Source organism: Medicago sativa, chromosome 7 (assembly GCF_051527215.1).
Source record: "Medicago sativa cultivar Bolivia chromosome 7, Bolivia_mono, whole genome shotgun sequence".
NCBI classification, from domain to species: domain Eukaryota; kingdom Viridiplantae; phylum Streptophyta; class Magnoliopsida; order Fabales; family Fabaceae; genus Medicago; species Medicago sativa.
The window spans coordinates 67325927-67386906 of NC_140755.1; the positions used below are offsets into that span (position 1 = coordinate 67325927).

Consider the following 60980-nt stretch of genomic DNA (forward strand, 5'->3'; position numbering starts at 1 on the left):
AAAATTCATCTCATGTAGTTGATTGATTCTCAAATAGATAATGATCATTTTTTTTTAACAAGCCAAAATGGAATATATTAGATAACCGAAGGTGGCTCAAAACGCACAAGGTGTGCCAAAGAGAACCACCCACCAAAAGCAATTACAAGTGTCTGTTACCGCATAATAATGTTACAGAAGAATGACAAAAATAAGGCTACACAAAAACACTCATGCAAAGTAACGGGTGCCGCCACCAGTCATTATAACTGAAGGCGAAAGTGGGCACGTTTGCCTTTAGCCAAGAAAAAGACATAAATTTGACATTGTCTACTAAATGATGCAAGTCAGCATTCTTCTGGTTGAAAATCCTGTTGTGTTCTTTCCTTCCAAATGATGCAAGTCAGCGTTCTTCTGGTTGAAAATCCTGTTGTTTCTTTCCTTCCAAATAGATAATGATCATTAAAACTTCATAGATACTTTTTATATACGATATGATCTATACTCTCTTCGTCTCACATGAGTGGTCGATTTCTAAGAATGATTATTATTATGTGTGTGTAAAAGAATGGTTCCTTTCTATTTTTCAATACAATATTTCTTACATATATTTTAATTTTATCATTTAGTTAGTATTATTTGCATATCTCAATTCAATACCTTTCACTTTTTATTTATACATTTTTTTTAATATACATTAAATGGATAAATGCGCATTCATTGTGAGACGAAGCAAGTATTTGTTTAAAAAATGTTAATGAGTGTCATTCGAAAATTATTAATTAAAGAAACAAATATAAAAACATTGTGTTGGAAAATTACGTATTTAAAAGTTACATTTTCAACACAAATATTTTATTTTTATTGAATAAACCATCAATTTAGTCTATGAACTATCAACCTATAACCAATTTAGTCCAAAAATTATAAAAATATATTAAATAGTCCTTAAATTATATGAAATTCATTATTTTAGCTCTTGCTATTGAGATATTGGAGAATTATGATGAATTTTCATATACTTTCAGGATTATATTGATGGATTTTGTATGGTTTGAAAACTATTTAGTATATTTTTATATTTTAAAGATTAAATTGAAATGACAATTTTTTTCAAGAACGAGACACTGTGATAATTTAGGAATTAAATTGATGCGTTATTATTTTTTTTTTTTTAAGTAGTTCCTTTTAAGTCCATGTTAGGTGGCCTGTTTGTTTGTATTTGAATCCATAGAGTATATATTTCTTAGTAAATTGCGACAAAAATAAAAATGCACATGCCACATCATGTGTAGCAACGTCAAAATTCTTGAGGGGAAATTATATTCTTCATATGATACAACATGATTCGAGGATTGGGATTATCTAGATTATAAAAACAGCATAAAACTAAAAGAACATGACAAAAAGCTACGTAACACATTAAAAAACAAAATCCAGAATGTTCTCCCAAAAAAACGTCCAGAACACTGGTTATTCTTTTCCCTTTAATTGAAGTTGGAGGACAAATTATTCCTATAAATGAGTAAGATGATACTTTGATATTAAGTTAATTTTTTTTTGACAATTATAACAAACTTTACTGTTTATTTAATTCCCTTTGGTTCATTTTCACGTACTATAAGGGTCCGTTTGATGGTCAGGATAGGATAAAGGCAGGGTATGATATAAAGCTGGATAGAGATAGGATATGATAAACATTAATCCTATCATGTGTTTGATGCGCACATGATAACAAACATGATATCATTATAATTAAATAAAAAAATTGCTCTCATAATTAATTAATTATTATAAAAATGGCATGTTATTAATTATAATAGAAAATACATGCTATTATTATTTTAAAAATGACAATATTTTAAAAATGGCATAATATCAGGATAATAAATAAGAAATGATCTTCTAATCCCATCAGGATAATTTCTAACCCAACTTATACTCAAGATAGAAATTACAAAGGAAAGCCAGGATAGGATAGGAAAATGGTTTATTTTATCTTATCTCTTTGGTGCATCAAACATGAGATTTAAGCAGATAGAAATTACAAAGGAAAGCCAGGATAGGATAGGAAAATGGTTTATTTTATCTTATCCCTTTGGTGCATCAAACATGAGATTTAAGCAGGATATGATTAATGTATCATATTCTGTCTCTCTATCCTGATCATCAAACGCACCCTTAATTCTTTAATAATCATCATTGTATAAAAAAAAAAATCTTTAAAAATCATCGGTGTCAATAAATAAACAAAAACAAATGAGTTCGGCTAAAGAACATAAAACGTTTCCTAAAAAATTACATTTTTTGTAAGTAAAGATGCTTATGCATTTCATTAACAATAATATCGGTAATACAACGAGGGATGTGAAAATAAATAGTGGACTACTTGATAACACGATTCTCCAGTTATAGCATGAGTTACATCATTTGTTTGTCGTCTGTTGAACTTCACCCGAGAGTTTGTGAACTATGAATGAAAGAGTCTCTCGCATCCTGATATGATATGACTGATAACAATCAAGATAAAAAATAGAAAAAGAGAGAACAGGAACAACAAAGACGGCTAGGATTTCATAGAATACTGAATAGATTAATATTACAAAATGTTATGAGAGAATATATATTAATAAACCAAAGGGTTAATTAAGTTTTTAGTCCCTATAAATATTCATAGTTTTGGTTTTAGTCCCTATAAAATAAAATCACACTTTTTAGTCCCTATAAAATTTTCCATTAGCATTTTTAGTCCCTATAAAATTTTTCCATCAGCATTTTGGTCCCTATCAAAAAATTTCATCAACATTTTTGGTCCATGCTTAAGAAAAATGTCATAGAGACTAAAATGTGTGATTTTATTTTGTAGGGACTAAAAACTTAATTAACCCTAAACCAAATGGACTCTAACTTACTAATATAAAAGCCTAATAGCTTAAGCTCAATACTTTATTATCTAACACCTACCCTCAAACTCATGATGCATCAACAAGAAGCATTGTGAGTTTGTCAAACAAAATACGAAAAACGTACTAAATAATATAAACTTCTAACACTACCCCTCAAGATGAAGCTTACAAAGCTTGTTACAAATTAACCCAAAAAAATAAACCAAATTAGCTCGTAGCATAACCAATTAAGAGCCATAAGAACCATCGATCGGCCAAAGAGAGAAACCATCCAAGCAGAAGAACCATTTCAAACTAAACCAAACAAGAATCGGTAGGGTGAGGCAACCATACAGAAGAGCCAATCGAGAGAGAAACAACCAAAGAATCATCAAAAGTGGGAGAAGTGCAATCAGAAGAATCAAAAGGGGGAGAAGAAACCAAATTGTGAGAACTCGACTCACCAAACAACCAAATGTGAGAACTAGACTCACCAAACAACCAAATTGAAGAATCAAAAGGGGGAGAAGAACCAAATTGTCACCAAACAACCAAATGTGAGAACTAGACTCACCAAACAACCAAACCAATTGAAAGCGAATCCAAATCAAACCGAACTGAACCAAACGAACCATGCAAGGGCAAATTGACGAACCAATCTGAACCACACTGAACCAAGCTAAACCGAACGAAACTAAACCAACACAAACTGAAGAACCAAAACAAACCGAACCAAACGAACCAAGACCAAACCTTACGACTACATTTGTTAGTCTCGCAACAAAAATCAAACAAACTCCTACCCGTTCAAAAAGGAAAGTTGCGAATCCAACAAAACACAAACAACAACCCCAAAGAAGTAGACTACATCAAAAAACCAACAGAACCATTAACAAGAACAAGCACTTCATAGACACTAATAAACAAAAGACGCAAGACACAAATATATTTGGAGAAAACAAGCCAAAACTAACCACCACATCAAGCCATTTTTTTTTTTTGGACACAAAATGGCTACTAAGCAAATACGTAATACCACAAAACAAATGGCAAATAGCTTGACCAAAAGCAAAAAATTGCATAGTGCTTCAGCCTCCAGAAATCCAAACAAAATGAAATAAATGAAACAATGCAAGGTCATCCACCAATTACCAATAAAGTATCGTACACCACCAAACACTTTTTAATTATAATCATCGAATGCCTTAGTTTGAGTTCCTCAGATTAATTGGACAGAACGCCACAAAACAATAGAACAAGTCTTTAAAAATAATCAAATAACTCCCGAATCCGACAAATAGAATCAAACTTCAATCGAAATAACGAGCGACAGACAAAGCAAACAAATTCCAATTTTTTTTTATTTTGGGAACACAGCAGGGGAAGCACGAATCGTTCAAGGCGGATCAAACAAAGCTCTGATACCATGATAACAATCAAGATAAAAAAATAGAAAAAAGAGAATAGGAACAACAAAACGGCTAGGGTTTCATAGAATACCGGATAAATTAATATTACAAAATGTTAAGAGAGAATATATAATAAACCAAATGGACTCTAACTTACTAATATAAAAGCCTAATAGCTTAAGCCCGATACTTTATTATCTAACAATGACCAAATTCTGAAACATCTGGTTTGTTGGAGTGAAAAGCGACATTGGTTGTTTTAGAATCTGCTACAAAGTCGACATTGTACATATGCATGTCGCTTAACCATTCTATACCTAGCATTAAACAAACCTAAAGCGTCACCAATAGGAACAAAACATAAAAGATAGAAACCCATGGTTTTGACTAGAACAAAAGCTCTATCATCGTCGCACACAATTATACAAACGCATATACGATTCATAGACTGCAAAAAGGAAGCATCAATATTGCACTTGAGACGACCAGGGGTCGGCCTTTGCCAATGAACATCACGACCTGCAGTTGACGAGCAACATGACGACATGGGAAGCCTTGTGTGTGAAGCCAGAGCCAGAGTGGTTTGTTGATTGCTACTCGCACTAAGAGTGATACTAGCACCTGCCAGACTTCAATGTGGTAATGCGCTCTGTCAACTACGTTGGCACTAAATCACCATTCCAACTTTTAGAATTAGTATCCATTAAACTATCCACCGTAAAGTCGAAAACAAAATGTGCCCCTGAGATATTACCATTGATACAACCACCATTTAACAGCCAAGGTTCATCAAGAATGGGAATAGAGGCACTTGAACTTATACTCCATTGTGATCCACCACAGACAATAAATCGAGTGCGAAGAATACTATGCCAAACATAGGTAGGATTGTGACCCAATGGGGGGGGGGGGGGGGGGGGCGTGAGATAGCTTTTTGTAGGAAAGTACATGGCTTTAAAAATATGGAAAACAAGACATTGCGGTTCTGAGACAAATTTCCAACCTCGTTTACCTAACATTGCCAAGTTAAAAGTCGATTGATCCTTAAACCCCCATGTCACCATAGTTTTTATGCATTGATAGCTTCTCCCATGCCATCCAATTGATGCCACGACTATTGGTGCCAACATGCGCCCACCAGAAAGAATTCATCATTTTCTCTATAGATGTAATAAGGGTTGGTGGTAACTGAAAGATGCTTATGACATATGTCGGGATAGGCACTTGCTACTCCAAGAGTTAATCTATGTCAAACTCTATCTTAGATATACGAGAAAGTTGCATTCCTATCCCGCCCTATCATAGATGGTAGCCCCCAGATATTTTCCTGTGTCAAGAAATATTGCACTCCTAAAATGTTATTAATGATCAATTTCATGGAATCCGACAAATTCCGACTACAATAAATTTCAGATTTAGGTAAGCTAATGGTTTGTCTCGAGGCTTCCTTATAAGTAGTAAGAATGTCTTTCATTATTTGAGTTTGGTTCGCCTCAGCTTTAAAGAATAGGAAACAATCATCGACAAAGAGAAGATGAAACATTGGGGGTACACCTCTACAAAGTTGAGTACCATTAATAACATCACGATCTTCAGCATCTCAAATGAGAGATCCGCACAAATAATGAACAAATGCGGGGACAAAGACTCTCTTTGACATAAACCTCGCACAAGAATAACAAACCCAACTGATTTATTGTTGACCAGCACAGAGTAGTCAACCAACTCCACACAAATACTCATCCATTATATCCATCTATCATTAAAACTCATTTTCGTTGGTTAACGGCAATGCAAGTATAATAATATTGAGACAGGAGATTGTTGACTTATAATATTTAATATTCTAATATTCTCTTGAAAAGCAAAAGGATCATTTGTTTTGGAATAAGTTGTTTGTTAATAGATCACTTATCGTAGGCGGAGGGAATCATAACTTTCTTTACCAAAAACCCAACAAAATTTTAGTTTTACAAAGAAGTAACACTTTTAAGAAATGTTTGGTTTGACGCACCATTGATGTGTGGTGTTTATGCTAGACAAGTCTTTTAATTTTTTTGTCTGTCCAATATAGGTGCTTTAACAATAGTTATGTGACTACAAATGCTTATATTTTTTTGTTTGTTAACCCTTCTGTTCTTATAAGAAGTATGTATTAACAATTTAAAGTTCAACTAAGAGATAAGTAAAGTCCAACTAATAATTATTTTTATCAGGAATTGAACATATTCAACCAAACAATTCGCTTCAGAGGAAATTTATTAACTACTTAAGCTCAATTACTTGACAACCTAGTAACAATTTTTTTTTTCTCGATAAAAGAAGCCATAAAACTAAAAATAATAATCTACAACCATTCTATGTTAACACCTCTCATCATCATCCAGCCACAACATTTACCATTTACCATATATCATGAGTCAATCTTTCTTTTCGTCTTCCTTCTTCATGCGTTTACTAGTTTAGTGTAAGTGATTGACATTGTAATTTCAATGGATGAAATTCAAATCTTATCTGAGATAGTTATAAAATCATTATTAGTGTCACCGTTATCTATACCATTATATAAAAACAAATATTAACTATAAGTAAACTACCCTTTGGTCAAATTTTTTTCCTATCAAAATTATCGGTAGCAATCCAATTTTGTTTTAATTTTAATTCTAAAGTTGTGCCTAAATTATAGGAAATTTGAAAGCAAACTATGTTTTAGTTGAATATTTTTTTTCTTCAAATTTTATCATAGCAATCATATATATTTTCCAAATCTAAATTTAAAAACAACATAAAATATAAATAGTTCTCTAAAAAAATATAAATACAAGAAAATGCAACAGAAAGATACGGATAGATGGCCATGTAGTGACCGTCTTTCCGCCATGTCTAAGCACAAATAATTTGAATTCTTTTGCTAATTGGAACCATAGTCATACCTTTAGATGAACATGCTAGTTCAATTTTGATTCACGATCAACTGCACCTAAGGGAGATCTGGTCTCTATACTCATACATCTAGGGATGTATACATTATAATAGTAATTCATCATGCTCGTCATAGATTGGGATGGAAAGTACTCCATGACGAGCTTCGAAAATTTTGTGTAACTTGATAGCAAATTCAATTTTTTTAGAGATTCAAATTTCTTTTGCTCTTCCACTGTCCATGATTTTAAAGCATATTCTTCTATATCATCAAACTTCCGACTTGAATAACCGGTATCAATCTCCGATTTTAAGCATTCTCTAGCTTCACCAATGCGTTTTTTAACACGATTAACTAATGCAGGATTGTCACACGTGCATGAGTTGAGCATAGCATGTTTCATGTTGGCTTTGCCATCCCATTTACGAACTTCAGCTTGAAACCTAGGTCCAATGGGAATAACTGGTCTTGGAAGATGGTTACCCCTAGAGGGTAAAAAGTTCTTGAGTGAGTTAATGACTTCCATGTCTTCCTCTTTCGATTTCTCCTCTATTGATGTCTCGATACCATACAAATACCGATTACTCGCCATTAAATCTCTAGCATGGATATTAAAGCTATCTTGATTCACAAGGTAACTAGAACCCTTAATAGAATCATCAAAGTCACTTAGGTGAGAGCGGTCTTGTGTAGAAATACCACATAACTTTGCATTGTCATTTAGAGAAGGGGGAACATATTCTTGTGTTCCTTGTGTTCCATCCGATAGTGCAGAACATGATAGAGGATAAGATGAGTTCCTTCTTTGATCTTTGGCATTTTCACCACTATATTTCTCTTTACCGATGAGTTCAAAACTAGTAGCGCACTTACCATCATTTATGTATTGGTTAAATTTCCTCTTCTGATATACAAAAAAAAAAAATAAAAAAAATAATTTTGATTCTTAGGAGTATAAAACTATTTATGAAGCTATACACTTTTTAGAAAATTATATTACCAAAAGTTAATCCTTACCTTTTTAGAAAATTATACTTTAATTAACAATGTTAGAGTTTGTATTATCAAAAGTTAATCCTTACTTTTGAAATCATCTCAATTGGTTGTGTTTCAATAAAGTAACTTTTGAAATGATTTCAAAGGTAAGGTCTTAGCCTTGTAAATAAAATTAACGACCATTTTACAATTGTCTTTGAGATAATTTGAATTATGTCTCTAAAAGTTACAAGGCTAAGATCTTACCGCAAAATTTGCACCCCATGGACAAAATATTCATTCTTCTTTTCTCTTATATTTGAACTTATTAGAGAAAATTATACTTTCTTCTTCTAAAAGATATTTAAATTACATTTCCTCTCCAATGATATTAAAACTACATTCCCCTCCCTTAAAAATATAGTTACGCTTTATGGTCCGTTTGAATTGACATATTTATTAGCTTATGTAAAACAACTTATGTAAATAAATAAACATTTATGTATTATCCATAAGCTTGTCAAGGTATCTTATAAAAACAAACAACTTATGGAGTTACAATTTTCATTAGCGAAACTTATGAATTGACAAAAAAATATTTATTTGCATAAGCTCAAACATAAGTCAAATAGAACTTTATCTTTTAAATACAATTAATAATAAAGTAATGACAATTCATAATTAATTATCTTTAGCATTGAAAGTTATAACGAAATAAAAGTAAAATTCTTCTAAAATGGGATTCACAATTATTTGATACCATTATATGATTATGTTAAACTTGATCAAACAGAGACATAAGAAAAAATATTTCTCTCAAGCATCTTTAAAGGAGGACAATGAAATTTACTATGCATAATTACTTCTCAAGATAAGGTGATAGATCAATGGTAAGAGTTTAACATTGTAATCTTAATGTATAAATTTCATAATCGGCTGTGAAACATTCATCGGTGTCATTTAAATTAACAAAATATTTCCCCTTCACCTTTTTTTTTTAAATTACTTCTCAAAGAAAAGTATAGAATTGAACATTAGAAGGGAGATTAGTGTAATTCAAATTTCTCTAAAAAGTGGAAAGTGTAATTCACAAAAAATATTGATGATATTAAATCTATACCATAAATTTTCTCAAAAATAAATCATTGATCAACTTATAAATAAAAATTTACTAGTATTCCTTTAGGCCAAATACATTTTGCGGTCTTTTAAATTATTTAATTTTAGCAAATTAAATATTTAAAAATATTGTATCCAAATGTGTTAAAAAAATTCGTCCATTTCTATCAAAAATTGCTTACATGTTTGTTTTGATGCTCATAGTCATATGGCAAGTCAACTTTTAATAAATTACATTTTACAAAATATTAAAAATAAAAACATCTAAATTGAAATTATTTACGGTTCTTAAAATTCATTCAAATTTATGACATTATGAGTTTCAAACTCATAAATTGAACCATTAAAAAAAAATCATCATTTCGATCTACTGATCCATTGAAATCATCGTATTAGACATAATACTTTGTGGCCTTTTTTTGCTCATATGGCAAGTCCAAATAGTTTTTTAATTCAAAAAATTATATTTTATATAAAAAATTAAAAATAAAAACCTCTAAATTGAAATTATTTAGGGTTCTTCAAATTCATTAAAATTTATCAAATTCTGAGTTTCCGACCAAGAAATTGAACCATTAAAATCATCATTTTGATCTACGATCCATTGAATTCATCATATTAGACATGATACATTGTGTGCACTACAAGTTGCAGAAGGAGGTTAAAGAAGGAGGTAAGCCTAGTCAATTTTTATTTGAGGTTTTTATTTATAACAAAAAATAATTTAAAGATGTAATTTTAACTAAAGGACTACTTGTCATTGTCACGTCAGTACCGTTATATACACATCAACTTTATAACAACGTTTTTCTAATAGAAACTTAAAAACAAAGTAACGGTGTGGCCATTTTATGATTTAAAAGACTGATTTGATAAAAAAAAATATTAAAGGACTAATATGTTACAAATAAATAATATAAAAGACCACATGATGTATTTGTTATATCCTTTTAAATAAATTGAGACACCATAAATAAGACTTACATAATGTATACATACCTGTGGATGTTTAGAACTAGAATTCAAACTTACATAAGACTTAAATAATGTATACATACCTGTGGATTTTTGGAACTAGAATTCAAAAGCACTTGATCTTTGTGCTTTTGATTTTGAAGAATATGATGTGATGACTTCTCCTCACAAGGTTTGAAAGCTATAACTTTTGACCATATCATCGTATCTTTATCATTAATCAACCCTAAAACATATTTTTCAGGTCTTGTTACATCCGAGGTAAAGTATTCACAAGCATCGTAACTACAAGAAATTCACATTTACAAAAGGTGAAGCAAATGACAATGACAACCAAAAACCAAACAATAATTAACCAAGACTAAATCTAGCAACTTATGTGTACGGAAAATCCATAATCAAACCAAAGAACGAGAAAAAAAGAATGGAGGAACAAACACACCAAGATTTAGTTACCCAGTTCGACTCAAATTAACTATGTCTGGGGAGAGAGAAACTCTCCAATCCACTATCAACAATGTCAATCACTCAATCATTCAATGTCATGACATATTTTTATATTAACTTATTTTAAAATAAAATTAAATTTTGAATGTATTTTGTCTACAAGATATGATATGAACCAAACTTCAAGGTACCAAATTTTTTACCTATTAGATATGGTGAAATCTCTTAATCTAATAGTAAAAAAAAGTTTGGCATGTTACTCCGTCTATCCAATCTTGTTTGTGTAAGGTAGACAAGCCCCCTAAAATTATGGCTGCCAAAGGAATGTTAAAGAAGAAGAGAAAAAATTATGTTGGTCTCCCCTTATGCAGGTCACTTTGATTGAAGATTGTAGTATTGTACTATGTAGCCCATCATTCTTTTTAAAACCATTCCGAATGCAAAAAAAGGTTACAATATTCATTTATATTTTTATTTTGGTAAATAAAAGTTTAGGCAAATTAGATCTTGAGGACTCAACAAGGATCCTATTTGCAATTGGTCGACAACTTGGGAGGCTTCAAGATGGCCAAAAGACACTATGGAATGAGAATGACCATAGGTAATATAAGAAACAACCTAGTGAGCTTTAGATCTGAACAAAATATTGTTGGGAGACCAAAATCATATCTAAGTATCTAGAGACTAAAATTACAAGTAAGTTTGTCCTTTTACATTCTTCAATATATCAGGATGAGGAAGAAAACTCGTCAATAGACAAGGTAATTCACCCCAGAAAAAGAAGAAGCAATATACATAATAGAGAAAACACAGCAAAAGGAAAAATAACAAAAATCGTACCATAAAGAAAGAAGGAATACAACCGAAACAAGAAGGAAGAAAGATGACTAACCCAGATCAAGTATAAGCGCCCATGACAAATGAAAAAGCTAAATGAAGGATGTAGCATTGGTTCACAAAGAAGACATGAGTTAGGTAAAAAAAGAGTACTTTTGTAGTGAACCTAATGTTAGGTAAAAAAGGAGTACTTTTGTAGTGGTGGGTAATTGCTCTTATCCCATCTCTTTTTACTCATTCCCATCAAATAGTCGAGCGTGAGTTAATTCACGCAGATGTATTTACAGCGTGAGTTGTATTTTTCAGCGTGAATTAACTCACGTAAGACGGGAATAAACAAAAACAAATAGGAGAAGAGCAATTCTGTTTGTGGTGAACCTAATGGGCCTACATAGCAAGTCCAATAACAAATAAATCTAAAAAATGTTGAGTAAAATTTTACAATGAGATTTTCTTTTTACTTCCAACCAATTTCTCACGTGTCCTTTAAATTGACCATTTTACCCTCCGTTTAAATTTTATAACCCGAGGCATTTTTGGTGTAATTCAGATTTTATAATATGAGTGGTTTCGGATTTTATAATATTAGTGGTCTATTTCAAAACAATTTGAGATTTAGAAGGTTATGAAGTACAAGTTGAAATGGCACATCCCACTCCGATCATTCATACTAAGCTCACAATTACTGCTACAAAGATCTTTGTTTACCTTGTGTATGAAAGGCCAAGAGTGATATCATGACAAAAGAAAGAAGAAAATGAGAGAATGTGAGTTGAAATGCGAAATTGTGGAGAATGAGTGGATATTTAAAGGCAAAATGCAAACATAGACTGTAGCGACGGTCAATGGAGGGTTGAAACACGTGGTCAACAATAGAAATCCAGTCAAAAACACATCAAACATGCATGTAACTAGCCATACTTGCTGACCAAGCCATTGTCTACATTTTGGACTGGTTTAGAACATATAATATACCTGACTATCCCAAATTATATAATCTGAAATGTCCTCAGAGTGTATGAAAAATTATACTATTGAGGGTTGGGTATAATCCGAATTATATAATCCAAATCAGTCAAGTGCATGCATTTTCTGTAGTCCACATTACGCCAATAGTTTCTATGATTCATGACGCACAAAAACTTCTATAAATTAGCATATTTATACTTTAAATATAAACACCAAGCTAGTTGTAGTGTACTACAATGTCGGAAAACCTAATGTGTTTATGGTAGACATTAATGTCACACTACATGGCTTGAACGACCAGCTGAACGAAATCAACGGTCATATAAACCACAGACGAATAAGGGTGAACAATGTTGAGTATCTTTGTCTGTCAATAGACTCAGACGACGTGGCAATCATGTTCTCTATATTTGGTCAGCATAGTTCGAAGGGACCGATCGAGTTAGTCGCTTCCTTGATCATATCTTACCGAAATATTATGAAAAGTTTAGTTTAACCCAGAACCTACGAAGAATTCAGGGGTTGCATGGATAGACCAGATGAAGAATTAAGTTTGACTGATCTATAATCAAGTTTGTGTTTTATTATGTTGTTTTACGTCTTTAAATTATGTTGTTGAAAGTATATTGTTGTAATTGTGTTGTTGAAATTTTTATGATTAACATATGTTATTGTTGCTGTTGTTGAATTTGATTTAAGGGTTAATTATGTTTCTAGTCCCTATAAAATAGCGACCTTGTAAGTTTAGTCCCTACTTAATTTTAATAGTATTTTTAGTCCCTATAAAAAAAATTTACTTATAATTTTAGTCCCTGCTAAAACAAAGTTTGATTAATTATCCTTAAACTCTTAAATTTTTGAACGATTTTTTTGAGACAAGATTAGAACACTATGAAAGGTTCGTTTACTAAAATTTAGAATTTTCTGACATGAAATGAATTAAATATGAATTTTTTAAAACGACAAAAGTTAAAGATAAAAAGTAATAAAATCTGGATGTAGAAATCAAATTTTGCAATAATTTTTTGCGGACGAACTTTTAGTAATGTTCTAAACATGTCTGCAAAAAATTGTTCAAAAATTTAAGAGTTTAAGCATAAATTAAACAAATTTGAATTGAGTAGGGACTAATACTCAGTGCAGAAAAACAAAATTAGGGACTAAAAATGCTATTAAAATTAAGTAGGGACTAAACTTACAAGGTCGCTATTTTATAGGGACTAGAAACATAATTAACCCTTGATTTAATGACTTTTTTTTCAATCTCCTGTGTTCTGGAGAGGGTTTGGATTATGTAATTTGAACCCTCTCAAACCCTCTAAAGCTCAAGTTTTAACAAATTCTACGCATGTTTTAGATTATATAATCTGACATGTTTGAGAATGGTTTTGCATTATATAATCTAGAGCAATCCAAAATATGGATGGTGGCATTAAAAGTAATGTTTGGAGTCGCCACGCACACAAAAAAAATGGAATTTTCTCCTCAAATTTACAATGAGGGCAATAAATCACCATTTTAGGAGTCAAAAGTTTGATTTTAAAACCATGAGATTATTTTCAGGCGTGTGCTAAATTTTTGGGACAAAAACTGCAATTAATTACATTTCAAAGTAATTAACCGTTTAAATGATCAACTTGGCACCTTCACCATATTAGTTATGTAGCAAAGGTTGACATCCTTAAGTGACTTCTATGTAACATTATGTCATTAAAGGTTAACACATCTTTTTGGACTATAGTGATAGCGTATTTTTCAAACTATGCAACTACTTGGTTTGCCTACTTATAATTTCGAGAAAAAAGAGACATGTCAATTCAACATCCTAAGGGGACTGACGTGGGAAGAGTAATAAACGCACACAAGTGAGTGGGAGCACATCCTTTCGTAAACAAATCAATAACAACTATTGAGTCAGACTCAAGCAGTCGATAACACTTCTTCCAAGCTATAAAGGGCATATGATACCCCAAAGTTCTTATGTAAGTTGTAATTGATATTTGAACAACCATTTTTGATAATTTTTGTGATAATTTTCTTTCTCATATTTACATTGTGTTTTTATTTTCTCTCCTTGTTGTTTTGATTTTTGTGTCACTACCTCATTTTCTTTGTAAATTATAGTTGTTTCATAAGTTGTTCAAATAACACAACTCTATGTTTAGACAATCACCATCCACTTCCGGTGTCTAGCACAAGTGATGGATATGTAGAAAATATGGTAGTAAACTCTGAGACGTCCTGTTTGCTCCTATAAAAAATAACAATCTTTATCCGCTAAATCATAGAATATTCATGTTATTGTTAAGTTATAAATAATGTTAGCAACATATTCCTTAAGACATATTTTTCCACACACTTTTTTTATTGATTATAATTCATACGAGTTCCACCAAATTATATGGAATCCACATAATTTGATGGGTTTCATATACATTTTAACCAATCAAATAATGTAATAAAAAAAACATGGTAAGAAGTATGTTTGTAACACTCATCATTAAACCATTCAAATATTTTTTTCTGTCTTTATTGATTCAATATAGTATAGTTAGTTAGATTGATTAGTATAGTTAGTTAGTTAGATTCGTAACTTTGGTTATGAAGTAAGTTAGACCAACTAGTTGTATAAATAGGAACACTCTGTATCATTTCATATATTTTATCAATTACAACGACTCTCAAGAGCATCATTCTCTCTATCTTTCCATTTTATTAGATCTAGAACCAAGATATTCTCTGATTCATAATATGGTATTAGTGTGATATCCCATCTATGAAGATTGTTTTTCCTCTTTCATACTAGAAAAAGATGAAGAGGAGTTCGATGGTGATGAAGTTTTCAACACCTTCATACTAGCAATTCTAAAATGGGTTAATAGTGTTTTACCCCCTGTAATATAGGTCATTTTCGGTTTTACCCCCTGTAAAATGATTTTTTTGGATTACGTCCTTGTAATTCGAAGATTTTTGGTTTTGGACCTTCATGAATTTTGACTGTACATAATCGAAGATATGGCAGGGGGGTAAACCGAAATTTGCTCAAAATTAACAGGGGGTAAACCGAAATTTGCTCAAATTACTAGGGGGTAAACCTAAATTTGCTCAAATTACAGGGAGTGCAATTTTCCATGAAGGTCCAAAACCAAAAAATCTTCAAATTACAAGGATGAAATTAAAAAAAAATATTTTACAGGGGGGAAACCGGAAATGACCTATATTACAGGGGGGTAAAGCACTATATTTTTTTGTACAAGGGGGTAAAACGCTATTAACCCATTCAATTGCGCCTACAACCTTTAAAAATCAAATTGTCTTCTTCAGCTTCAGAAACACAATCGATTCAGTTTCATTCACTTCAATCAAATCAAACATTGATGGATTCACCAACAAGAATGGGGAGATAACTTGTGTTCTTGTTGCACATTGCCGATGACGAATTTACGTTTACCACTTTCAATAAGATATGGATATGCATACGACGTTTCTTCCATAAGGCCTTTTGCCTCTTAGTTCTTCGTCAGAAAACGGAAACTTCAAACCAGTATCACCACAGTCAACATGATACAACCTTTCGCATTACATGACAAATGAATCATCGATTTCAATCCTAGCTGAAGTGTTTCTTCAATTTTGTCGTGTGTCATTTGAAAAGGCTTTAACTAACAAAAGATTGTGGTGGATGGCTTAGACAGAGGTAAAAATTCATGATATCAACATAAATCTCAATAGTATCTCGAAAATAACTTGTACAAGATGGATATGATGATAATATATGCATATGTATACGACATTTCTTCCATAAGGCCTTTCGCCTCTTGGTTCTCCGTCTGAAAACGAAAACTTCATATCAGTATCACCACCGTCAACATGATATAGCCTTTTGAATTACATGACAAATGAATTGTCGATTTCAATCCTAGTTGAAGTGTTTCTACAATTTTGTCGTGTTTCGTTTGAAAAGGCTTTAACTAACAAAAGATTGTGTTCCCAATATTTTATTTTCTTGCAAACAAGTTTTCTACTGGAAAGCTATATGAAACTATAGCTCCCGAGTCTCTATGGGATAAATACTTTTTATACTATAACTTGGACAATATATACTTGCACTCGATCTCTCCACCTTTAAAATACTCATAGTATTTTGGGAGACACCAAGTTTTTGGCCTCACCGATTTATGTAAGCCGAATGCAAGTGAGAAAATTGATGAATCACATTTGGGATACTTTGAAATCCTTAACATAGATTGCATACCCACAATAGGTGTACTGATTAAAGATAAAGTTCCTATAATTTATAAGGAAACTCATGTCACTTGACGAATTGAAACATCTATTTTGAATCTACCAATACATGTAAAACAATCAGATGCAACAATTTGGCATGGCGATTAACACTTGATACCATTCACTAGGGGTAGTGATTTGAAACTAACAAGTGATAATTTACTTTGAGTTTTTATCCATTTCGCAAATAAAAATCAAAAGATAATTCGATGGCAACAAATAATTGAGCCCATGACCAAGGAGCGAAAATCAAGCTATCAACCGACTAGACCGAACCATCTTCTTTACCTTTCTTCTTCCAATTGTTTCACGGTTTCATCCAATTCATTCCGCTTCTATTTCTTCGTCATTATCAAATAGAGTTTTCATTTAAAATTGATATAACTTGCCTTATAACTCTTGAAATACAACGTGTTGCAATATCCAATCCTGAACAAATTGGAAACAAGATTGTAACAATTTGAAGTATTTTGAAATAAAAAACAAAGGACAAAAGAAGTTATTTTTTACTCATGAACAAATGTTAATAGAACAATTCCAGCATAGTTTTGACAAATCAAAAAGACAAATGTCTATAAGAGCAATATGCCAAAAACTTGATATACTCTTAGCAAATGTACTAAAAATGAATTGAAATAATAAAATTTATAAGTTCGTTTTCACAAGAATTGTTTCAATCTCAAAGCGACAATTTAATTAAAATAAGGTTTATGTATACTTTTAAAAAAAATGAAATTATTAAAAGAAAATGAATAACTATTTACTGTATCAATACTTAAAAAAAAAAAAGAAGTAAATAGTTACAAGACATTTGATAAGAAGTTAAAATGAAAATTTTATCTTGAGATTTGTGTATTTAACACATTGAAACACCAAAAAAATCGACAAAAAAACCCCCACCAAAAACAACATTTTCTACATGAAAGTTATCAATTGTTTCCATTTATTAATCCTTAACAAGTGTCTTTACCCCTAGGACACTTGTTGGCAAGACAAAAAAAAAAAAACTATTTATTGTATCATTCTTATTGACTATTGATGTCTTTTCCCCTATCATAAATCCAAAGCAGAAATATATGTAAATGAGTATTAAGAACACTTTGTAATACTCTTTCTAACACACAATCTCTTAGATGAAATCCACATAGATATCACCACTTTACTTTATGTTGACTCATTCGGGTTAAGAACCTCTCCATTTGTAATTTGTTCCATTTGTTGCAATTTGGAGAGAGATAGACACAAAAAAATAAGTGGTGAGTCCTATCACTAAGTGGATCCCACCATCATTTATTTTTTTGTGTATATCTCTCTCCAAATTGCAACAAATGGAACAAACTACAAATGGAGAGGATCTTTACCCGACTCATTTATAACGTGTAATACCCACATTGATTTTAACTAATAAGAAAGTAAGTATTAAAAAGTGTCAAAAAGAGAGTGTTATTAGCATTTCTTTAAAGTCATTCAAAGGAAAAATCTAGCTTTTCTATAAAGAATACAATTGGAAAGAAATAATTAATATTGCATTGGAAACTGAAAATAACATTCTTTTTGAAACAACTTTTATTGTTCAAGTCACAATCATTTTAAAACAGAGGGGGTATATAATTACACAACAATCAAGCTTATCCCACTAAGTGGGGTTGACTACATGAATCAAATTATGCCATAATGGTCTACTATAAACCATATTTAGATCCAACTCATTAATATGTAAATCGTTTTAATAGTTTTTCTAGGTCTCCCTCTATATCTTGTAATATGACTATCCTCCGTCATATCTACTTTTATTACTACAAAATCAACATACCTTCTTTCTACATGCTCAAATCACCTAAGCCTATTTACCACAATCTCTTCTATATAGGTGCCACCTTAACTCTCTCTTTGATAGTCATTTTTAATATTATTACGTCTAATCTTAACACACATCCAACGCAACATCATCATTTCCGCTAAACATACTTTATTCTTGTGTTGGTTCTTAACCACTGAACATTCTGTTTCATACAATATCGCCGGTCTAACAGTTGTCGAATAAAATTTTCCCTTCAACTTGAGCGATGCTTACATATCACATAAAACACTTGAAATTCTTCTTTATTTTAATCACTCAACTTAAATACGATGATTTACATCTACATTTCCTTGTTATTTTGTACTATTAACCCAATATATTTTAACCGTGTACCAAATGGTATGATCTCCAACTTTCACCCTTAAAGTAGGACTACTTCGCCTTTTGTTAAAATTACATTTTATAAACTCTGTCTTGCTTATACTCAGGTGGAAGCCATATATTTCTAAAGCTTGTCTATAACCTCCCACTCAATTGCTCCCTCGACTCTCCAAGTACCACATCATCTGCAAAAAATATACATCTCGATGCTAACTCTTAGATGTGTTCTGTAAGTACATCCAAAACTAAAGTAAAAAATAAGCACTTATGGCTGACCCTTGGTGCAATCGTATTGTTATGGAAAAATCGTCGTTAACCTCATCTTGCATCCTCACATAGTCAAAACTCACTCATACATATCTTGATAGCTCTTAATATCAACAATCCTAACCTCTTCTCTAGGGCTTTCTACAAAATCAGGTCCTAGTCAATTTATGCATTGCACAATATTGAGAAAACCCAAGTCCCACATCAGATAGATAAGACTCTTGATAATAGTTTATGAAGAGGAGACATTATTCATCTTATAAGCCATTTTTGTAAGAAAAAGTTAGCACTAATTTCAACATGGTATCAAAGCTTGTAGAATTCAAGGGTCACCTACCTATCCATGCATCAAACCCAAAGAGTGATGGGCGTGAGGGGGTGTATTGAGAAAAACCCAAGCCCCACATCGGATAGATAAACTCTTGATAAGAGTTTATAAAGAGGAGACGCCCCTCACCTTATAAGCCAGTTTTATAAGAGTGAGTTAGACCCCAATTTCAACACACAAGATTATCTTGTATGGGTGAAATAATGCTATCAACACACTCATTTATTGGTTAATATTCATATGGCTTCCACGAAATTTAAATGAAACCCACATATTTTGGTGAGATCCATATAAATTTTAACCAATTGAAGGGAATTCATATGGGTTCCACGAAATTTAAATGAAACCCACATATTTTGGTGAGATCCATATAAATTTTAACCAATTGAAGGGAATGTGATAGAAATTGTGTCAAAAAATGTGTTGCTAGCCCTTCTCTTTAAGAGTATTCAGAATCATATGTGCTCTACATAAGAAAATAAGTCAAAAAGGACTGGGATAGGTTGGCCAAGTTGGTAAAGATTAACTTCATATCCGACAATGACTTGATTTGAATTTTGTTGCCGATGTGAGGATCTCATTATAGGATAATATGCAAGTACGTTTGTAAGCTTTGTATTACTCCCCCGTCTCAAAGTAGGTGTCCTTTTGAGTTTTAGTGGAAAAGAATAATAAATATTGTATTGGTAATATAAAAGGGACAAAACATTTAAGACAAAGAAAAATATAAAAGAGGACACATATTTTAAGACGGAGGGAGTAACTTTGAAGATAGACTTCGTCTGGTAAACCGTCGAAACCTAACTCTCATAAATAAATGATTAATGCTGTACTTTTAATGACCACCTCTTCTAAATGGTGACTTTGCATATACACGAGCAACATATCAAACTACTGGCGTTCAATATTGCAATTTGTGAAATTGGAATCAAAATCATACCTTTTGATCAACATGCACGTTCAATCTTGTAGTTATCAATTTGGTTCACGATCAATACCGCCAAAGGAAGATCTTCTTTCTATACTCATACATCTAGGGATGTATACATTATAATAGTAATTTATCATGGACTTCATAGATTTGGATGGAAAGTACTTCATGGCAAGATTACAAAATTTTGTGCCACTTGATTGTGGATTCAATTTTACTAGGGATTCAAATTCCTTTTGTTCTTCCATTGTCCATGATTTTGAAACATCTTCTCCCATGTCATCAAACTTCCAACTTGAAAAAGCGGTACCGGACTTGAATTTTAAGCATTCTCTAGCTTCGCCAATATGTTTTTGAACGCAATCAACTGATTCAGGATTGTTATACGAGCATGAGTCAAGCCTACATTCATCAATACCTTTTGCATTGGTTTTAGATAAAGAAGGCATCGGCCAAATTTGGGTGCCCAACCACTTCAAACAATCATCGTTATTAGATTTATTGTTGGTTTTGGCCTCCCATTTAGGAACTTCAGCTTGAAACCTAGGTCCGATGGGAATAACTGGTCTTGGAAGATGGTTACCCCTAGAAGCTAAAAAGGTCTTGGGTGAGTGAATGATATCCATGTCTTCTTTTTTCGGTTTCTTCTTGATGGGTGTCTTAGGACTACAATAATAACTATTCTCATCCATTAAATCTCTAACATGGATATTCAGGTTCACTTGATTCGTAAGATAACTTGATCCCTTGATAGAATCATTGAAGTCATTTAGGTGAGAATAATCTTGTGCAGAAATACCACAAAATTCTTCTTTACCATTTTGTGGGGGGAAATCATATTTTTGTACTCCTTGTACAATAATTCTTTTTCCATCTCGTGGTGATGGACATGAGAGGCCAAGAGTTGGGTGCCTTCTTCGTTGGACATTTTCACAACCATGTTTCACTGTATCAATGAGTTCATAACTAGCAGCAAACTTACCATCATTATTGTTTTGACCCCGTTTCCTCTTCTGAAATAAAAATATATAAAAATGACTAATAATAATTGAGAATCGTCTTCACGAATTTCAATTTATAGGAATTGATTTAAGTAATTTCTTATGAAAAATTGAAATGATATGCATTCCCAATTTCAATTTTCTCATAATTTTTTTCCCAATCAATTGAGAAAATTGATTTCAATTTTTTGTCTCAGAGATAAGCTGGAATCGGACTGTGGAGATGAATATGCTGCAGCTTTGTTAATTTTTTTTTATCATGTCAAAACCGATCACTCAAGATCTTTTTAACTCTTTATGGATGTGTTTGAGACATGTCTAAGGAGTCTCTAAGCAAAAAAAAAAAAAGTTAACTTTTTTGGGACTTATCGTACAAGGGTAATACGGGTGTCGAACACAGACCTAAAGAGCGTCGAGCACCACGGCACAGATGTTGAACATCGACGCGTGTCAGATACCACGACACACCTAATTATAGAGGTGTGTTTGGTAGATAGAAACAAATATTAAATTCAAAATATATATTTACTACTTAAGCAAAATAAGAATTAAAGTAGGAAAATATAATTCACTCTGCATAATACCTGACTATTTTTAGAATTAGAATTCAAAAGCATTTGATCTTCGTACTTTTGGCTTTGAAGTGTATGATGTGATGACTTCTTTTCACCAGGGTTGAAAAGGTCTTTTGACCATATCATCGTTGAATCTCTACTATCAAATAGCCCAAAAGCACATTTTTCATGTGTAGTTGTTCAACCTGAAGCAAAGTATTCACAAGCATTGTAACTACACGAGATTCAGACTTACAAAAGGAAAAATATAAGAGACACCTTTAAATAATACTATTTAGAGATTTATAGATCTCCATGTATGCACTTCTTCAAAGTCTTTTATAAACTTATTCTTGAAAAGATAAGTGGTTAATGAACTTTAGTTGTGATAGCTAAATAACAAACAACCTACAATTATTTGTATAAATACTAACAAATAATTGAATCAAATTTGATCTCCTTGTCTACTTATTACCTATGTTGCATAGGTATAGGTGCGGTACTCAGTACAATACAAAGTATGTTAAAATATGGCTTGAACATGTGTTTATAAGGGGGCAGTCCTCATCTCACAAGCCGGTTTTGTAAGATTGTATTAGACCCAACCATGATTTATTAAGTGGAGGATATCCTCACCTCAAAAGCCAATTTTGTGAGATTGTATTGGGCTCAACCACGATTTATAATAAAGTACAAGTAAGGTTAAGCCGATTTTGTGAGGTTGTATTGGGCTCAACCACGATTTATAAGAAAGTACAAGTAAGGTTGCCAAAATTGAGATTTTGCTTCAGAATAAAAGGGGATAACAAAATAGCAATCGAATGATTTTACTCTATACTTTTGTAGGATCAAAAGGTGTAGCAAAATCGCAATCAAGAACAAAGGATTCTAACAAAACAAAAATAATATAAATATATATTATAAAGTGCATAAAGTCATAAACTACTCAAATTTTCAAATCTTAAGACACCAAGTCTCAAATGTTAAACATAGATCACGAACTCGCCAATTATATCATCCATCCACCATTATATATATTAAACCAAATTTAATACAATATACCTAAATAACTTTTACATTGATAATACAATATACCTAAATAACTTTTACATTGATTTTATACCATAAAAAAAGGACAACCCGGTGCACTAAAGTTCCGCATACGCAGGGTCCGGGAAGGGATCCCACCATTTGGTGTATTATACGCAGCCTTACCCTATTTTTTTACACAAGAGGCTGTTTCCAGGACTTGAACCCGTGACCTTTCAGTCACATGACAATTTTACCAGTTGCGCCAAGGTTACCCCTCATTGATTTTATACCATAAACCAAATATTATTCCATTAAGTGGGGTCAAAAGATAATAAAATAACCTATGTAATTGGTAAAGATTAGGGATAGAAAAAAAGGGCTAGTCGGCCCCGTTCCGTCCAGTCAATGACTCATCTAAAAGGGAGCCCAGCGGGACGGACCAACTAGAGATGTGGGGTTGAAAATCTCACCCCACCCCGTTTTATGGCGAATCGACGGATTGACCTGTCAATGTTTTTTTTACAATATTAACTAAAAACTTCACATAAACAATGTAAAAATATAAATTTAAAGTCAATTCCAGGGAAAAAAAATTGGTGGTGGTGGCCGGGGTTTGAACCCCGGAATTTTCCCTACCAACTGAGCTAAGTTCACGAGGTTTATTCCAGGAAATTTAAATATATAACTAATGACTCCACTTAAAATTTGAAAATAATCATTCCACCCCGCTAAAAAAAATGGGTTAAACAAGCCAACCCGGCAGGTCCAACCCATTTTGTCATCCCTAGTAAAGATGTCACCATCTTTTGTAAATACGTTGTTTGTTGTCAATTGGTAACTATGTTTTGGATCAATACAGTTTCCTTTAAGTAACCGTGTCACAAATCCGACTTGAGAACCAGGATTGGCGAGGAAGACAGGCGGGATCTGAAGGATTTTAAGATTCTATCGCTCCCATGTGTTTTGCGGCGATCCAAAACGCCTCCACCATGAGGATTTTTTTTTTATTATATAGAATCAGGTTGCAACCCAATTCAAAATTGCCTAGAATCGCTCAGAATCGTATAAAATCCTGACTATGCTGTGATTTTAGGTTCTCGAGTGATTGTATTGCGATATCACCACGATTTAACTCATTTTTTCTATTTTACAATCAATTTGGATTGATGAGGGTAAGCAAAATTGCAAATTCGTACAATTTTACGATTTAGACTCTATTTGGTAAAAAAACGTGCATAACTGATAAGCTAGTTTATAGCGAATGAGTTTATAGCAGATGACTTATAATTATAAGTGATAGCAAATAAACTATATGATTGAATTTGTAATGTTTAGTAAAATTAACAGTTGATATAGCTAATAAATATGAAATGACATAAAAAATTGTGCATTTAACTAATATTTATAGTTAATACTTAATAGTGCTTTTCCCCTGAAATATAGGTCATTTCCGGATTTACCCCTGTAAAAAAATAAAATTTGGTTTTCGTCCTTGTAATTTTTTTTTTCCTTCAGAATACCCTATAATAGTCCATTTTCAGAACTTTTTTTTTTTTCCAGAAATTTTGGTTTTTGAATGGTCTATTAAGGGGTATTTTGAAAAAAAAAATTACAAGGACGAAAAGAAAATTAAAAGGTCAACCCCGAAGATGACCTATATTACAAGGGATAAAAAACTATTAACCCTGAGATAAAAAATGATAAGCTATAAGTTTTAAGTTATAAACTACGATTAACTTATCACAAACCACTATAAGCTCAAAAACAAGTATTACTAAAAAAATCTAAATCAAATGACGAATTAATATTTAACAGAGTTGAGCTTAACAGAAGAGACTAAACTCACATAACATGACAAATTAATATTTTAATCATGATAAAAAAGAGTTACCTGATACCCGTATTTAATGTCTGACACGCCTCAATTATTATTATCTCAGGTGGAGGGAACCTATCAAAAACAAACAAAACTAGATCTAAACAAAATAGTTCTTGAAGATCAAGCTCAGATCTCAGATATGGGTTTCAGGCTTAAATTACAATTATGTTTCTTCTACTCTTTCTTTAGATTCTTCAATTCATAAGAAAAAGAAATTCAAACCATAGAAAAAGTATAGAAAACGCCTGCAATAGGAAAAATAAAGAAATGACTCACCACGTATCAAGAAGAAGCACACATGACACATGAAAGGAAGGATGTGCTGATGGCTCCCTTCAACAATAAAGACATGTGCTAGGGTAGAAACTGGAGTTTTATAGTGAAGCCAATGGGCCTACATAGTAAGCCCAATAACCAACAATCCAAGGCCTATAGACATCTTTTGACATATTTGTCTCCTCAAATTACTCTCAACTTTCAATATAAATAACACGTATAAATAAACAAGAGTAAATTTAATTATTAAAAAAAAAAGTTTAATGGTGGTGGGTTGACAATACAAAACAATTGTGATTAGTTGTATGTGCAAAATTGTTATGTAATGTCGACCCACCACCATTAAACTTTAATAAAAAATGTAATAACATTAATCATTATTGTCCATGATATATCATTTTTTTCCTATCATTTATCCTTTAAAAAAGATAATGGGTGTGAGTAAATTCAAAATTTAAAAAAATGTAACAAACACAATATTAGTATATGTCAAGTTTTTTTTTCCTTGATCCTTTAAAAAGTGTAACAAACTGGATCGAGTATATTTATACTATATATAAAGAAAATATAAGATTTTGGGTTTGTATTTTTTATTATCTCAATTATACTTTTAAACAATTTTTTCTATAATAACTAGTGAAAAGACGGGTACTTGTCTTTTCGCTCTTTTTATTGCGCTAACTTTTAAAAATTATGAACGGTGTTTTTTTATGAAATTTTGATTTTTGATTAAAACTAAAAATATAAATGTTCGTTGCTTTCAAATTATAAAAAATCAAACTAATTATGATTATTTATTTCAATAACACCAACAATATAATAAAAATAAATAATCTAATTTTTTTTTGACACCAACAACAATCTTTATTATAGAAAAAATTGTTTAAAGATATAATTTTGATAATGAAAAAGTAAATATAGATATACTCATCTAATTTGTTACACTTTTTAAAAGATAAAGAAAAAAATTGGACATATATATACTCATATCGTGTTTGTTACACTTTTATTTAAATATTTGAATTTACTCTTATCTGTTTGTTATATAAGCTATTTGTATTGAAAGTTAAGAGTAATTTTGGAAAGAAAGAAAACATGTTATTTTCTTTATGTATATCTTGCGAAAAGATGGACACTTACGTGCCCGTTATTCCGCTCTTTTTTACTGTGTTAAAGTTTGAATCTCAATAGTATCTCGCAAATAATCTGTACAAGATGGATATGATGATAAGATATGGATATGTATATGATGTTTCTTCCATAAGGCCTTTCACCTCTTTGTTCTTCATTGAGAAACGCAAACTTCATATCAGTATCACCACCGTCAACATGATATAGCCTTTTGAATTACATGACAAATGAATTGTCGATTTCAATCCTAGCTGAAGTGTTTCTTCCATTTTGTCTGTTTGAAAAGGTTTTAACTAACAAAAGATTGTGGTAGATGACTTGGACAAAGGTAATAATTCATGATATCGACATAAATCTCAGTAGTATCTCGCAAGTAACTTGTACAAGATGGATATGATGAATTTTACACAAATAAATTAGGTGTGTTTTCAATATTTTATTTTCTTGCAAACAAGTTTTTTACTGGAAAACTGTAGAAAGCTATAGCTCCCCAGTCTATGGGATGGATATCTTTTTATACCATAATTTGGACAGTGTATACTTGCACTCAATCTCTTCACCTTTAAAATAATCAATGTTATGGGAGACACCAAGTTTTTGGCCTCACCAATTTATGTAAGCCGAATGCAAGAGAGAAAATTGATGAATCACATTCGGGATACTTTAAAATCCTTAACATAGATTGCATACCCACTGCAGCTGTACTAATTAAAGATAGTTTATAGAATAAAGTTCTTGTAATTTATAAGGAAACTCATGTCACTTGAAATAGTTTTTGAATCTGTCGATACATGTGAAACAATCAGATGCAACAATTTGCCATGGCAATTAACACTTGAGACCATTCGTGGGGGGCGGGGGTAGCAATTTGAAACTAACCGGTGCCAATTTACTGAGTTTTTATCCGTTTCGCAAATAAGAATCAAAAGATAATTCGATGCCAACAAATAATTAAGCCCATGACCAAAGGAGCAAAAATCAAGTTATCAACCGACTAGACCAAACCATCTTCTTTACCTTTCTTCTTCCAATTGTTTCACGGTTTCATCCAATTCCTTCCGCTTCTATTTCTTCGTCATTATCGAACCTTTCTTCCAATTGTTTCACGGTTTCATCCAATTCCTTCCGCTTCTATTTCTTCGTCATTGTCGAATAGAGTCTTCATTTAAAATTGATATAACTTGCCTTATAACTCTTGAAATACAACATCGTTGGAATATCTAATCCTGAACAAATTGGAAACAAGATTGATAACAATTTGAAGTATTTTGATATAAAAAACAAAGGACAAAAGTTATTTTTTACTCGTGAACAAATGTTTGTTAATAGAACAATTCCAGCATAGTTTTGACAAATCAAAAAGACAAATGTCTATAAGAGCAATATGCCAAAAACTTGATATACTCTTAGCAAGTGTACTAAAAACACATTGAAGTAATAAAATTTATAAGTTCGTCTCCACAAGAATTATTTCAATCTCAAAGCGGCAATTTAATTAAAATAAGGTTTATGTATACTTTTTTAAAAAATGAAATTATTAAAAGAAGAGAAATGTTAACTAGTGCCCCCGGGGTACCAGTTAAGGAATTATAAAAGGAAATATTTTCTCGAAAATTGTGTATTTTACTTTTTGAAACTTGAAAAAGTTTTGCTTTTATTGTTGACTTCATTTTTTTTCTTTCCATTTTTAGCTGCTTAACTAGTGCCCCGGGGGGATCTGGTTAACTTGACCCTTAAAAGAAAATGAATAACTATTCACTATATCAATACTTTTTTGACAAACTCTGTATCAATACTTTAAAAAAGAAGTAAATTGTAACAAATGTCCTAAGAACACTTGATAAGAAGTTAAAATGAAAATTTTATCTTGAGATTTGTGTATTCAACACATTGAAACACCAAAAAATAACTTTTTCAACATGAAAGTTATCAATTGTTTTCATTTATTAATCCTTAACGAGTGTCCTTACTAGTAGGACACTTGTTAGCAAGATAAGACAAATATTTATTTTGGCTTAATAGCAGTTTTAGCCCCCTAACTTTCCCAAAGTTGCGATTTTGGTCCCCCAAGAAAAAAAACTACAAAACCAACCCCTAAGTTTTGTACCTGTGGCAGTTTTGACCCCAAGGCCAATTTTGACTCGGTCTACGCTGACTTGACACTCTAAGTGAGGTGCCACGTTTTTTTTTTGGTCTTGGGGGTCAAAACTGCTACAGTTGCAAAACTTAGGGGGCAGTTTTGTAGTTTTTTTCTTAGGGGGCCAAAATCGCAACGTCGTGAAAGTTAGGGGGCGAAAACTGCTATTAAGCCTTTATTTTATCATTCTTACTGACTATTGATGTCTTTTCCACTATCATAAATACAAAGTAAAAGTATATGTAGGTGAGTACTAAGAACACTTTGTAATACTCTCTAACAATCAATCTCTTAGATGAAATCCACGTAGAGATCACCATTTTATATTGACTCATTTATAATGTGTGATACCCACATTGATTTCAACTAACAAGTAATTACAAAGATTGTCAAAAAGAGATTGTTATTAGTATTTCTTTAAAATCATTCAAAGGAGAAATCTAGCATTTCTATAGAGAATACAATTGGAAAGAAATAATTAATATTGCATTGGAAATTGAAAATAACATTCATTTTAGAACAACTTTTTTTTTGTTTAAGTCACATTCATTTTAAAACAGAGGGGGTATATAATTATACAACAGTCAAGCTTATCTCACCGAGTGAGGTTGACTACATGGATCAAATTACGCTATAAATCATATTTAGATTCAACTCATTAATATGTAAATCGTTTTAATAGTTTCTCTAATAGTTTTTCTAGGTCTTCCTTTATCTCTTGTAATATGACTATCCTCCATCAAATCTACTTTTATTAGTACAAAAACTACATGTCTTCTCTCTACATGCTCAAATCATCTAAGCCTATTTACCACAATCTCTTCTGTTATAGGTGTCACCTTAACTCTCTCTTTAATAATCATTTTTAATATTATTACGTCTAATCTTACCACACATCCAATGCAACATCATTTCCGCTAAACTTACTTTCTTCTTGTGTTGGTTCTTAACCACTCAACATTCTGCTTCATACAACATCGTCGGTCTAATAGTTGCCCAATAGAATTTTCCCTTCAACTTGAGCGGTACTTACATATCACATAAAACACTTGAAACTCTTCTTTATTTCAACCACTCAACTTAAATACGATGATTTACATCTACATATATTTCCTTGTTATTTTGTACTATTGACCCAATATATTTTAACTGTGTACCTAGTAGTATGATCTCCAATTTTCACCCCCAAAGCAGGACTACTTCGCCTTTTGCTAAAATTATATTTTATAAACTCTGTCTTGCTTCAACCTAGGCGGAAGCCATACATTTCTGAAGCTTGTCTCTAACCTCCCACTCAATTGCTCCCTCGACTCTCCAAGGACCACATCATCTGCAAAAGATATACATATCGATACTAACTCTTAGATGTGTTCCATAAATACATCCAAAACTAAAGTAAAAAGATAGGCACTTATGGTTGTCCCTTGGTGCAATCCTATTGTTATGAAAAATCGTCGGTAATCTCATCTTGCATCCTTATATAGTCAAAGCTCACTCATACATATCCTTGATAGCTCTTAATATAAACAATCCTAACCTCTTCTCTAGGGCTCTCTACAAAATCAAGTACTAGTCAATTTATGCATTGCACAATATTGAGAAAACCCAATTCCCACATCAAACAGATAAAACTCTTGATAATAGTTTATAAAGAGGAGACACTATTCACATTATAAACCGGTTTTGTAAGAAAAAGTTAGCCCTAATTACAACATGGTATCAAAGCTTAAAGAATTTCAAGGGTCACCTACCTATCCTTGCACCAAACCCAAAGAGTGATGGGCGTGCGAGGGGTGTATTGAGAAAAACCCAAGTCCCACATCAGATAGATAAACTCTTGATAAGAGTTTATAAAGAGGCGACACTCCTCACCTTATAAACCAGTTTTATAAGAGTGAGTTAGACCCGAATTTCAACACAAAAGACTATTATTTTTTAAAAACAAAATCTGCTTATCTTCTATGGGTAGAATAATGCTATCAACACACTCATTTATTGGTTAATGTTCATATGAGTTTCACCAAATTTAATTGAAACCCACTTATTTTGGTGAGATCCATATAAATTTTAACCAATTGAAGGGAACGCGTTAGAAATTGTGTCAAAAATGTGTTGCTAGCCCTTCTTTTTCCAAAATATTCAAAACCATGTTAATCATATGTGCTCTACATAAGAAAATAAGTAAAAAAGGACTGGCATAGGTCGGTCAAGTTGGTAAAGATTAACTTCATATCAGACAACGACTTGATTTGAATTCTGTTTCCGATGTGAGGATCTCATTATAATTGTATTCATATTATAAAAGGGACAAATAATTTAAGACAAAGAAAAATATGAAAAAGGACACCTATTTTAAGACGAAAGGAGTAAGTTTGAAGGTTTACTTCGTTTGGTAAACCGTCAAAACCTAACTCTCATAGACTTCTTTAGGGATGACAATTGGACCCATACGCAATGGGTACCGCAAAAAATACCCACAACGGGTAGGATAATACCCCGCTTTCTTGGGTACGGGTATTACCCGCAAATTTAAATGAGTATGGGTACGGATAAGGGTACTATACTGCCCAGTCCCACAACCCGCATATGCATATTTAAATAATATGATAAATAATTTATTTATTTTTGATGTATAATTAATTAATTTATTTGTCTATTTAAGCCTAAGCCTAAACCTAAAAACTACTTAATACAATAACCGATCCCTCCTACTGGAATATAATTTTTTAAGGATGTTTTGGATGTTTATTATTCTATTAAATACTACAATTCGTATTATTTTATCAGTTGATTTGAAATTTTTTAAACCATAGTTTTATTTCAGTTGTGATATTTGTATTGTCTTTTCATAGTTAAAGTGCGGGTAATGGGTGTGGGTATGGGCACTAAGGTGTCCATAGAGTATGGGAAAGGGTAATAAAGTTGTTGCCCACGAGGGTACGTGCTCGGGTACGAGTATTTTTTACAAACGCGGGTATGGGGAGGGTCACTGTAGTACCCTACCCATAGGGCACCCATTGCCTTCCCTAGTTCTTACTCTCATAAATAAATGATTAATGCTAAACTTTTAGCGAACACCTCTTCTAAATGGTGACTTTTGCATATACACGAGCAACATATCAAACTACTGGCGTTCAATATTGCAATTTATCATAGGTAATATGATTTGCCATATTCAATTTAAAAATTTGTGACATTGGAATCAAAGTCATACCTTTTGATCAACATGCACGTTCAATCTTGTAGTTATCAATTTGGTTCACGATCATTACCGCCAAAGGAAGATCTTCCGTCTATACTCATACATCTAGGGATGTATACATTATAATAGTAATTTATAATGGACTTCATAGATTTGGATGGAAAGTACTTCATGACAAGATTACAAAATTTTGTGCCACTTGATTGTGGATTCAATTTTACTAGGGATTCAAATTCCTTTTGTTCTTCCATTGTCCATGATTTTGAAACATCTTCTCCCATGTCATCAAACTTCCAACTTGAAAAAGCGGTACCAGACTTGGATTTTAAGCAGTCTCTAGCTTCGCCAATATGTTTTTGAACGCAATCAACTGATTCAGGATTGTTATACGAGCATGAGTCAAGCCTACATTCATCAATACCTTTTGCATTGGTTTTAGATAAAGAAGGCATCGGCCAAATTTGGGTGCCCAACCACTTCAAACAATCATCGTTATTAGATTTATTGTTGGTTTTGGCCTCCCATTTAGGAACTTCAGCTTGAAACCTAGGTCCGATGGGAATAACTGGTCTTGGAAGATGGTTACCCCTAGAAGCTAAAAAGGTCTTGGGTGAGTGAATGATATCCATGTCTTCTTTTTTCGGTTTCTTCTTGATGGGTGTCTTAGGACTACAATAATAACTATTGTCATCCATTAAATCTCTAACATGGATATTCAGATTCACTTGATTCGTAAGATAACTTGATCCCTTGATAGAATCATTGAAGTCATTTAGGTGAGAATAATCTTGTGCAGAAATACCACAAAATTCTTCTTTACCATTTTGTGGGAGGAAATCATATTTTTGTACTCCTTGTACAATAATTCTTTTTCCATCTCGTGGTGATGGACATGAGAGGCCAAGAGTTGGGTGCCTTCTTCGTTCTTGGACATTTTCACAACCATGTTTCATTGTATCAACGAGTTCATAACTAGTAGCAAACTTACCAACATTTTTGTTTTGATCCAGTTTCCTCTTCTGTAATAAAAATATATAAAAATGACAATAATAATTGAGAATCGTCTGCACAAAACATAGACAAATCCATGAAATTGAGTAGAACATTAATGGCCGACAAAGCTCCCTTACAAGAGTTTTAACAATTTCCTCAGATTTGATTTTTTTTTTTTTGAAGAAAAGAAACTAAATTAATCCACCTAAATTGGTACCGGGGAGAATCGAACCTGAGACCTTTACGAAGAGTACACTCTCAATCCCAAGGCAATACCACCAGTCTAACCCATGTGGGTTTCTGGGATTTGATTTAAACCCAAGACCTCTGATTAATTTGAAGGAAACCTAAACTATCTCATCTAAGCGCTCTTGAGTATTAGGTTTCGTCATAACCCAACATATACTTATGATAGAAATTACAACGGTAAGTCAGGATAGGATAAAAAGATTTGGGTTTATTTTATTCTATCCCTTTAGTGCATCAAACATGTGATTTAAGCATGATATGATAGATATATCATATCTTAATTCTCTATCTTGACCATCAAACATACCCTAGTTATTTACTGCTAGGGCTGAAATGAGTTGAGTCGAACTCGTCTGAGCTCGATTTGAATCAATCAGAATATGTTCAACCAAGATTGTATAAATGTAACAATAATTCAAAATTTCAACTCAATTTTAAAACAAAAATATAGCAAATCGTTATAATAAAGTGGAATCCTCGTAAACTTGTATCAAATAATATAAACTATCACGCCAAATCATTTAAGGGTCCGTTTGGTGTACAAGATAGGAAAACAGAATATGATAAAACTATCATTATCCTGATTCATTCTGCTGTTTGGTGCACCAATAGGAAATGATAATTTAAACCTATTTCTAATCCTATCCTACTCACCCTTTGTTATTTTTATCCTTAGTTTTTGGTGGGTTTACAACCTGATAGCATAAAGCCATCAAATGCACTTATCCTCTACCATCTATTCCATCAAACATGAAGAAACTTATCTTCTAAGTTTCTTCATGTTTTGTTCTTTTTAATTTTTTTCCCGATTTTCTTCCCGATTAGGGATGGCAATTGGACTCAGGTTCGATGGGTACCCACAAAAAATACCTAAAATGGATAGGGCAAAACCCCGCTTTCATGGGTCCGGGTATTACCCGCAAATTTAAATGGGTACGGGTACGGGTAAGAGTACTATACTGCCTAGCTCTGCAACCGGCATATACATATTTATATAATATGATGAAGAATTTATTTATTTTGTGTATAATTAATTAATTTATTTAACTATTTAAGCCTAAATCTAAACCTAAAAACTACTTAATACAATAACTGATCCCTCCTGCTGGTGTACAATTTAGGAAGTGTTGGATGTTTTTTATTTTGTTAAATAGTACGATTTATACTATTTTATTAGTTGATTTGAAAATTTTTGAACCATAGTTTTATTTCAATTGTGATATTTTTATTGTCTTTTCATAGTTAAAATGCGGAAAATGGGTGTGGGTATGAGCACTAAGGGGGCCATCATAGAGTATGGGTAAGGGCACTAAATTGTTGCCCACAAGAGTACGAGCTCGGAAGTAAAGGTATTTTTTACAAACGCGGATATGGGGAAGGGCACTGTAGTACCCTACCTATAGGGTACCCATTGCCATCACCATCCCTATTCCAATCGATATTAATTCCAACGACAAAATTGTTTCTTGTTCCCAATCAATCGAGAAAATTGATTTCACTTTTGTCGCAAAGAGATGCATCTCATAACATATCCATTCCAACAATGTATGGGAATTGATTTCAGCAATTTCTTATAATATATCCATAATATATACATTCCCGTCTGATTCTATCAATTTCAATTTTCAAGTCCGATTCCAGCAATTTCTTGTAAAAAGTTGAAATGATATGCATTCCCAATTTCAATTTTCTCATAATTTTTTTCCCCAATCAATTGAGAAAATTGATTTCAATTTTTGGTCTCAGAGATATGCTGGAATCGGACTGTGGAGATGAATATGCTGCAACCTTTGTTAAATTTTGATCATGTCAATAACAAGTGTGTTTAGATAAGATAAAATAATGTCATCAGTTTTTTTAATCAAGTGTGCACCAAACACATGACATGATAAGCGCATATCTTTCGCACCAAACAGGCCCTAAACATCCAAAAAAACAAGGGTTTATTGAGTTTCTAAAGTTTTTTTTTTTTAAGGAATTGAATTTCTAAAGTTGTTAACAGTTAAAACAAACAAAAAAATAGAGTCAAGTTCTTCAAAATTGGGCAAAATCAAACTTAATTAACTCGATTTTATTTGATTATACCTCATATTAAATCACTCGAAAATCGAGTTGAATCCAATTTCACTCAAAACCGATCCCTCGGGATCTTTTAAATTTTAACTCTTGTAGATATGTTTGAGACATGTGTAAGGAGTCTCTAAGAAAAAGAAAAAAGTTAACTTTTTTGGGACTTGTCGTACAAGGGTAATACGGGTGTCAAACACCGACCCAACGAGTGTCGAACACCACGACACGGATGTTGAATATCGACGCATGTCAGACACCACGCCACACCTAATTATAGAGATGTGTTTGCTAGATAGAAACAAATATTAAGTTCAAAATATATATTTACTACTTAAGAAAAATGAGAATTAGAGTAGGAAAATATAATTCACTCTGCATAATTTCTCTGAAAAGAGATTTAAGTGTATTTTAGTCGTGTCACATTGTACTAAAAAATGAATACATACCTGACTAATTATAGAATTAGAATTCAAAAGCATATGATCATCGTTGTGTTTTTGGCTTTGAAGACTATGATGTGATGACTTCTTTTCACCAGGGTTGAAAAGGTCTTTTGACCATATCATCGTCGAATCTCTACTATCAAATAGCCCAAAAGCATACTTTTCACGTGTAGTTGTTCAACCTGAAGCAAAGTATTCACAAGCATTGTAACTACAAGAGATTCAGATTTACAAAAGGAAAAATATAACAGACACCTTCAAATAATACTACAATAATTAAGAGATTCATAGATCTCCATGTATGCACTTCTTCAAAAGATAAGTGGTTAATGAACTTTAGTTGAGATAGCTAGATAACAAACAACCTACAACTATTTGTATGAATACCAACAAATAATTGAATCAAACTTGATCTCCTTTCTACTTATTTACCTATGTTGCATAGGTACTTGTGTAATTTTTTTATTTTTATTTTTTAATATTTTTTAATTAAAAAATTAAAAAATAAAATTATTTTTTTTATGATTAAAAAACAAAAAATTACACACGTGACATCCACATCAGCATTGACTTGGTCAAAATTGGTCTGAGGGACCAAAATTGCAAAAGGGGCAGTACTTAGAGGGCTGAATTGTATTTTATTTTGTTAGAGGACCAAAATCGCAACTTTCTGATACGTAGGGGGCCAAAACAGCTATTAAGTATAACTAATGACTCAACTTACAAATTTGAAAATAATCATTCAAACATATAAATTACATCATCTAAAAATCTATAATAAAATCAATAAGACATTCAAAATAAAAACTTATCAATTGACTAATTGTTAAAAATTTAAGGCTAAAATTATGAAACAAAAGTGATAAAATTAATTGAATTTTTTCCCTACTATACAAAGGAGAAAATTGAAAAATTGATTGTGAATTATAAATAAAAAGATGAAAAACGATAGTTTCTTTTTAATATGTTAACCCAACGGGCCGCCTCATCGTGCTTTTTAGCGGGTCAGGCGGAGCGGGCACCCAACTAGTGATGGATTCAAAATCTCAATGCACCCCGCTAAAAAAACGGGTTAAACAAGCAAACCCGACAGGTCCAACCCATTTTGCCATCCCTAGTAAAGATGTCACCATCTTTTGTAAATACGTTGTTTGTTGTCAATTGGTAACTATGTTTTGGATTAATATGGTTTCCTTTTAAGTAACCGTGTCACAAACCCGACTTGAGAACCAGGATTTGCGAGGAAGACGGGCGGGATCTGAATGATCAGAAGATTCTATCGCTCCCATTTGTTTTTGCGGCGATCCAAAACGCTTCCACCAATTACTGATTAGGAGGCTTTTTTGTTTTGTTTGCAAACCGGATCATGATTGACCCAATTCAAAACTGCCCAGAATCGTCTAAAATCCTGACTATGCTGCGATTGCACTGTGATCTCGCCACGATTTAACACATTTTCTTTATTTTACAATCACTTTGGATTGAAGAGGGTAAGCAAAATCGCAAATTCGTACGATTTTACAATTTACAATTTAGACTCTATTTGGTAAGGAAAAAAACGCATAACAGATAAGCTAGTTTATAGCGAATGAGTTTATAACACATGACTTATAATTATAAATGATAGCAGATAAACTATATTTATAATGTTTGTAGCTAATAATATAAAATGACATAAAAAATGCATTTAATTAAGGCATAATAGCAGTTTTCGCCCCCTAACTTTCACGAAGTTGCGATTTTAGCTCCCTAAGAAAAAAAAAACTACAAAACCGCCCGTAAATTTTGCAATTGTAGCAGTTTTGACCCCAAGGCCAAAAATAAATAAAATAATACGTGGCACCTCATTTAGGGTGCCACGTCAGCGTAGACAGGGTCAAAATTGGCCATGGGAGCCAAAACTACCACAAGTGCAAAATTTAGGGGGCAGTTTTGTAGTTTTTTTCTTAGGGGCCAAAATCGCAACTTTGGAAAAGTTAAGGGGCTAAAACTGCTATTAAACCTTTAATTAATATTTATTTTTATCAATTAAGATTTCAAGTGTAAAATTGAGATAAAAAATGATAAGGTATAAATTTTAAGTTATAAGCTACTTGAATTAGCTTATCACAAACTACTATAAGCTCATAAAAATAAGTTTTAAGCTCGTGAATAAAGAGATTGTTAACATACGGGTCTTTTTAGTCAAATGAACTTACAAGACATAAGATAAAGCTATAAGCTCAAAAACAGGTATTACTAAAAAAATCCTAAATCATATGACGAATTAATATTTAACATAGTTGAGTTTAACAGAAGAGACTAAACTCATATGATGAATTAATATTTTAATCATGATAAAAAAGAGTTACCTGATACCCGTATTTAATGTCTGACACGCCTCAATTGTTATTATCTCATGTAGAGGAAACCTATCAAAAACAAACAAAACTAGATCTCAACAAACTATTTCTTGAAAATCAAGCTCAGATCTCAGATATGGATGGTTTCCAGGCTTAAGTTCCAATTATGTTTCTTCTACACTTACTTTAGATTCTTCAATTCATAATAAGGAAGAAAAAGAAATCCAAACAATAGAAAAAACGCCTGCAATAGGAAAAGTAAAGAAAATAGGACTCACCAATCAAGAAGAAGCACGCAAGACAGATGAAGAAGCACGCATATGACAGACGAAGAGGCTAAAAGAAGATGTGCTGATGGCTCCCTTCAACAATAAAAGACATGTGCTAGGGTAGAAAATGGAGTTTTATATTGAAGCCAATGGGCCTACATGGTAAGCCCAATAACCAACAATTCAAGGCCTGTATACCAAGTAACCAAAACACTTTTGACATCTTTATCTTCTTCTCAAGTTACTATCAACTTTCGATACAAATAACATATAAATAAACAAGCATATATTCAAATATTAATAAAAAGAATATTGGTGGTAGGTTGACAATTCAAAACAATTTTGATTAATTGTATGTGCAAAATTGTTTTGTATTGTCAACCCATCATCATTAAACTTTAATAAAAAGTGTAACAAACCCAATCATTATTGTCCACGATATATCATTTTTTTTCCCTTATCATCTATCCTTTAAAAAAGATAATGAGTGTGAGTGCATTCAAAATTTAAAATAAAGTGTAACGTTTGAAATTTATGAACGGTGTTTTTTTTATAAAATTTTGATTTTTATTAAAACTAAAGATATATTTGTTCTCGTGACTTAACTCAGTTGGTAAGGACAAATGCATAATATATGCAAGGTCTGGGGTTCAAACTTCAGTCACCACTAAAAAAAAAAATCAAACTAATCATAATTATTTATTTCAATGACACCAACAATATCAAAAATTGAGCTAAGCTTAATTTAGTGGTTTAAGGATATAATTGAAATAACAAAAAAGTCAGTCCAAAGTCTTCTCAAAATCCCCTATTCTCCGTGTGTGTGTGTGTAATTGTTGTTGGTGTCATTAAAAATATGATAATTTAGTTTATATTTTTTTGTTATATTGTTGGTGTCATTGAAACTGATAAACAAAGTTGGTTTGGTTTGTTATATTTTTAAAGGAGCAACATTTATATTTATAATTTTAATCAAAATCAAAATTTTATATATATAAAAAAAACACCGTTCAAAATTTTCAAACTTTAGCGGAATAAAAAGAGCAGAAAACGGGCACGTGAGTGTCTATCTTTTCGTTAGTGGATATAGTGCGTGTTTGGTTTTGTGTTGATAAAATGTGATTCTGATTAAACGTGAATTGAAATTAAAATGATTTATATTTATACCGAAATACATTAATAACAAAGTAAGTTAAGCAATAATTTTAGTTGACAATTGATCAAATATTTAACTAGTAATAGTTTACCAAATTCACAACAATTATTCTTTTTTTTAAACAAAAAAAATTATGACATATTATAGCAGCACAATCAAAACAAAAGGAGTACTAAGATCAAAAAGTTACAAAATTAAATAAATACAATAAAGGCGTCAAAACAACGATGTCACCAACCCAAAATGAAAATTCAAATAACATATAAAACCACTCTTAAACATCTGAGTGGTTGAATGCTCCATTGATCATAATCATAAGAAAAAACCCTTAAATTTAGAGTTAACCCTTGACCATACGAAAAGATTAACCATGTAAATAGGAAAACTTGTTAAATATTTCTGATTACCGAAAATCACATGGTTTTGCTGCTTTCAAATTTTCCATATGCACGTCAACCAAATTGAATGAAGGCATTCCTTTACTTCCTTTCCACGAGACACCATAAAAACAACAATAACGAAGTCTTATCCCACTAAGTGAGATCAATTACTTGGATCAAATTACGTCATAATGTTGTATCATAAACCACGTTTGAGTCCAATTAATTAATCTCTAAATCTTTTCTAATAGTTTCTCTTATAATTTTTCTAGATCTTCTGACGCCTCTAGTGATCTAACTATCATCCATTTGATCTACTCTTCTTACTACAAAATCTACATGTCTTCTCTTTACATACTCAAATCATCTAAGCCTATTTTCCATCTATTTTCTACTATAGGTGCTACCCCGACTTTCCTTCTCTAATGTTACCATTTCTAATTTTACTCTGTCTAGTATTATCATACATTCAACGAAACATCCTCATCTCTGGTATATATGCTCATTTTATTCTTGTGTTGATTCTTAACCTCCCAACACTTTGTTCCATACAATATTGTCAATCTGACAGCTTCTGACATAATTTTCCATTGAACCTACACGGTACTTTTGTATCGCATAAAACATATGAGGCTCTTCTCCATATCAATCATCCAGCTTAAATACAAAGATTTACATCTGCTTCTATTTTTCCATCGTTTTGCACTATGGACCCAAAATGTTTAAATAGTGTAACATGTGGTATGGTTTGATCTCAAACTTTCACCTCTAAGGTAAAAATATTTCGTCTTTTGCTAAAATTACATTTCATATACTTTGTCTTGTTTCTACTAAGAAGGATGTTATACACTTCTAAGACTTGGCTTCAACCTCCCATTCAACTTCTCCCTCGACTCTCCAAGCAAAACTACATATTCTGCACACAAAAAAAAATACATTTTGATGCTAACTCTTAGATGTCTTTCATAAGTACATCCAAAATTTTATGTCCTCACACTAGTCAAAGCTCTCCCACCATGAGACAAATTGCACCACATGACAAAAATCACTGTTGAACAACGCATTGCTGATTCTTAGCGAAGATAGCATATCAGACCAGAATTTACAAACAAGACAGACAATCAATAAACAAATGTTTGGATGTTTCATTCAAATTACTATTCTTCCCCACACAACGACGATGCCAAATTTTGAACCCCTTCTGCGGATTAAATTAATTTTAGTTGGAAGCGACCATTTAGTAATTTCTAAGAAAACATTGGAATCTTCAAAGGAATCAAATTCTTTCAAGCGGCATTTTTCTTTGACAGTAAAAAAAGAGCTTAACATTTCATAAAATAGAAGATATTACAAACAACTAGTGTTAACATTGAAGTAACATTCCCCATCAATTTTGAAGAGCGAAGACAAGAGAAAAAAAACCACAACATCATGCTTTTCAAGACACATAAACTTTGTAGGCAAATATGAGAAAATAAACTAAATTTCATAACCTAACAACCCTTTCATCAACAACTTCTATCTTCTAATGCTAACAAAGGAGATGTGAGAATCCAAAGTCATTTTTCCTATCTAATTATAGATCATTTTTTTGACTTCATCACGCGTGTTTCGATTTAACTTGGTCTCAGATTTGTTCACTTTGTTATGCTGGACAAAAATCAGCTGATAAAAGGCAAAGGTCTTGAAGTAGGAAACATCCTCATAAATAACTACACACCCTATGTGATTTCTAGCATCAAACCTCAGTTGTGATACACACTTAACACAAACTAAACTTGAACACAAAACTCGTAACACAATACAACATACATAAAACGTAAGATCAACAACAAACATACAAACACTAAAACATAAGTCGAGCAACACAAGGTAGATCAAACCGCAAATAAACTATGGAGGCTTTGAAGGTAGTCGAGACAAATAAGGATCTGGCAGCACAAAGACCTTCACGCCAGTGGAGGAAATGGGTGGAGGTTTCAGCGGCGGTTATTCAGCTGAGAACATATCTGTTGTGCTTAAGGTCATGTGAGAGTTGGTGGTGGTTGCGGCGGTGGTGGTTTTCTCACCGTGGAGGTGGGTAGAGATGGAGAATGAGTAAAGAGGAAAAAAAGAAGAAAAAAAACCCTTCATAGTGAAGGGGAAAGGGACCTCTATGCTGGAGGAGACAAACCTCCATAAAGGAGGGAGGAGAGACCTCCATGGCGGAGGAGGAAGAGCCCTCCATGGTGAGGGGTTGGAGAGCCAGAGATCTAGACGAGAGAAAACGGTAGCAGCTAAAGATGAGTTTTTAGAGAGAAGTGAGAGCTTCTCTCTCTAGGTTATTACTATTTTGCACGTTCCAAGCAACATTATACAAAGGAGAATCTACTATATCTTCAAATTTTGATATCAACACATAAATAAAACTCTACGCACCTTCACTAGCTCTTCTCCCAAGAAACCAAGTTTCTTTTCCAACTACAACAACCTTTCTTTAAACCACAATTCTACGTTTATCCTTCACAAAGACATTTTAACCAATTATTATACATTAACAATTTAACTTTCATTCAATTCCTTCTCCTTTCATCTCTTGAAACACAACACCATTGAAGTATGCAATCCTGAACAAATTGGAAATGACTTAAAGCATTTTGATGAAGGAAAAAAACGAAATATAAGTGTACTTTTTTTGGTTATAAAAATATAAGTATATCAAATATATAAGAACAAATCTATTGAGTAGGGTTAACTACATGGAATAAATGACACCATATTATTCACTCATATGTTAGATCTCTATCCATCCCATTAATTTTTAGGTATTTCTTAATAGTTTCTCGTAGTTTTTTTTAAGTTTCTCTATGCATATAGACATTTGACTACTCTCCATCTAATTTGTTCACCTCCTTACAATAAAATCTACATGTCTTCTTTTCATAACATCTTATACAGTTTTAAGTATTGTCGACTATACCCACAAATCAACTTGAGTATTTTCAATATGTTGCGTCCTCACTCACATTTTTTGCAAACTTTTTAAAAGGTTACCCATCTCAAAGTTTCTCTGAGTTTAACATACCAGACTATGAAGTCTTACTGTATGACCTACGAAAATAAGATGCATCATGTTGATAAAGGTAATACCAATACACTCTTATGAGTGTTCCTTCAACCGTTCCGTCTCAAACTTGCAAAACTGAAGAATCCTTTTAATTCTAACGTGAATTCAATTCTTCAATGTGTGCAATTTCTAGAAGTGTGTCAACAATCTCTCATTGGACGTGCACTGTGCACAGACAATCACTTCCTACCCTCATCAACCTTCAACATCACATGCACACCAAACTTTTGTTTGGTTCATCCAGGAACCACATCATGCTTTGAGAGGTTTACTTTGATACTATTTGTAACATGTGGGACCATAGTTGTTAATGCGGAAATGCAGCGTGGCCAACCCAAAAAATGACGCGACACAGGAACATGGTATGGAGTTGGTGCTATTTTAGCAACGCATACACTAATATTGAAAAATATATTAGTATTAATTAAGGACAAAGAAATGAAAAGGCAAAGATAATTAATTGATTTTTGTATTAATTATAAAATATTTTTAATATCAATATAAATAAAAAAATATATCTAGTATTAATATTTAGTACCACTATGGTTTATTTAATTGATTTTATGTAACAAAAACGCAAAGCTCTTCTAGGGTTGTTACGCCCACGCTTCGTTCTTATTCGAGCCACCTCCATTGGGCTGCGCCGCCCTTATGGGAGGATCTGTTGCATCTAGTACATGTCTCTCGAGTATAGATGAGATTGGGTTGCTATATATGGCCACCGACATGCTCTGTTTTTTCACAAAAATTGATACCCAACCCATTTGAATTTCCAGACTCACTCACTGTGAAATTCACACAAATCACCACCAAATTTAGGGTGCAAATTCTAAATATGTCGTTTGGATTTATTCAACCTCGTGTTGTGCATGCCATTGGTGCTTACTTAGGTGAATTCAAAGAATATCATGAGAGGAACATGGTGCATAGTTCATTTATGAAACTTAAGGTTCAAATTGATGTCACCAAACCACTCAAACATGACTGGAAGGTGCAATCTAGTAATGGTGAATGAGTCTCGGTTGTTTTTAAATATGAACTGCCTGGGACCTTATGCTTTTGCTTGTGGTGTACTGGGACATACAAATCGTACGTGTGAAAAGCTATTTGAACTAGACTCTAATGATGGTGTGAGAGGTAGGGATGCAAGTCTTAAACCAATCTCTCACAAGATAGGTATTAATTGCTGCTAAAAATAGATAGTTGCATGATCATGTGAAAAATGAAGTGAAGGCACAATACCATCATGCTGAGCCAGTTACTAATGCTGCAAATTCTAATGAAGCGTCTAGAAGTAACACTTAGAAATCTACTGAGATGGTACTACTGGATGGAAGAATTAGTGCAGTGAATTCTAAAATTAAGGCTATCAAGAACCTTATTATGGCTGCTGATCCAGAAGAATGGGCCAATTGGAACATGAAAGGTGTTGTTGGACCAAGTTCAATCTGCAATTCACCTCATATTGATGGGATTGAGTTCATAAGTACATCTGGTGCAAAATAGTTAGGGTACTCAGGCTGAGGGCTCACTTTGATCCAATTCCATCTATTGAGTATGAGGAGGTTGATGATCCTAACATTGCGGAAGAGACTGGGACTGATTTGAAGAAAAGAAAATGAAGCCAAAAAAGTGATCCTCCTATACCTGAATTGTTGTTCGTATGTTTGGAGTGATTGATACTAGGGAGGGAGACTTAGGGATACCTAATGTTAATGGGAAAACTTGAGTGATGCATGTTATTACTAATCCTGTTTTTGTTGAATATGATGTATCAATGGGTCTTAAAACTCAAGGTTGCAAGAAAACTAAGTCTGATATGTTGGAACTGCTAAGACTTAGGGAACATGAGTGTAGTTCCAAAACTTAACTACCTCGTCCGGTATTATTAACCGGATATTTTATTTTGTTGCGAGACTCTAGTCTCTTCTAATAAAAGTGAAGATTTTCGTTCTTGTTTACGATCCTTGTATTTCTATTAGTAGTTTACACCATATTATGGGTTTCCAGAAAGGGGACGAATGCGTGATGCATGGAATTTCCTTTGAAATATGGCAAGGGATATTAATTTACCTTGGTGTAAATGTGGTGATTTCAATGAAATACTTTTTGCGCATGGGAAAGCAGATGCGAAAGATAGAGAGGGTTGGTTGATTAACAATGTTAGACACACAGTGACATACTCAGGTTTAACATATGCGCCAAAGGTGGGATATCCGTTCACTTGGTTTAAAACTCTTGGTACACCATGCAGAGTTGAAGAGAAATTAGATAAAGCACTAGTGAATGATGGTTTTCGATATTTCCTAATGCATAATTAGAAAATTTGGTAGCCATAACATCACATCATTACCCCTATCCTCTTGAAGCTGGTACCAATGTTCTGAACTAGTGCTAGGCGCAAATTTAAGTATGAAAGTGCATGGAGTGTGAATCCTGGGTTTAGAGATGTTGTCACGACAAGCTATCACAATAATTCTACTTGTTATGTGGTACCTCAATTAGAGGAATGTCCAAGTGATTTGGCTTCTTAGAGCCAGAACAATTGTAATAAGCTGAAATTAGAAATTGAAGAACGTAGTAAGGCGTTAAATGAATGTCTCAATCAAGGTTAGGATGGTGATACCCAAACACTAGCTACTTTACAAAGTTAGATAAATAAGTTGGTAATCCAGGATGATAAATATTGGCGACAACACGCAAAACTCCATTGGTATCAGGATGGTGATCTTAATACTTTTCTTTCATACATTTGAAACGGCGCGTAAGAAGGTTAATCACATCATTTCATTGGAAGCAGCAGATGCAACTCGAGTTACAGATGAGACAAGCACGTGCCATTTACCTCGTGAATATTTTTAGGAATTATTTCAAGGCTAACATAGATTTTCTTCTCTAGTTATTAATGCCTTACACCCTGTCATAGATGATGCTGATAATTTGGAACTTATAGCACCTTTTCAAATTCATGAGTTCAAAGAAGCTATGTTTTGTATGCATCTTGATAAATTCCCTGGTCCAAACGGTTTTAGAATTGGTTTTTACCATCAGTTTTGGATGTAATCATGATATTTTTCAAGAATGTTGTCGATGGTTACATGAAAATCAATTTCCGCCAACATTCAATACTAGAAATATAGCACTTATTCTGCAAGGGCAGAAACAAAGGTCGATGAAGGAATGCAGACTAATAGGACTTTGTAATGTATTGTATGAATTGGCATCTAAAGTTCTTGCAAACAAGTTGAAGAGGGTACTGCACAAATGTATTTCTAACAACCAACACACATTTTTTTGGGAAGATCAATCTTAGATAATGCGCTAGTCGCATTTGAAGTTGTCCACCACATGAAAACAGACCGACGCAAAAGTAATAATAATGTAGCACTAAAATTGGATATTAGTAAGGTATATGATCAAATCGATTGTGTGTATCTGAAGGAATTCATGTTGAAAATGGGGTTCGCACTGCAACGGGTGCATTGGATTCTTATTTATGTTGAATTTGTAGACTATTCTGTCATTGCCTGTAACAATATGGTTGGTTCGATTATCCTAGGGAGGGGGCTGTGTCAGGGTAACCTTTTATCTCTGTACTTATTTATTTTGTGTGCAAAAGGAATATCTGGACTGTGGATTACATGGAGTGTGGATTTGTGCGCACATCATTAAAAATATCTTGACAATGTATGAGGCAACGTCTGGCCAAGCAATAAGTCTTCCAAAGTCTATTATAGAAAATCAGTGGATCAGCCATTACGCACATCTATTACATAAATTCTTGGGGTGCGGGCAGTACTTGGCACCAGAAAGTACTTGGGCCGCCATCTATGATAGGAAGAAGCAAACAAGCAACTTTTGGTTATATCAAGGACAAGATATGGTAACTGTAACACCCATACTAGACGTATCTAGAAAGTCTAGCATGTGAGTTGAATTTAGTACTGGATACATTATAATATACAACAATAAAAACTTCAAATGAATTTAATTACAACAAGACGCGTTCGTACATTATCACTACATCATATCTTGTCTAATTTAAGAATAGATACATCCTTGAGATCCATATTCCTCATGCTTCGGGTACGAACGAGCTCTTGCTGAACAATCCATCCGGCTACTACCTTGACGTCCAACCTGATATCTGAAACAAATAAGGATTGGGATGAGACATAATGTCTCAGTGAGTTCCCCTAAATCCTAGGCTATAGGTAACCTCAGGGGAAACCTACGGTCACCACGTGTCTACATTACAACCTGACGGTTGATTATACGTGTGTGGTCATGTTTCCTAGACGGTAGTGCATGCTAGACCCGTCTTAGGTTTATCTTACGTGTTATAGGTTTCACTTCCTATACGTGTCATGGCGGTCGAGGGGAACCTAAAACCGCATTGCCAAAGTTACACTCTACGTATCGAGGCCTACTCATAACATAATCATGACACGATTCTAAACCGGACGATTAGGGGAAACCTAAGATCGTCATCGGTATCATGTTCATAACTTGCTCTATACATAACTTGTACTTGCTTATAGCATCTAATGCTCTTATTCTTAACATGATCTTGCATGAAATCATTTCTACAAGCCATAACATAATCATATTCATATCATACGTAAACGTATCTAAGTTTATTCATTAGGTTAGCGTTGAACAAACAATTATTATCTTGGTTCATTTTACGGAGAGTCCCGGGTGGAGTAACCCCGAGTACAATCCCATACATGACTGATGTACGTACATCGGACTCCCTCGGTGTCGTGCGGGTCCCTTGCGGCTTAAACCGTTCCCCTTAGGTCGAGAACCTCCCGTATCCCCCTGGCGTGGATAACAAGAGACACGAGCACCTACGTCTTGTTAATTTCAGTGACATGTGGGTCCCTTACGGCTTGAATCATTCCTCTTAGATCGAGAACCTCTTGTATCCCCCTGATGTGGATAACAAAAGACATGCCACCTACTTAATAATCATAGTCTTGTCGTACGTATACTTAAACATATTCATACTTGCTTGCTTATTACCTCGGACCCTTGAGTCGATCCGATTATCGGTAAGTGCATACTTGTTCATGCTTGTACATTCCTAACATGGTGGAGTGATTAACTAATCAAACCACAACTTAACATGCTTGCTAAAACATTCATAATCATGTGCAAAGATAATATTCTTCGCGTCTTATCATTCTAAAGATTTATGCTATCTAACTAGTTCTTGACAACTAGGTCGAGGCTCTAATTTTCCCTTGCTTATGGATAACTTGCTACCCGATTCCTAACATGTGTCTCTCATATGCCATGCCTTACTAACATGCTTAATACTTACTTCATTTCATAAAAATCTTGCTTTCATTAATCATCATTTAGGACCTTGGTTTGAGGGGTTTACATTCATAAAAGACTGCACAAAAGATCCGGAACGAAATCACTGAATCTGCCTGAAACGAGCAAGCAGCACCAGAGGGCACTACTTACTCGCCTAGGCGAGTGAACTTACTGGGGAGGCGAGCTACTGCTCGCCATGGTGAGTAGGAGGCGAGCAAAACCCCCTGTTCGGCCTTCTAGCTCGCTGTGGAGAGTATTAACTCGCCGTGGCGAGTAGTGACAATCCAGAACCCCTAAAAATGGTATTTTTGACCCAAAAACCTCAAACCAAGTGTCTCTATTCATGTTATGACCCTTAGAGGTCATAGGAAACATTGTAAAACATTTTCATGGCAAGTATTAGCAATTATAGCAAGCATAGCGAAAAGGGGCAACTAAACATATACTTTAAACCCTAGAATTTCCATGTTCTTTGGCTCAAACTTTACCAATCTTGTTGTTCTTTCTTGCATACAAAGATACCTTGATTCTTGATTGATCATGAAGAAACCATACTTGAATCATCTTCTAACCCACCATGAATTAAACCCTTAGTTGTTCTTGCTTAATTCATCAACCCCATGAAACATATTCATCAAAAGCTCCCAAAACCATAACCCAAAGCCCTAGCTTCTTGCTCAACACCAAACCCTAGATTCTTGAATCATTTCTTGAGAGGAGGAATAGAAGAAATTAAACATAATACAAACTTCCCTTAGTTTGGAAGATCATAAGAAACATATCTTGGAAGCTTGGCATGGGAGGAGAAAGATTTGGAAGGTTTGATGGAGAAGGAGAAGAGGGAGAGTGGCGTGAGAGATAGAGAGAAGGGAGAGGAAAATGTTTTCCCACAAGTGAAGAGAGAGAAATGGATAAGGGTAATAAGATATTTTGCCACCCAAAACATATAAATAATCATTTCCGTGAAATTACAATAATACCCTTGCCTCAAGCGTGTTTAAAACGACTCTGATGCTTTTCCCCTAAAAAGCTGACATGTCATAAAATATTTCCATTTACTTAATTTTCTTTGAATTAATTCCTCTGGCACAATCAACGGGTAATATCTCGATACTGACAGGCGGGATATTACATTCTACCCCCCTTAAAAAAATTTCGTCCTCGAAATTTAAAGATTACCTACCAATCATCACCACAAAACTTACCATCTATGGTCTGATCCATACATCTTCTATTCATACATATTCATAGGGTTCGTCGTATCATGTCCTCATCTTGTTTCTTGACCCACATGCAACTGAACATAGCCTTCTTGATCATAAAATCTCTCAAAATTTAGAGTTAACTTGTTACATCATGATTTAGAACACTCCTTGCTAAACTTAGACTCATTGTCTCTGTCTCTTATCTTACCCGCTTAACATAAACCTTTCATAAAGGTATCTTATCTTAAACATGAACACTCAGGATTTGCCTTTTAACTGGTGTCCTATCGAAAACCAGGTTTGCCCTGCAGTGCTTACTTGTAACTTTGAAACATCTTTTCATGCATACATAATCTTATCGGGTAAACATATAATTCATACATCAGTTTACTTACTGTACCTTAAGACATATACCTCTTACTTACATTACTCATCTAGAAGATTCCACGAATCCCTCAACGAGTCTTAAGAATTCTTTCGATCTTATTGCAATCTTATTGCATCTTATCGCACCCGTACTAAGGGGTTACTCATATTGCTTGACATGAAGATGTGAAATTAACAATACCGTTCATCTGACACTTAACCATCAACCTCGTGGTCCACATGCTCTTGAAACTTTCTAGCAAATCTACTTGCACATACATCAAACATTCTTAACATACTTCCGTGTATCCTGTAGGATATGGGCTTCACACGAACATTGTCGTTTCCATAACATGTGCATACTTTTAAGTGTCGTTTCTTGTTAAATGATAACGATACGTGTTCCATATTCTTGCTTTAAGAAATTTTCTAAACTTTGGTATACGGGTTCTTGGAACGAATAAACATATGGCTAAAAAGAATTATCATTTCAAAACTGAGTCCATAATGATACTACAGGACCACAGGACGAGTCTTTATATTTTGGAAAGTTTTAACAACTCGCCCCAAACTTGCTCACGACAATTTGGTCCTGAAGCTTGTACGTCTTAAGTGAGGTTACTTAAAACGTATCTTATCAGTTCTGAAAATGTATAATTCCGTGAGTTTAAAATAAACATCGTTCCCAAGTTCCTTAATACCAATCTTAGCTTTAAATTTTTTATATAAAAGCATGTTTTGACATATCTTAACAAGTATCGTTTTCACTAAACAAGTATTGCATACAAGTGTATGAATCTCAATACACAACACTCAAAAGTTGCTTCTCTCTCATGATAACATTCTTGACTTCAAAGATAAATTCCTCCCTTATCTAACCAATATACATAACCGCAATTCCGGTTACATATCCGTAGGAAATCTTTGGACCTTACATGTTTTCCAATATCCTCATTCATGCATCATGACTAATCCATAATTGGCAATTCTTGTTTTTCTCATCTTACCTTGGTGGAGATACATACTTAAAACTTTTACCTTAGCCAATGCTGACTATATAAACGTCTATACATACTTATCACATCAAGAACTCCTCGCTTATCTTATGATGCTTCTTGTTAAACTTGTGTTGCCAACCGAATGTTCTTCACGAAGATTCTTTCATACAAAAATTCCATGTTTCAAGTTTAATGATCAACTTCCATGGCGCTACTCTGATTCCCACCGGTTGGCTTAAACCATTTCTCTAATCTGTTAGAGCGAGTGAACTTCACATTCCTGATTATCACTCGAATACTAACTTCTTGAACTCTTCTCAAAATCATCCATGCTGCAACCAACATTTCAACCTTACACTTGTCTCGTAATTTCAAAATTCATGATAGCTTATCTTATGCTCATAATACTTGACTTGGGGGTAAACCTTACGTTCTAGTTGGTTGCTTTTATCATACATATCATACTTGAACTTGTTTCCGAGTAAACTCGAAATCCGTTAACAAATCCATCTAGCACTTGAACATGGCTTTCTTGGACATCTAACCTTGCACCTTCGCAGTCTCGCGTGCTATATTTTGCTTAATCATACCAATGCTTGCCCGTTGATTTTTCTTTTCTTTTAAAGAAAACTTCGTAAACTAACGCACAGGTCATTGACGTTGAAAATTTTTCTACTATATAAATATTGAGTTTAGGCCCCGGTCGTTACTCTAAAATCATAGAACGAGTTGATAACACATACGTGCCATCAACCTAGACTCCAATAAGTCTAGTCCGCTCTACGAGCGTCGTAGCAAACCGGTTCCTAAAAATCTCTTGTGAATTTTCAAAATGTCAACTTCAATTACCCATACGCGCAACACTTCCTAAAATCTTTTAAACTTGATAATTCAACTTCATGATGAGCCTTAGCAAGTCGATTAAGCAAAACATACGTTCGAGAGATACGTCATAATTCCACATAATCCGTGAACCTTGTGATTTCTCATAACTTTGCACCGCTATAACTTCTTACTTCATACCTCATGCATAAACTTCTGCGACTTTCCTTTTTAAACGCCGGAACTTTAATACTCTTGATTTTGGCTTGTTCTTGACTCTTGATACATTAACCTCCAAAGCTACCTTAAACCGTATCGATTTCGTTGATGGTTGCCCATGTCTTTCCTTTAAAAATCTTAGGGTATAATATGCATTCATTACTTGATGTCATAAAAGATTTTCTTTACATAAAAGTTTATTGTGAAGACATCTCACCAATAGTCATTACAAACCATAGGAACGAAATGGTAGGTTTCATAAAAACGAAAAGTTTCGTCCCAGGCTTGCTATTGGTGAGCTTCTCCAACTCTATTTTTCAGAAACATTCTTTGCATGAAATTCTTATTCTCAAGTATCCAATGCACATCATTTATTCCTATCATTATGAAATATTTTATAACATATGCATGGCAATCCTAAACCTTTTTCGATACAGTTCTTGGCACGTCGGAAATCAATGTCTTAATCCTGATAACATAAATCTTTCTCTTGAATCCTTAACTTTATTTACATATTGCTATTCCTGAGAACCTGCTGACTCCATCAACACATGTCGACTTCTCACTACCTTGTAACCTTGTTCTGACAACAACTCTTACCGAATCTTTCGGTCATGATTATATATATACATATATCCAATTTCTTCATTTTCAGGTACATGAAGGATCACTAACATCTTACCCGACATTGTCGGAACGTCCCTTCTTAACATGCCTTACATTCCCGGAGGATTCACACTTGTACCTGATTAGTTCACCGGCCACCTTTTGGCACGATAAAACTTCTTCATCACATACTTCATTCCTCCTGGGTCCTATTCAGCTCTCAGGCATCCATTCTAATCGTTGAATGCTAAATTGAGTTGATCAGGCTCAACTAACAACAACAACTAGAACATTTACCCGGAACCCAATGGTCCCACTTCCTTTGTTGTAATTTAATGACCCAAGGCACGGTCTGAATCGACCTGCTCTGATACCAAATGTAACACCCATACTAGACGTATCTAGAAAGTCTAGCATGTGAGTTGAATTTAGTACTGGATACATTATAATATACAACAATAAAAACTTCAAATGAATTTAATTACAACAAGACGCGTTCGTACATTATCACTACATCATATCTTGTCTAATTTAAGAATACATACATCCTTGAGATCCATATTCCTCATGCTTCGGGTACGAACGAGCTCTTGCTGAACAATCCATCCGGCTACTACCTTGACGTCCAACCTGATATCTGAAACAAATAAGGATTGGGATGAGACATAATGTCTCAGTGAGTTCCCCTAAATCCTAGGCTATAGGTAACCTCAGGGGAAACCTACGGTCACCACGTGTCTACATTACAACCTGACGGTTGATTATACATGTGTGGTCATGTTTCCTAGACGGTAGTGCATGCTAGACCCGTCTTAGGTTTATCTTACGTGTTATAGGTTTCACTTCCTATACGTGTCATGGCGGTCGAGGGGAACCTAAAACCGCATTGCCAAAGTTACACTCTACGTATCGAGGCCTACTCATAACATAATCATGACACGATTCTAAACCGGACGATTAGGGGAAACCTAAGATCGTCATCGGTATCATGTTCATAACTTGCTCTATACATAACTTGTACTTGCTTATAGCATCTAATGCTCTTATTCTTAACATGATCTTGCATGAAATCATTTCTACAAGCCATAACATAATCATATTCATATCATACGTAAACGTATCTAAGTTTATTCATTGGGTTAGCGTTGAACAAACAATTATTATCTTGGTTCATTTTACGGAGAGTCCCGGGTGGAGTAACCCCGAGTACAATCCCATACATGACCGATGTACGTACATCGGACTCCCTCGGTGTCGTACGGGTCCCTTGCGGCTTAAACCGTTCCCCTTAGGTCGAGAACCTCCCGTATCCCCCTGGCGTGGATAACAAGAGACACGAGCACCTACGTCTTGTTAATTTCAGTGACATGCGGGTCCCTTACGGCTTGAATCGTTCCCCTTAGATCGAGAACCTCTTGTATCCCTCTGATGTGGATAACAAGAGACATGCCACCTACTTAATAATCATAGTCTTGTCGTACGTATACTTAAACATATTCATACTTGCTTGCTTATTACCTCGGACCCTTGAGTCGATCCGATTATCGGTAAGTGCATACTTGTTCATGCTTGTACATTCCTAACATGGTGGAGTGATTAACTAATCAAACCACAACTTAACATGCTTGCTAAAACATTCATAATCATGTGCAAAGATAATATTCTTCGCGTCTTATCATTCTAAAGATTTATGCTATCTAACTAGTTCTTGACAACTAGGTCGAGGCTCTAATTTTCCCTTGCTTATGGATAACTTGCTACCCGATTCCTAACATGTGTCTCTCATATGCCATGCCTTACTAACATGCTTAATACTTACTTCATTTCATAAAAATCTTGCTTTCATTAATCATCATTTAGGACCTTGGTTTGAGGGGTTTACATTCATAAAAGACTGCACAAAAGATCCGGAACGAAATCACCGAATCTGCCTGAAACGAGCAAGCAGCACCAGAGGGCACTACTTACTCGCCTAGGCGAGTGAACTTACTGGGGAGGCGAGCTACTGCTCGCCATGGCGAGTAGGAGGCGAGCAAAACCCCCTGTTCGTCCTTCTAGCTCGCTGTGGCGAGTATTAACTCGCCGTGGCGAGTAGTGACAGTCCAGAACCCCTAAAAATGGTATTTTTGACCCAAAAACCTCAAACCAAGTGTCTCTATTCATGTTATGACCCTTGGAGGTCATAGGAAACATTGTAAAACATTTTCATGGCAAGTATTAGCAATTATAGCAAGCATAGCGAAAAGGGGCAACTAAACATATACTTTAAACCCTAGAATTTCCATGTTGTTCATATTAACCATTCATGGCATAAACATAATCCCAATGGGTGGGAAATCTATCTATGGAACTCATCTAATCAAGCTCTTGCATCATCTCCAAACTCCAAGCTCAATCATGCCAAAACCCTAGTTTTGTTCCTCTTGCTTCTTTGGCTCAAACTTTACCAATCTTGTTGTTCTTTCTTGCATACAAAGATACCTTGATTCTTGATTGATCATGAAGAAACCATACTTGAATCATCTTCTAACCCACCATGAATTAAACCCTTAGTTGTTCTTGCTTGATTCATCAACCCCATGAAACATATTCATCAAAAGCTCCCAAAACCATAACCCAAAGCCCTAGCTTCTTGCTCAACACCAAACCCTAGATTCTTGAATCATTTCTTGAGAGGAGGAATAGAAGAAATTAAACATAATACAAACTTCCCTTAGTTTGGAAGATCATAAGAAACATATCTTGGAAGCTTGGCATGGGAGGAGAAAGATTTGGAAGGTTTGATGGAGAAGGAGAAGGGGGAGAGTGGCGTGAGAGATAGAGAGAAGGGAGAGGAAAATGTTTTCCCACAAGTGAAGAGAGAGAAATGGATTTTGCCACCCAAAACATATAAATAATCATTTCCGTGAAATTACAATAATACCCTTGCCTCAAGCGTGTTTAAAACGACTCTGATGCTTTTCCCCTAAAAAGCTGACATGTCATAAAATATTTCCATTTACTTACTTTTCTTTGAATTAATTCCTCTGGCACAATCAACGGATAATATCTCGATACTGACAGGCGGGATATTACGGTAACAAATAAATTCATGGAGAAAAAAGTGCTTATCGAAGGCGGGACGTGAGGTAATGATAAAATTCGCATAACAAGTTATATCGTCATATGTGATGGGTATTTCTCTTTTACTAAAAACATTGATAGATTTTGTGGAAAAAATGATGAATGCATTTTGGTGAGGGCAAGGTGGAGCCACTAATAGGGGAATTAACTGGATGTCTTGGAATAAACTATCAATTCACAACAAATTTGGTGGAATGGGGTTTAAAGACCTCACCTCTTTCAATGTTGCGATGCTCGATAAAGAAGCATGTAAACTTATTATTGATACACATAGTCTGGTGTCACGATTGTTTGAGGCTCGATATTTACCAACTTCACATTTTTTTTGGGCTAATATAGGTAATAGTCCGAGCTACGTTTGGAAAAGTATTCTAAGTGTCAATGATGTGATGAAGAGTGGTGCACGGTGGAGTATTGGAACATGGAACAACATCCCTTTGATGGACCAACCTTGGTTAGCCTCAGGGGATAGTATTTCGGTCACACATGCATATAATGCACCATTTTGCTATATTTGTGTCAGTATAATAGATCAAACAACAAAATCGTGGAAAGAAGAGCTTATTTATTATTTATTCGACCTCAACTGCACCAAAGGAAGATCCTGTCTCTATGCTCATCAATCGAGGAATGTATACAATGTAATAGTAATTTATCATGCACTTCATAGGTTTTGATGGAAAGTTCTCCATGGAAAGCTTCCAGAATTTTGTGTCCCTTGATAGCGGATACAGTTTTACTAGAGATCACGGCTGTTACTAGAATTTTAGGGGCCTTAGGCATAATATGAGAAAAATGTTCTATATAATACATCATAAAATTTGTTAATTCATTGTTGTGATTTTATTAACTCTTCATTTCATATTTTTTTTCCGCTTTCCACTTCCAAATGAATGTTTTTTTAGGCAACATTTGAAAATAAATCAAATACTCGATAGACACCAAAACAGAATAAACTATCGTAGAAGTATAGAACAATAGCACATGTAAAGTAGACTTAAATATTAGCACCTAAGAATAATAACACCAAAAAAATAAAATTATATCAACACATAATTAAATAAATTTTAAACTTTTGGATGCAAAATTCTTCAATGTTAAAGTCATAACAACAATAATACATGATATAAAATTATTGTTAAACTTTTTAGAGGAAGCATAGACACACGAACTCCTTTGTATACTAGAAGTACATCATTCATTTCAATCAATTCAAGAAAGTTGACATTACTTTACTGATGTAATTTATTTTTTTAGAACCTTTGAAAGAAAGTAGGTCCATTTTCAACTAAAATATAATCTGTTTTGTTATTAAAATTATCCCAATTTATTGGATAATAAATATCATCAATTTATTAGTGCACATTATTAAGAACAACCAATTTTTTTTTATAGAGAGGGTGTATATAGAAATCTTTGTGCTATAAGGGATACATATAACAATTGCGTCAAAAGGGCAAAAACATTAACAGACTTTAGCCCAACCCTTCATCATGTCAATGTTTGGGGCCGATATATGAAATTTGCTACCCCCATAAACTGAAAAATTTCTATATACACCCCCTCCATAAAAAAACATTTGGACCCTGTACTTGAAAGGGCCCTAGGCCGTCACACCTCCGACCTATGGCCTAGGGCCGACCCTGCTAGAGATTCGAATTCGAATTGCTCTTCCATTGTCCATGATTTTGAAACATCTTCTTCCATGCTGTTAAACTTCAAACATGAAAAATTAGTATCAATCTTCACTTTTAAGTTCTTTCTAGCTTCACCGACATGTTTTTGAACGCAATCTAAAGGTAAATCGATTACCATAAACACAGGAAGCGGAATAAAATTCGATTTCTGATCATTACGAATTTGACATGATCAATGATTAGAATGTCACTTCTTGATCACAGCAAAGCAAAAAGCAGAGCCTCTACTCGTCCACACGAACGGTGCTCCTCTGATTCCCGATGCTAGCCAAACGATCAGAGGTTTGGGAGAATTAGGGTTTCTGAAAACGTGTAACCTTTGACTTCAACACAAGGGTTCTATTTACAGAAGTCCTAGTGTGCTTTGCAAGTCAGAAGTCACTATTGGGCTTCTGGAAGCCCATTAACGCATTTAGCCTTCTGCTAACTAATTAACGTTATTTTCTAAACGCACCCATATTATAAGTCTTACTTATATTTCTCCTTTTGACCGTTCTGTTGTTTGTGACCATATAGGTTCTTTCCATGTTGGCAATAATATTAAATCTTATATTTAATATTATAAAGAGTGAGAGGTAGCTAACAACACATCACTGCTACCCAAGTGACAAGAATGTTAAGTGATCTGACAGAACCTTTTTCCATGATAACGTTCATGTGTACAATTACTCCTTTATCCTCATATCAATATTGATCACAAGGCATAAATTTTGTCACCCTTGTATAGATCAATATTTATATTTCTTGATCCTGAAATATACTAAATAACGAATAAGCCCATTATTTCATATTGACTTAATTTGGCACGTCCATGCAGTTTTATAGTCATAATTCATCAAAAGGGCTAAAGATATATCTACTGTTACGAAGGAGGGACAAATCCCATCTAGGTCACTCATGTCCCTCAACATGATTCGTCAAGTGTTCATTAACCAATGTTATGGTCATCCTGTTACAGACATCGTTTGAATGACAATAAAGCACTTAAGTCCACATCTAGGGATCATAGTGGTTTCAGGTCTAAGAGTGGTATGCGCCATTATCATTGTGAGAATAGTTTATGACATTTTCACAACATACTATGTAGTACTCTCATGGTGGGTAAATCTAGTATAAATATTACTCCTAATATTTATACATATGTATAGACTTAATATCTCATATTTATGTATTTATGACCCATGAGATGCGGTCATCAGTCTACATACATAATAGTCTCTACACTTTATTATTATCCCATTTATATTAAAGCTTGACTACATATGCATTTAAGAATAGCGTTCTTTATGTTAATGTAATCTCATGATTAAGTCACAGTTAATATTCCATTACACGAACTATCTATTCTAGAACTATCTATTCTAGGAACATTATTAATCTTATAACAAATATAATAAAGAATACCATATATTCTTTAATAATAAAAATCATGATACATAGCATAAGTTTAACGTAAACTATTGACCTCTAGGGCTTACATCAACAATCAACTGATCCAGGATTGTCACATGAGCACGAGTCAAGCCTATCTTTTCCAATACTTTTTGCATTGGTTTCAGATAAAGATGGCATTGGACAAATTTGGGTGCCCAACCACTTCAAACAATCATCATTGTTATATTGTTTTATGTTTGTTGTTCCCTCCCACTTGGGAACTTCAGCTTGAAACCTAGGTCCAATGGGAACAAACGGTCTTGGAAGATGGTTACCCCTAGAAGGTAAAAAGTTCTTGAGTGATTGAATGAGATCCATGTCTTCCTCTTTTGGTTTGTCCTCTATTGATTTCTTTGCACTACAAGAACGAGTATTACCCACTATTAAATCTCTGGCATGGATATTCAAGCTCCCTTGGTTCATAAGATAACTTGATCCTTTAATAGAATCATTTGAGTCACTTAGGTGAGAATAGTCTTCCGTATAGATACCAATTTTTTTTGTTAAATCATTTTGAGCAAGGAAACCATATTCTTGTGTTCCTTGTAAAATAATCCTTTTTCCATCTGATAGTGTTGAACATGTGAGAGGAGGAGATGGGTTTCTTCTTTGATATTTGACATTTTCACTACCATATTTATCTTTACACGTGAGTTCATAACTAGTAGCAAATTCACCATCATTTATGCATTGGTCTAATTTCCTCTTCTGAAATAAAAAATAAAATAATTTTGATGCTATTATGAGTATAAAACTATTTAAAAATCTATCCTTTTTCTAGAGTTATTTTTTAAAAAAAAACCAAACTAGCCCATCAAAATTGATACCAGAAAGAATCGAACCTAAGACTTTGAGAGGAACACAATTCAAGGGTATAATACATTTACATTAACATAATTTTGTTACAACAAAATTATTTCATAAGAATCGACTATTTTCTTATTGTTGTTGATATGTCAATTACTTCATTGAAAAATAAGATTTGAGGAATTGAAGACATTTGAAATAATTTTGCATTTGTAAATGCTCAAAGAATCCACGATCTTATGACTTCCCGATACGAGTAAAGTTTTTTTATTTATATTTTACTAGCAAAAAGACGGCCACGCGCTAACTTTTGAAAAGTATGAACGGTGTTTTTTTATGAAATTTTAATTTTGATTAAAAGTAAAACTATTATTTTTTTTGCTTTCAAATTATAACAAATCAAACTAATCATGATTCTCGGTTTCAATTGAAACCAACAATATAGCAAAAAAATATGATCTAAATTCTCTCTTTTTTCAATGACACCAACAACAATCTTTATTATAGAAAAAATTGTTGTTTAAGGGTATAATCTTTATTATAGAAAAAGTTGTTGTTTAACGGTATAATTGGGATAATGAAAAAGTAAGTATAGACACACTCATCTAGTTTGTTACACTTTTTTAAATGATAAAGGAAAAACTTGGACATTTGTGTTTGTTACACTTTTATTTTAATATTTAAATTTATTCTTATCTATTTGTTACATGTGTTATTCGTATTGAAAATTGATGGCATTTTCGGAAAGAAAAGTTCAGCCAAAAAGAGCTGAAAATGGTAGTTTTCTTTATATATAGTAGAGATAAAACAATTGTAGATTTTCAATGGTGGTCGATATAGCCTAGTTTTATAAGGGCTGTTTTTTTTTTTAGATATGTTCGATATACCTATGGATCACTTTAATTAGCTTTGTTGGATTTGGTTTGACCCATCTAACTTCTTCGTTTTGTTATTCTTTTTTCTCTAAATTGCTATTTTCGTCCATTTACTATTTAATTAGTATCGCTTTGATCCCATAATTAAATTTTGTTCTGTTATAGTATTTTAAGTTGATCTCCGTTACACATTTTGGTCATTTCCGTTAGTTTTATTAAAAAGTGTCAGGGTTTGTTAGATCATCATCTTCATTCAACTTCTTCATCATCTTCCTCATCCACCTTCATCAACCTTCATTAAAAAAAAACTCAGCAATACAAAAACTGGAATTTTTTTTTTCATACAACTCGAAATCACTACCCCACCACCATCAACAAGAACACTCAATAATCATTCAAGATTTATTAAATCTAGTTCTTTTCTACCCATTTATCTATATTTCTCAAAGAATTATGCTCTTTACCCAAACGGTTCTGCTCATTACCAAAGTAAAAGTCCATAATGCCCCTACGTAACTTAACATGCGTTAGTGTATCTTGTACGTATGTTAAGTCACGCTACGTGACTCAACATGCGTTAGTGTAATATGAACGTGACTTAAGTCATGCATCACTTAGCACTAGCGCAAGTTAACTCACGCTAGTTGGCCGGTGAAGAACAAACGTTTTTCCAACTTTGGTCAGCTTTTCAACATTAAAGAAACACGTTTTTTTTACCACTTTCACACTTTTTTTTGACCACATTTATGTTAGATACAACCTAGGTT

General features: G+C 33.4%; 4 protein-coding genes across 11 annotated transcripts in view; all 4 read right to left on the reverse strand.

Moving 5' to 3' along the window:
- Positions 1 to 6455: 6455 nt before the first annotated feature.
- LOC146907906 (uncharacterized) lies at positions 6456 to 11715 on the reverse strand. 4 transcript variants are annotated; one of them, XM_085722601.1, is made up of 4 exons: positions 11605 to 11715; positions 10349 to 10550; positions 7207 to 8100; positions 6456 to 6787 (listed from the first exon to the last, which is right to left on the reverse strand). In XM_085722601.1, exons 2-3 carry the CDS (start codon positions 10466 to 10468, stop codon positions 7222 to 7224), a joined length of 999 nt encoding a protein of 332 aa, XP_085578727.1. In that variant the 5' UTR covers positions 10469 to 10550; positions 11605 to 11715; the 3' UTR covers positions 6456 to 6787; positions 7207 to 7221. The 4 variants fall into 4 exon arrangements, with proteins under 4 accessions (XP_085578727.1, XP_085578725.1, XP_085578728.1 ...); XM_085722599.1 differs by lacking the exon at positions 6456 to 6787 and having other exon boundaries at positions 7047 to 8100; XM_085722602.1 differs by lacking the exon at positions 6456 to 6787 and having other exon boundaries at positions 7047 to 8100; positions 10349 to 10491; positions 11605 to 11700.
- A 2686-nt stretch (positions 11716 to 14401) lies between these two features.
- Positions 14402 to 25708, reverse strand: LOC146907907 (uncharacterized). 4 transcript variants are annotated; one of them, XM_085722596.1, is made up of 5 exons: positions 25256 to 25703; positions 24992 to 25051; positions 22099 to 22274; positions 20523 to 21526; positions 14402 to 16348 (listed from the first exon to the last, which is right to left on the reverse strand). In XM_085722596.1, the coding sequence occupies exons 3-4, from the start codon at positions 22213 to 22215 to the stop codon at positions 20558 to 20560; spliced, it is 1086 nt and encodes a 361-aa protein (XP_085578722.1). In that variant the 5' UTR covers positions 22216 to 22274; positions 24992 to 25051; positions 25256 to 25703; the 3' UTR covers positions 14402 to 16348; positions 20523 to 20557. The 4 variants fall into 4 exon arrangements, with proteins under 4 accessions (XP_085578722.1, XP_085578723.1, XP_085578721.1 ...); XM_085722597.1 differs by lacking the exon at positions 14402 to 16348 and adding an exon at positions 16835 to 17234 and having other exon boundaries at positions 24999 to 25051; positions 25256 to 25708; XM_085722595.1 differs by lacking the exon at positions 14402 to 16348 and adding an exon at positions 16835 to 17234 and having other exon boundaries at positions 25256 to 25693.
- A 1396-nt stretch (positions 25709 to 27104) lies between these two features.
- On the reverse strand, positions 27105 to 38194 carry LOC146907908 (uncharacterized). Of its 2 annotated transcripts, none has more exons than XM_085722593.1 (5): positions 38101 to 38194; positions 37839 to 37891; positions 35484 to 35662; positions 31738 to 32744; positions 27105 to 27612 (listed from the first exon to the last, which is right to left on the reverse strand). In XM_085722593.1, the coding sequence occupies exons 3-4, from the start codon at positions 35601 to 35603 to the stop codon at positions 31773 to 31775; spliced, it is 1092 nt and encodes a 363-aa protein (XP_085578719.1). In that variant the 5' UTR covers positions 35604 to 35662; positions 37839 to 37891; positions 38101 to 38194; the 3' UTR covers positions 27105 to 27612; positions 31738 to 31772. The 2 variants fall into 2 exon arrangements, with proteins under 2 accessions (XP_085578719.1, XP_085578718.1); XM_085722592.1 differs by having other exon boundaries at positions 37832 to 37891.
- Positions 38195 to 55972: 17778 nt separating this feature from the next.
- The window catches only part of LOC146907909 (uncharacterized), a 9730-nt gene continuing 4722 nt past the window's right edge, over positions 55973 to 60980 (reverse strand). Inside the window, exons 3-5 of the mRNA XM_085729190.1 lie at positions 58582 to 59239; positions 57025 to 57193; positions 55973 to 56117 (exon numbers count right to left, since the gene is read on the reverse strand). Coding sequence (XP_085585316.1) covers positions 55973 to 56117; positions 57025 to 57193; positions 58582 to 59239 — 972 coding nt within the window. The remainder of the gene's footprint in view (positions 56118 to 57024; positions 57194 to 58581; positions 59240 to 60980) is intronic.

What these genes read in the sequence shown, in the direction of transcription:
- LOC146907906 (XM_085722601.1), bottom strand. Translation starts at nt 10,468, where the DNA reads ATGATATGGTCAAAAGTTATAGCTTTCAAACCTTGTGAGGAGAAGTCA. An exon ending in CTAGTTCCAAAAATCCACAG is followed by an intron (nt 8,101 to 10,348) that starts GTATGTATACAT and finishes TTTGTATATCAG; the next exon opens with AAGAGGAAATTTAACCAATA.
- LOC146907907 (XM_085722596.1), bottom strand. Translation starts at nt 22,215, where the DNA reads ATGATATGGTCAAAAGACCTTTTCAACCCTGGTGAAAAGAAGTCATCA. An exon ending in CTAATTCTAAAAATAGTCAG is followed by an intron (nt 21,527 to 22,098) that starts GTATTATGCAGA and finishes TTTTTATTTCAG; the next exon opens with AAGAGGAAACGGGGTCAAAA.
- LOC146907908 (XM_085722593.1), bottom strand. Translation starts at nt 35,603, where the DNA reads ATGATATGGTCAAAAGACCTTTTCAACCCTGGTGAAAAGAAGTCATCA. An exon ending in CTAATTCTATAATTAGTCAG is followed by an intron (nt 32,745 to 35,483) that starts GTATGTATTCAT and finishes TTTTTATTACAG; the next exon opens with AAGAGGAAACTGGATCAAAA.